Source organism: Schistocerca nitens, chromosome 2 (assembly GCF_023898315.1).
Source record: "Schistocerca nitens isolate TAMUIC-IGC-003100 chromosome 2, iqSchNite1.1, whole genome shotgun sequence".
NCBI lineage: Eukaryota > Metazoa > Arthropoda > Insecta > Orthoptera > Acrididae > Schistocerca > Schistocerca nitens.
In genome coordinates, this window is record NC_064615.1 from 536,980,801 (window position 1) to 537,052,889 (window position 72,089).

General features: G+C 45.0%; 1 protein-coding gene across 1 annotated transcript; it reads right to left on the reverse strand.

Moving 5' to 3' along the window:
- Window positions 1-10,814: 10,814 nt before the first annotated feature.
- Window positions 10,815-49,151, reverse strand: LOC126235139 (PR domain zinc finger protein 13). The gene is made up of 5 exons (XM_049943872.1): window positions 49,148-49,151; window positions 31,812-32,019; window positions 18,096-18,258; window positions 11,477-12,938; window positions 10,815-11,401 (listed from the first exon to the last, which is right to left on the reverse strand). The coding sequence occupies exons 1-5, from the start codon at window positions 49,149-49,151 to the stop codon at window positions 10,815-10,817; spliced, it is 2,424 nt and encodes an 807-aa protein (XP_049799829.1).
- Between the last annotated feature and the right edge of the window lie 22,938 nt (window positions 49,152-72,089).

Below are 72,089 nucleotides of genomic sequence, written 5' to 3' on the forward strand. Positions count from 1 at the left end.
AAGAAGTATGAGTGAGTATTCGCTTTGGAAGAAATATGAGGAGACATTAAGAAATTCTTGATGTACTAGTCTTTCAGAGTGTTACTCGTGTTACAAAGATAAGTGAACGCTACCGAGAGCGGTTGTTTTACAGATGTGGTTTTTCCGATAGAATATTATCTACTTTAGCGAATCTCCACCTATAAGGGACAAAGAGCGTGAACATTTCACGCTCGCTTGCTTATGTAGAAAACTGGAACCTGTTAACGAAGTGAAGGAAAATGTGCGTGCGTCCGAGGTCGAATTGCAGGGATAGAATCAAGGCAGTACTTTCCCTGCCGGAAGAACAGAGAAGAGGTGGTGGTAGACAACTTCCTACTGTCCTGCTACGCGTAACAGGCTTGCATTAATCATGTACGACGCTGTACTCTCTGCTAACACGGAAATTTTCATGTTGCCAGGTACTAATTCCGAAACAAGATGAGATAGGCAAGCGAAAGGGATGGAAGTGAATAAACGTGGTGGCTCGAACACTACAATTTAGTTATCCCGAAGAGCTGAATGGAGGACAATTTACGCGCAACGCAGCAGCTTAGTGACTTGGAGTGCCTTGTGTTGGAGGTTATCTTGTGAAGAAATCCGGAATGAAATAGAAATGACTCAAGTACGTTTCACTAAAGAGGACCTCTATCCTCTCGAATTGACCACTGACATCTATCCGGTTGATATTAGTCTCTGGGCACATCCGAACACAACCCCAACATTTTCGAACCCAGCTAACGTTTTACTTTTACTAGGTAATTAATATATGTTTCATTGTACATTTCTGAACTTTTTTTGACGTAATCAGAGACAACGTTTTATTTCGTTAACTTGTATCAACCAGCACGGGTTGTCATCAGACCGATAGCAATCAACTCCAGATGGACATCAAGTTAACGTTTTCTTTATTTGTATCAAACCAAAATATTAAATATATAATTAAGAATCAGTCATTATCTCCACGATGAAATACCATTTTCGCAGGAGATATACCTGCATTTGTTCACCCAAAAAAAACTGTATGGCAGAGTTATCAACGTAAAGAACGTTGAAAATGTTGTGGGATTTCTGAACTTATGCTCTCTCAAGATGCATGCAGAAAGCAAAGACAGTAGAAAATTATGTTATAGACGGTGGGAAACAGCACTCCGATTACAACGTCCTTGGAGCTAGTGATACTAAGACAACTGCTGATGAACACTACATGTGGAACTCCTATAAAAACTGAAAATATTGTCGGTAACTTTATCTTATTTCAGTAAAAAAGGAGCTATTCGTTTTACAACGAAATTTTAGCCGCTATCACTAGACTGAACGTCAGATCAATGTATGGAAGCAGGAAGCTGTGTTATTACTATCGTAAACCGTCGAACGCGTAATATTTGTGTAAATTTGTACTGGAACAGGCTGAATAATCCGGGGCCATATATCACCTGCTGACGATTCGCCCTCATCTGTTTGCGGGCCACGTGCGGCGCACAGACAGGCTGTCTTGGGGTCTGAACCGCGGAAGGCGACCAGACTACTGCAGAGCAAGGCTAGGAATCAACCTTGTAACTTATGGGATCAGGCAGAGCGCCTCTTTTAAAAGCAACTGGAGTGCCCCTGCCATACTAGGCACCCCGTCTCCTTGTACAGAGCACACCGATGCATCGAGGCATCCAGTTGTTCTCGTTTACGGACTGGAAATATGAGAGTCGTACGGAATGTTAAAGGGACTGCACTAACGCGACTAGTTTCACATACGTCCACATCACTCCAAACGGCAAAAGGAATATTTCCGATCCCATAAGATGCTTTTCTTATGCTCATTCTGTTGGCAAATATAGCAGAGTTTTTTATTTCTTCTTCCGTATTTTTCTCTCCTGTTGCCTCTCGGCTGTTCCCAGTATTAGAAATCAAACTCGGGCAGAAGTTGAGAGTATGTTACTTTATTTTGAACTGTTATATTTTCCAATCAAGGTGCTAGTCCACGCTCTGTAATCAAGCCCTCGGTGAATGCCACACTAATGTAGAAAAATAGCCTCAAACCAAATAGAACGATCAGTTTAACAATCTCGTTGGCCAGTTGATAATTTTACTTGTTTTCTGAGAAATGGGGCAGAATAACGAATTTTCTAAATAGGTCTGGAATTGTTTTTCTCTTTCCCCACTGTACTTTGCGCCATCCGAATTATCTTCAACGAGATTCTACAGAGCTGGGAGTGGAACGAGGGGATTCCCAGAAGTGGAATTTTGGAGGGGGCTTTCAGTAGCGAAAAACTTCCAGAAAAAGTTTTTTTTTCAGAATCTAGAAACCGCACGCATATCTTATTATTCCTAGAACTCTCCGCTCTTAGCCAAAAAATATGAGTCCAGTTAGCCTTTTGTACCTGTGTATGGCTAAAAGAGTGAAGTGGTCGACTCACTTCGAAAAGCAGTCCAGCGTTCGAACTAGTGAGGTTCATTTTTCCGTGCTAATCTTTTTCTTTCACTTGTCTACGTGTCATCTAATGCACTACGTACAGAAAAGTGTATTGCTGGGTACTTCTATTACCTTTGTACACAAACTTCTAAGTAAAAACAGCAGGCCAATAAGAAAATTCAAGATACCGACAGTAAAACAAGGCGGATTGACAATGAAATGAGATCAATTTTTGAAATGCGGGTATGGCAAGTCAGTTACAGCCATTTCTACTGTTAACGTACAGTTCCATCGTTCCCGGTCTCATTAAAAATCCCAACACCCGTGCGAATTCGTCTTCCACAAGTTTCTATGAGTTACACGCTATGCAAGGTCGAAATAGTTTGACTCCATTTTCATTCTGCGTAGAATAAATCGTCACTAGCATGAGCTGAAACGACGACAGCTGCTAGACTTCTCCTTCTTGGAAAGTTGCATTGTAAATGAGCGAGACGTTCCGAAACTGGGCGGACTGAGTTCGAATTTTTAAGGCCTTCCAGCAACAGAACAGACTCCGGTGCTGTAGATTGTATGTTTATGGTACTCAGAAGTGTGTGAGCACGCCAACCCCGGCCGCTACCTGTTGGTCCGGACGCGCCCGCAGGCTGTTGCAGCCGCTAGCAGCACTTAGCTACGACCGGCCTCGTCGGCTTGTCGTTGGCGAGGCAGCCACTTCCCGGCCGTCCATCACGGCGGACGGAGATACGCGGCGGCATTCCGCGCCTCCCCACGCGACACCCGCTAATTGACTCCCGCCGCAGCACCCAACTTGCGTTGCGTCTGCCTTCCTACTGTGCTCAGCGCAGACCGCGTATAAAGCGTCCTCATTTCTACAACCTGCCGGTCTACTTTCAACCCCTGTTACGTCACGAGTAAATCTCCACCGATACTATCATAACCAGTAACTAACATTATGGGTACCTAAGTAGGAAGATTTCAACAGATGCTTGATCCTAACATACAAGAATCCTAACACAATGTTCATGAGAACATACGAGAAACCGCATAGTGTTAATATGAAAGAGACAGCGAGAAAACAAATTGATATAATATTTTTTGAGGACCGCAATTGGAACAAGATTTTCACAATACCACCGTTTGATTGCATGATTTTTATTATTTCCACTACTGCGATCTAGGCTTTTGGGCCATTATGAAGTGCGACAGACAGAGATATCAGTACATGTCAGATGTAACGTGCGTGATAAGTAAACATCATAGCATGTTATGCAGACATAGCTGACATGTACTCATGTCTTTCCCTGATGCACTCAATAATGGCTGAAGAAACGAAATCGTGGCAGTGGAAATACTAAAAAAACGTTTAATCAAATGGTCGTAGTGTGGTAATAAAAGAATCACCTATATTCTTTCGCTGGGCCTTCTTATGTGGTGAATGATCGTAGAATCACAGAAGTCGACCTCGTCACCGTTATTTAAGAATCACGCCACATAAGCAACACGCCGTAGCTCAATGCCTGAGAACTGGATGCGTCTGTTTTCCAAACGAAAGAAATATTCTGGAAATTTGGAAGACTTGAAAGACAAATGGTAAGGATATTTGAACAATATGGCCTATATGACGGGAAGGCGCAAACGAAATATCGAAGTTAACGACAACAATTAATTATGTCGCACGCTCCAGACTGTGGTTGACCAGTGGTTTCTAAAGGGAATACTCTGGATAATGTGAGCAGGAAGAAGTCAACGCTCAGTTGAAAGCAGCAAATAATATGGATAAAATGCGACAAGTGATCAACACTGATAACAATTTATGAGAGTAGTTCTAGGATGTCAGACGGGTAACTGAAAGCTTATCGTTGGTTGCAGCTGTTTTCAAGATTCAGTATGACGGGGCGTGTGGTGGTTTTTTTCTGCGTCTACTGTTGATCTCGTAATATACCATATACTTTACGGTCTTAATCAAAACATGCCTCTAAATACAGCAATGCGCCACTGCTTAAAGTAGAATGCCACTAGAGCTAATCAGGCGGCATATCATAACTCCGCACAGTTAGGGAGGCCCTGAATAGGGTGGGTAGGCAGTATCAACATAAGGAATGAAAAGGTGGGACTGAACTGAATTAAATAGCTGAAGGCAGTCCCCAGCCGGAAAGAATACTTCTGATTGACTACACAGCAGTTAGGAATACATACGTGAGAAACACTGTCATGGCAGCTGCGTGCTACACCTAGTAATTTACTGAGAAGATGACAACAGCCCACTTTCCTTATTACAAAGTGTTTGCATATAGATTCTGTAGTACATCCTTGTCTTCCACAAAACCAAAAGTTCTGTAACATTAGTTTCTAACATAACGACAGCTTTCTTATATGGTTTGTCTTCCGGAGTAGCAACTTGGTTATGTTTACTTGTAAAGACTATCAGGTACTAGTTGTGAGAAACTTTGAAAGTCACATTCTTCTATATCTGAATTTTTCATACCTCTAAAATCATTAATGAATGGGATGAAAAAGTGAACGATGGTGTAAGATAAGTGTTGCAGGAAGCCATTCAGTGAGTCGGGACTTAAATGTAAAGATGGGATGCTGTGCAAGGACCTCTTCTTCGACAGAGCGCAGCTGTTGGCTGGCACGAAGAGTGCACCCCACTGCTCGTGTTCATTGTTTATCGGAGAGAGCAGGCCACGGAGGAGCCCTCTCACCTGTGATTCGCCATTGTCTGGCGGCCGTGGAGAATGGAAAGCTTCTGCCGATTTGCTATATATGCGGCGCTGTTGACCGTCAGGAGGGGGCTTCTATTGGGCAGTGGAAGTGGAAAGCGGGACACGCTAAAAACCGACCGGGCGCGGGCAGCGCTGTTGCGAGAGAGGTGGCCACTATTGCGGTGCCATTGTGTGCCGGTTTTTGCGCGGGCTGCCACGTTCGCGCCCGGCTCACTACTGTGAGCGCGGCGTGGCGCGGCGCGGCGCGGCCCCGAATATCTCGGAGAGCGCTGGAGGCGGCACGTAGTGTCGGCTTGCGCCAGCTGCCGGACCCGCCGGGAGAAACCGTAGCTGCCTGCCTCCCGGCCGCAAGGTCTCCAGCTTTTTGCGGAAAGGAAACGCGCCGCCATGTCGGAACACGAGAACCACAACGAAGCGACTTTCAGTTGTGCGGCTATTCAGACCCCCTGACCGTGACGAAAACCACTAGATGGTCAAGATGCTGAGCTGGATTGCAGAACTGCCTACGAGAGCACCGCACCGGTTTCGTACTGGACGCTGACACAGCGTCCTTGGCGACATCTGACAACTGGGATACACGTAGCAGTCTTACGAAAAAAAAAAAACCAGTTTACCAACAGTCCGTCTCCTGCTATGGAAACATTGTCAGGGGCTGTGAGAGTGAACGAACGGACAGTGTCACGAAAAGAGTTTATAAGATGAGTATTTACAAAAGCAGTCGTGATGCAACAGGAATAGAAGATATTAAGAAGCTGGGAATTGATAGACCTACACTCCCAAGCTGAACGATAATGAAAAGAAGAGTGATGTGGGCTCGACACCTAATTAGAACGGAAGCAGAGACAACCACGAGTAGCATTCTCAAGATCCTAGGAAGGCATAAGCGGCAGGAAGGGTCATAGACAAGATGGAATGATGATACCGCCAGGGACAGCAGGCGATGGGTCAGAGAAATAGAGAATGGACCACGAAAGTTAGGAACTGTGTCATAGGTAGAGGAATGTAGAGAACATGTATGCTGCCCCAGGCCAAACCGACAGTTAGGAAGAAGTGGTGTGATATGCAGACTGGCAATAGCAGGATGAGCATATCTGAAAAAGAGAAACTTCTTCACCTCGAATAATTTCAATGGTAGGAAGTCTTATCTGAAGGCATCTGTCTAGAGTGTAACCTCGTGCGGAGGTGATATGTTGTGTTACAGGTGAATGTTGCAGACTAAATCGATAGATCAGACAAGTGATGACGTACTGAATTGAATTAGGAAGAAAAGCACTTTGTAGCACAACGCAGAAGCGCTCGTGTCACAGGATACACCCTGAAGCGTCGTGTAATCGTCAGTTTGGCAGTAGACGGAAGTAGGACAGGGTTGGGGGTGACAAAGTAGGAGACAAGTGCCTGGCTATAGTAAACAGGTTCAAATAGATGTTACATTCCGACAGAAGGCCACAACAGCTTGACCTTAAGATTTATGTTTCTTCGATGCAGACAACGTTTCTAGAATACTAGTAAACAGTTCATTCTCTGTGGTCTATTTACAGTTAAAGCAAACTTCCTTGGAGAATGTGAACGCCTGTGTGAGTAGCCTCTGATAATGTTTGCGACAGGACAGGAAGTGGTAGGCAAGGAAAAACGTACATAAGCTGCACCCTAAACCTCAGAAGCGAGATACAACCAAGTACGTAAACACTAGTTGCGAAAAGAGCATGGTGGGTGACGCTGGTGCTCCGATTTCCACGGTCAGTTCAGTTACATTCATAGAGTGGTCTGAGCCGTCTGGAATCAGTCATCTCTCAGTAAGCATTGGTACCAGAGCGAAGTATGTGAAATACATTGATTTAGTGATAATTGTGTTACTATAGAAAAGAAAAATGCATAGAAATTATGCAAAACTAGGACATTTTCGAAATCTTGCTACCACTTTTATAAAAGTGGTTCCAGTAGCGTGATTTCTTAAGATAAATACCTTGCTTGGAGAAGTTATTACATCATAATAAGTAACAAAAAGCTTACAAGAAACAGAAAATGTTCTGTACAAACGAACGAATAACAGCCGTTTGTGTATGTTACCTAAGACCTTATCTGGCAACATTGCTAAGAATGGATGATAACGATCAAAACTTAAGTATTCCTCTTTCACTTCAGGCAACACAACGTTCGTAGACAGACTACGCCGTATGTGTAGTAGTACCAAACACGATCTGTTTGTTAGTGCAACATAAACGACGTACCGAGCAAGAGCAGCGATAGGAAGAAAGTGAAATTGTAACACGTAAGAAACGCCTTTACTGAACAGCCCAGTTATACACATGAAATACTTAATACAAAAACATTTGTGTTGGTTTTGCGAGGAGATAGATAAACAGCAAAAAATATTAATGGTTAAGAAACTGATGAAGTTACGAGGTATACGTAAGTTGTCAGCTGATAATTTCACTGGAATTCCCTGTGATGTAAGGATATAGCATGTAAGAGAGGTGAAATGGAACCATGTGAAGCTGCGAAAGGGTAACCACTTAACGATGGTGCAGCAATTTCATTGAAACTTGCTGCATGCTTCCCAACACTGAAGTTAATGGAAGCTTTTTTCCACCTTCAGTATGTCTGACGAACGAAGTTATTAAGAAATTATATGGAAACTGTTGTCGTTATTTCATCAGGTGTACAAAAAAAAGAGTAACTATAGCTTTTCGGAGCGGTTAAAGTCGCTGGATATCGGCTAGAGGATGTGGGTGAGTCGGGTCTTACCGGTAAAGAGGAGAGCGGAGAGTTGCGACATCGGACGTGCACGCTGCTTTGCCGTTGACCCAGCGCCCAGTAGCGACTTAACAAGCGAGAGCTCGACGCCGTGACCATTGTTTAGGCACGCACAGTGGCTGGCTGTGGCTTTGTTCCGCCGCACAAGCTGGTCGCTTCATTAGACAGCCACGACGACAGCGAAACAAAGCTCTGCTAACGCAGCCTAGCGCTCGGTGGGAGTTGCTTCGCGCCCCACTTTCACATTTGCCGAGAACGTCCTGTCGTTTTAGCACCGTGCCGCTTAAAATCTGGAAAGTCTCCTTTGGGCTAACAACATTTTATTTTTTTCTCTGCTTGTGGGATCTAAACAGAAAATTCACAATAATCGCCGCTTTTCCTCCGCTTCTCGCGCTGAAGTTTAATTAAAGAAACAAAATATGTTTGCTCATGTGCAGCTGAAATGAGGATTTTATTTTCTTACCCAGTATGTCCACATGTTCATTCTTGCTACACAACTAACGATTTCGGAAGTGCTAGCTCCCTGAATTGCACCTTCATAGCTCCAAGCACTGACTACGTCGAAAATTAATTGCACCACCTGAAGAAGACGACTATGTCGGAAAAGTGGACAGGAAAATATTTTCACCAATCCGTGTGTAAATAGGTAAGTATATCAGCCACCAGAAATAACGGTATGGATGTTTTTTTTTTAATGACAGACACGATCTGTTTACACACAACGAACTTGAGAAATGTACCAAAGAAACAGATGGTATTTGGCTATCGTGGAAATGATATGCTTTATAAATAACTATAAAGGAGAAAACTAGAACAGTCTAAAATCAAACATGAACATCTGCTTCCAAATGCAGCGTAAAAGCGGAGACAAATATTAGTAGACCACTTGGACAGTTTTATATTATTAAGTATTAGATTCGGAAGTTTTGTTGAAAATAGGATGCTCTGATAGTTCATTTGAGTCACAGGTCTGGCTTTTTTTACATCTTCATAGTAATAACCACGAATGTTGTGCTGGGATTATAAGATAAATAGTGGGAGAAATAAAAGCTAGCAACCGATACGTAGATACAAGTAAATAATATCGCAGAGTATTTACGTGCGTGTACCAGCTCACTTTATGGCTTGAGATTTATTTTCACCGGTAAGTTGGCTAGTGTGGGAAGCAGAGTGCAAAACACAAAGCTCAGTGTAATACAGATGGTGGTTGGCAGTCAGGGGTTGGTGAGCGTGTGGTGGACGAGGCACAAGTATTATTTTGCAGCAGTCCAGATTTGGTACAATGAATCTTCACGTATTTGGAATGTTAATTTACCGCAAGATGCCGTTGATAGGAACCAGTCATAATATCATGAAAGATACATATTTCATGGATGAAATGCCACGCAAGTGGAATGTTTTAAAATTTAGTATCTCGAAACATAATTTTTACCTTATTCCGAATTAATAATAGGTTACTATTCTTCCGTGAATTATAGCTCAGGAAAAGCAGTGGCTGTTGGCGTAATATGTAGTATTCCTTCCTGCCATATAAAACAGAATGCTTCTTGTTTTCAAGAGGTATTTCTTATACACAGTATTCTTGTTCACAGAGATTAGCCTTACATACTCATCCTTCGACAGCTACAACCGCTTTTGTTAGCAGTCACAACACAGTTTCTAAGTTTTATCCAACCTTACACAGAGAACAATTCATCATTCAGGTATATTCGGTTAGCCAATGTTTGTAGATAGTTGTTACCGAACAGTCTTCACAGAGCAGGCAAGAGGACGCGAATCTTGGCCCGTAAGCTGGTCTATACAGTGACTAACATTTGTGGAGACATCTTGGTTTGCTACTTGTCTGCAGGAATGTAACGTGTGTGGAAGCCGTGCGGCGCTGCGTTCGCACATGCGCAGAGCGGCCGGAGGTCTGGCGGGTGTCGGCGCGGCTGCCAAGGTCCGCACGGAGCATGCGCGCCGCGCGGCCACGCCCTGCGCCTCTGGCGACGCCCGCTGCCGCCGCCGCCGCCGCCGCCGCCGCCGCCGCCGCCGCTCTCTTTCCCCATCTTGTTGCCGCACAGGGCCACTCGGCTGGAAAGTGGCTACCGGCTCCTTCCTCCGGAGAAAAGGAAAGTGCCCCGCCGCTAGCACTGCGCACACGACGGCTGCAAAATATCCCCAAGGCCACATCACAACAAATTATTTCTTCTCGGCGAGGCTAAACGGTGCTCATTCTGCGATAATTGCTCTAGCACCTCTGCTTTGGACCAGCAACCGACTGAAGGTGAACTCTTCTCTGCCACTTCTTAGTTAACGTAGGAAGAGTTCTTCTTCCCCTGCAGGTAAAGAGAAAAAGTCTTCTTGTGACATCGGTAGTATGGTGACATAGGCCGGTACTTGCCCATTTGTATAGAATAAACATTATCAATGCTGTGCCTACGCCAAAAGCTAGCTCACTTGACGCGAAACACTTGTAGGAATAAAGGAACGTGAAGCTCTTAAACTTGCAGCAATCTTCTGAAGTCGAAAACTTGTATCATTTCCATGTTCCCTAGCACCTTCCTATTTAGATGAATGCTGTCTGTATCGTTTTCAGTTGATTCTTGGAACTATTGGTCCTTTGCAGCCCGATAAATAGATCAGAAACACGGTCAGTTTTGTGGGTGATACAGTGTACCGCATTACTGATGCCGTGTCCTTGAGTTTTAAGCGGAGTCTGGTACAACCGCTGCCAATTCCCTGTTGTTCTTGTTGGGTCTCTCGTAAGATCTGATGGTTTACATTTTCACATACTGAAAGAGTTCTAGTGTGATAGGCTGCATTAAAGTGCCTGTTCCAACGCCTACAGTAGCCAGGAACCTGACATAGTATACCCTGAAAGATATATAGGATATTCTGTGTTTGGTTATGTGGTGGAGAAGTGTGTATCACGTATTGTTGTTGGGCGAAGCTGGTGGTGGCGACGGTTCTGCGATGTTTTCAGCATGACTGCTGCCATTGTTGGACGGTGGGTTAGAGGACGGACGGTCCTCCTGTGCAGAGGTAGTCGTGTCGTTGGCGGGGGACTTGTGAGGGACATCGTCCTTGGGCGAAGAGACTCGTGGAGGAGACAGTGACGACCCAGCCAGCGAGGACGACGACGATCTGGAAGACATATTGTCCTTGTCACTACTGGAGAAGGAACGGCCCAGCTTGGCCGCGTCGGTGTTGGCGCAGCGCGCAGCAGCCGACGCGTCGAAGGGCGGCGGCGTGATGCAGCGTCGGCCCAGCTGGTCGGCGTGCAGGCGGTGCAGCGGCGCCAGCGGCGAGAAGTGAGCGCCGCCCGACGCCCCCGCAGCTGCAGCTGCGGCGGCAGCTGCGGCGGCGGCGTGTCGCAGCTGCGCGGCGGCCAGCGCGGGCGGTGCCACCAGCCGGCCGTCCGCCGTCACCTTGCCCATGAACGAGCGGATCTCCTCAAAGCAAGCGTCCTCCGCCAGAGGGCCCAACACGCGCGCGTGCTGCTGCTGCTGCTGTTGCTGCTGCTGCTGGAGCTGCAGCTGCTGTCGCTGGTGATGATGCGCCAGCAGTGCCGACGGACTGCGCCGGGGGTCGTCCAAGATCGTGGGTCCGTCCGCCTCGTGCTTCTTCAGATGGCGGTCTAGGTTGGTCTGCTGGCCGAAGCAGCGATCGCAGAGCGGGCACTTGAACGGCTTCTCCTTGTTGTGTATGTTGCGCACGTGCCGCTGCAGGTTGGACGAGATGCTGAAGGAGCGCTCGCAATACTTGCACTTGTACGGCTGCTCCCCCGTATGTGTGCGTAGGTGGCGTGTCAGATTGGCAGATCGAGGGAACACCTTGCCGCAGAACTTGCAAGCGTAGCGGTCCTTAATTTTTCCGCCCGCTGATGCTGCGACGCCACTTCCTCCGTTGGTCTGGACGCCAGTGGCAGCTTCGGCGAAGTTCCCTACTGGCGAAGCGGGCACAGTTACTTGCTTGGTGGATAGGGCTTGTTGTTGTTGTTGGGTTTGCTGCTGTTGTTGTTGTTGCTGTTGCTGCTGCTGAGCCAGTGGGTGGCGCAGCATTTCGAACCCGGCCGCTGGCGTGACACCGGTGGGCGAAGAGTGGCCGTTGAGCAGTGAATTGGGACTCAGGAAAGCGTAGGGAGTTCGTGGGGAGTGATAGCCAGGGGGGCTGACTGGATAGGCGAGAGGTAACCGTGCCCCGGCTCCTTCCTTGTTTGCACGGCACATCGCCTCCAGCATTAGAGGGTGAATGGGCTGGTGCGAGAGGAAGACGGGATAGTGGCCTATGCCGGGAGAGCCCACGGGGGATTTGAGGCTGTTCGCCACGGAGGAAGCAGAAGGACTGGACTGTCTCTGTTCTCTGTTCTCGTCACCGCTGCCTCCGGACGAGGCGGAAGAGGCGCGTCCGGCGGGTGGCGACGGTGACGGGGAGCCCACGATGACGTTGCGGTTCTCGTCCTCGACCTGGTGGCGGCGCCCCGCGGCGATGGCGCCCTTCTTGTGGTCGAGGCGCAGGTCGAGTGGCTGATCGTCGTGCTGCGGCGGCGGGTGGCCCGCGGGCGACATGTGCGGCGCGCCGGCCACCTGCTGCGCGCCCGCGCCCGCCCCCGCAGCGCCGGCGCCCGCGGCCGCCGCCCCCGCGCCCGCGTTGTGGCGCGACAGGTCGAAGGGCAGGTCGTGGTGGTCGGGCGGGCCCGCGGCCGCGGCAGCCTGGCGGCCCTCCTCGGGCACGCGCACCGACAGCGGGTAGACGGCCGCCTGCTTGGGCGAGCTGTGCCCGCCCGACGCGAGCAGCATCTTGCGCGGCGACGAGTCCTTCTCGCGCATGGCATGTGCGGCGGGCCCGTGCTGCAGGAGCCCCACGCCGACGCCGACGCCAAGGAGCGCGCTGCTGCAGCCGCTGGCCCACGTCGCGGCCACCAGGCTCATAGGGCAGGCGGCCGGCCGGCGCGGCTGCCCCTCGCTCTCTGCAACAGCACACCACGCCGCTCCGTTAGGCGCGCTCGCCAGCGGCATCATCCGCAACGCACACCTCTCCGCCACCGGTATCTATCATAGACAGAAACGACAACCCGTCACACATTTTCCTAGTGGCCGTCTACAGCATAAACAAAGGGGAAATACTAAATGATATTTGACTGCCAAATTGGAGCACGCGATCTATTTTACAAATACCATTTTATTCACAAACGTCTAGGTCGCTATTGTTATACATACTCCTCGAACCAGTTTCGTCTCTAACGAGTCATCGTCAAAACTAAAGCTCCAGTATCTAAGTAAGTGACACGTCAGGTCATTATTGTGGCCAGTTAAAAGAAATAACCATAAAGAGTGCTCGATGCTGACCTGACATGTTATTTTCCTAACAATACACGGGAGCTGTACTTCTGATGCTGACTCCTTGGAGTCGAAACTACTACAATTTATCTACCACATGCGACTTGTGAAGAAAAGAGTGGAAATATGAAACTTCGTGGCGATTAAAACTGTGTGCCCGAATGGGACATGTAGCCAGAAAATCTTGCCTGTCACGGGCTGATGCTCCTACCTATCCAGGCACGACTTACGAACTTCGTTACTTCTGCCAGTACCTCTTTCGTACTTTCGAAGCTTAAAGCTGTGAGTGGGGAATGGCCGGCGGTGGGGGCAAGATGGGATACGGTGACGGTCGAGAGTTGCGCGTGGGTAGCTCACCCTAAAGGACGTTTTCACGCGAAGTAGAAGGCCCCCACGACCGAGTTCTGGTGTGCCATACAGTCTCTGTCTGCGAGGAAGTTTAAAATCGACGCGTAGTCCGCTGCAGGGTTAAAATTCATTCTGTAATTTTAAAGAGATTTTAATTCCGCCTTTGTAACTACTAAAAGACTGTTTAAAACATCGTTGCGGTAGCAATTTTGATTGAGTCCCTCTTACAGCTGATAGTGTCACCTGACTGCACGTTTTTCAAGTGTTTCTGATTTTTTGGCTTCCAGTACTTCACATTTCGTTACGTAAAACACACTGAAATATTGCACCACTCCTGGATAAAACGCTGTGCAGTTATGTGTTTACTCAGAAGACTGTGTGCAATATTTTGTCGCTTTTTTAGGTCAAGAATCGTTTGGTATATGTCTATATTGTGTGTTTAGCGAGGAGAGTCTGATTATATAGCAGCAGTCGAATACTTTGTCATTTCGTACGTGTAGTATATGTTCGTATGTTTTGTAGGTTTAACAAGGAGAACGTAAATAAATTATTTCACTGTAAATATGGTAATAGAAAATCTCAATTCACCGAATTGTACTGCAATACAGCATGTTAAATCTCAACCTTATTTGCTGTGGCATGTGAAATGAGTATACTAGAATATACACACGTTGGTCCGTTGCTCGAATGTGGACGTTGAGTTCGGTGGACCTCCTGGTCTCTGTTGAGGTGTCGATTATGTGCGTAGCCAAATAGTAGTGCCCTAGTTCTCTTGAAATGGTCACCGTCAACAAGACGAAAAAGATACTACTGTATACAAACACTCGTTACATTCGTCCACACATTACGTAGACATACTTGACTAAGGAATGAAGAAGGCCCTTTTTCTGTATTGTTTATGTCATATACATACATACGAAACAGTTCTGAATGGTCGGGTTCAACCTAATTACTAGATCTGCTTAGTCTATTGTTTACGTTCTACCCTAACCATTAGAAGACAGACAAAAACATTTTTTACCCTGTATCATGTGTCGCTCTCCTGATTATCTCCTCTCTTACGTGGCGAAAGGAGATCGTGGAGCTATAAGTTAACATTTCAGTTCAAATATATTTCTTTGCTTGTTACGAAATCACTTTATTACTTGATCAACTGCGTTGATGTTACTGTGTCATAAATGCTGTGGAAGACTCTGTATAGCTGTCGCGAGGGAGCAATAAAGTTACTGAGTCAAATTCTACTCCCTGTGATTGTCATATATTTTCTGTAGTTTGGATATGCTTTCAGTTGATAGTTTTGGATGGTATATAAACAGGATGACCCATATGTCAACAGCTTGAGAATGTTGTCAGGGGGAGGGAAGTGGATCTGATGATGGGAACTGTGTCATGCGTGCGGTGGCAATGAACCATACGTAGTAAGATAGGACGCGGGATATTTATGAGTCGTTGTTTGCCACAAGGGTCTAGAGTATCTCTGAACTTGGAGCAGACGTTGCGTGCTTAAAGGCGCCGGCACATCGCGTGTCTCCCCCGTTGAAAGTTCGAACATCGCTTGCGGGGATGCTGTAAAACGATTACTTCACAAGCGGTTCTGTTATGTGGGTCGACTTCTTATAGCGGCATCGTTTCTTTACTAGAATACCGCACTGAAAGTGGAGCACTTGCAACTGGCACGTATCCCGAGTTAGATCAGATCTATAGGAAGTATGCCAACGTTAATTCAGTAGTTAACTTTAAGAGTCATTGTGGAAACTGAGAAACTCAGCGTTAAAAGACAAAGAGAGAGAAAGAGAAGAAACATTATCATTGTTGGGTATTATGGCTGAGTTCAAAGAATTCTTTTCACTTGTTCGTTATTGTCCTGTAGTTCTCTGAAGTTAGAAGCAACGTAGTCTTTAGAATTGAAGGAGTATCGCTCTCTCTCTCTCTCTCTCTCCCTCCCCCTCCCTCCCTCTCTCTCTCTCTCTCTCTCTCTCTCTGTCTCTCTCTTTCTGTTGCCCTCTCTCTCTCTCTCTCTGTCAATAAATCAGGCTCTCTAGAGAAGACGTAATTTAAAATTAGCACATAGTTTTTTATTTAAAAGTTTATTATTGAAGATGGTAGTTAAGGGTGCTCGATATAAAAGTATTCAAAGCCCAAGTTTTGTTTCGAGATAGTATACAAAACGTCATGTTAAGCTGCAGCAAATTACTTCTAAAAACAATTAGAAGCACAGTCGATCTGTTGTACACACTAAATTCTTCTAACTATTTAGTTATGTCGGTGGATATAACAGAGAATTTTAGTTCTTGTGCCATATTCCTGTCGGTATCAATGAAGTGGTTTAAAATTTAGTATACTGCGAATTGCCGAATAGTCTATTTCACCAAGTGTATACTACTAAGCGTCACCACGTCGAGGATTCGGGAGACACCCTCGGCGCTAGGGAAACTTCCAAAAAGGTGGCCACCTGCAGCGAAGCTCGTCAGCAGTGTGTCCTGTGTTATATTTCCGTCTTGTTCACTCCTTTCAGTATACTGTGAATGTCAAATTTGCTTTATATCGTAATCTGTCCTTTGTCAAGCCTATGTAGATTCGTACCAACGTACGACTTAAAATAATGTGTGCTGTGCCTAGTCATCTCGTAATTCCGAAGAAGCGTCTTCAAAGCGGAGACATTTCAACCAAGCATAATTAAACGTCGTAATAATTGAAGAAACTGAATAGGAAATACCTTATAAACGTGATAGTATAACTGACAGAGACTCGAAAGGCGTTGTACACCTCGCGAGCACCTGCTAAGAATAACCGGAGAACCGTCTTTCAGGACAGATGCTGCGAATATCCTTCAGCTCTCTTTGTATCTAAGCTCTCTTTGTATCTGTCACGTAGTGTTGACACAGATACAACTAGGCGAACGACAGCTCTCACAGAGGAGTGCGATTACAAGCTCTCATTCTTCCAACGCTCCAGCCTTAAATGAAAGTATAGACTTTGATGATGATCATGACTATGGGTTTAAAAAGACCAAACACATATGGCCACCAGTCCCTTATTTACCTCCCATGACGGAATCTATGTACCCCGTCTGTCTACGTCTAGAGTAAATCCCATATTCTAGCGTATGGCGGGACGTGGCTACCAGACCAGCAGAAGTGCTACACAATTCGCACCACTTGTCGGAGTGTCGTTGTAGATAATCTTTAAGTAAAATTAAATACTATTTCATGGCTCTTTGCTGCTCTTCAAGTTAAATGTTGGTAAATTATATCTGATTTCTGAGTTTTTCCAGGCGTTATAAGCAATATTTCTTGGGGTGAGCCGCGCGGAGTCGCCGTGCTGTTAGAGGCACCATGTCACTTTTCGTGCGGCCCCTCCCGCCGGAGGTTCGAGTCCCCCCTCGGGCATGGGTGTGAGTGTTGTCCTTAGTGTTAAGTTAGATTAAGTAGTGTGTAAGTCTAGGGACCGATGACCTCAGCCGTGTGATTCCTTAGGAACTCACACACATTTGAACATTTTAACATTTTCTTCGGGTGACCATCAGGTTACCGATTCGAGTATTATGCACGACATTTCGGCGATTGACTTGATACTGCGAACGATGATGTTAAGTCCAATCGCTGCTCAGGCTCGAACTAGTACCTCACAGTCGTATAGAGTTCAGGCAGCGGCAACGAAACGATCATTACGATTCGCAGCACCTATGATGATGGTTAAGGCCTTAGAAACATTGTTCATAAAAATGAGATTGAATTAATGGGTATGTCATAAGATACACTCAGCCGAAAAAATGCATCATTTAATTCTAGAGTTTGAATCGGAAACTTTTTTTCTTAACATGAGTGCATTGATCAGTATATTCAATCATGTGTTCACTCTCTAGTTTTGTTTTTTGAAATACCCCTCGTGTTAATGTACATTGTATTAAACTGTAGATGTCTATGTTTGTTTTTGGAGGGGCTCCAACTTGAGCAAAACAAAATTCAATCTGTTCTTATATTTCCGAGACATATTTCGCTGAAGTTCCAGCATCATCAGTAGGATTTTATTTTCCATCCAGTTACCACATACTTGCGGTTTTTCTCGTTTTTATGCTTTTTTATTGCACTTGGTTTCTTTCACAGTTTGTCATTTTTTTCTGATTTCTTGGAGGACAAAGATGTTTCTGACAGTAGCAGATAAACTGTTCTGTTATCCAAGAACAGGCTAGTCAGAGTAGGCTTTACTTTGCCATAACAAACTACTTAGTACAGCCAGTACTTTCGGAGACTCGAACAAAATGTCTTTATGTTGCACTCCGCGGCCTATCGTCAAGAAGTAATTAAAGGCGCTTTATGAAGACGAAAGCACAATTAAGTCACACTGAACCGGAAAAATAATTTAATTTTAGCGTGGTACTCCACGTCCGTCCGTCAAAAGGTAACGCAGTTTATGAATACAGATGCACAGTTAAATTCAAGTCAGCATAATAACGCTCGCATCTAAGCTCGCCTTAGTGTAAAGTGGCGCAGGTGTAAGATGCTTGGTTAATTCACTTGCCTCGCCCACAAACTTATTCACTTGCTCCAGCATACTGCCCGTAACAAGGTGATGCCTCGCACTCAGCCGCAGGGCAGCGGCTGGAGCAAGTAGTGCTCCGGCACCTGGGCTGACCAGTGCGCGCCGCGCCCACAGCCGACATCTTCGACCACATTCCCCGCGGCTGCCGCAGGGTGATCAGATTTGCATTTACACAGAGGAAAGCTCTTCTCCGAGCCCGCCGGCAGCTTGCGCAAAGTGGCCACCGGGGGCAGTTCAGGAGCTTTCGACCCAAGTATGCGGCATGACCGTCACCTTCGAATGACCTACCGGAGCGCGCAAAGGTCGCCCGGAAAAACCGCAGTTCTGACATCAAGGAAGAGAAATTCGGTGGCAGACCGAATATAATTTCTTAATGTGTGTATGTCGTTTGATCGATAAATAGCTTATTCAGGTAAACAAGAAAAACAATGGCCGGCCCACGGACCACAATAAGTAAGAGCAGATCGAAAAAAGTTCGTTCATAGTGCTCCTATAACAGCATGTCCATACGTAAGGAACATTACGATTTACCAAGAAGAGCTGCTGATAACATTTCTTTATTGAATAACCAGTTTAGGTCCATAGCCTGGAGTGATGTTGTAAATGATTTTATGAACCTGAAGATAGCTGTGCACCGAGACTGATTGTTCGATGGAGAAATTTTATCAGATGCTCTTGCCGGTAAATCACGATGTTTTTCGAATATTTCAGAGCCGTGAGTCACCAGCTTCTTAAAAGATATTCAAAACCCTCCGTATAATGAATCCACAGCTTAAGACATCATCTTTTACATCAAATCAGTTACGGTGTTCTGTACGGACGGACGGAACTGCTGGAAAACGTATTATATACAGATATTCGGTGGAAGATCACGTAAAGTCAGCATTAGGGAAGGCGAATGACAGAGCTTGTTGGCAGGTTTTGGGAAAATACAACCCACCTATGAAGGACATCGCATACAATACGTTAGAGCGACCTATTCTAGATTACTTTTCCAGTGTTCGGGTTTCTTATCAGATGGGCATCACAACAAGAAACGATTCCAGGGACTCGCTACTAGCAAAATAATGGGTCGATAAAGCGTACGCGCAAGTGAAACGGTAATGCTCTGGGAACTTAAAGCGGGAATCACTGGAAGAAGACGTAGTTTTCGAATTTATTGGTTTAATTTAGAGAACCTTTATTCATAGAAGACTGTGAGATCCTTATGCTGTCACCAACACATGTGTTACGTAATTAGCATGGGAAATTAGGAGATTAGATTACGTACAAACGGGCATATATACATAAACTATAGGCGACTGAATACGAAATATGACGGATAATATTAGTACGATATACCCTCCTCCATCCGTTGGACAATGGCTTGCGAGGTACGTACGGTGTATGTGGATGTAAATAACTTTCATTATTTTCATGTACTCTGTTGTTTCATTTTTATAATACATCAGATTTAAGGCATTTCCTGCTATGTATGACATTTTCTACCTTTTACGCTGATATGTATTAAGGATATAAGTGAGATAATTCTGATTATAGACCTTATTTAAGAATAAATGACACACATGACTTGATTTTCAAACCAACGTATGTCACAGCTCACTCACACGTACTGCAGTTATGTTAATGAAGTGACACAGTGAGGTCGTAACAAGAAAAGCTTAATCTGTTTCAGTTGTACTTATACTTGCAGCGCATCCACGAAAGACAAATCAGCAGCAAATAAAAGAACTGCTTTCCGAAGCTAGCGGTTGTAATGGATGCTACATTTCTATTTTGCTACGTCTACGTGGTCATCTTCTTCACCACGTTTTTATCAAGTCGTTTCCTTGTCTGTTTGTCTATTCGGTAAAAATTTTGGATTGAGTTTAAAGTAACATTCCGACGAGGTAGAGACTTGAATTTTAAACATAGCTCCGAGCTGCATGACAATGCAATACTGACTCGCTTTCCAGTCTGGTGTGTGGCGGAGGGTGCTTTGTTTTCTGTCTGTTTGGTACAAATATTGCAGTTAATCTTAAACTAAGTTTCTGATAAGAGAGAGAGACTTGAAACTTTCAACATAGCTCAGAACTGGAGGACAATGCAATATTAATTCGCTTTATTTTTTGGTGTTTGGCGGAGGGTACTCTGTGTACCAATGCCATTTACCCCTTTTCCCGTTACAGTCGTCAATGGTTCATGGGAATAATGATTGTTGGTAAGCCTTCACCGTATTTTCACGAGATAAAAGTAAGAGGAAGGAATATTTTTGTCGACTTAGGTGAAGAGAAACAGAAATATTACTGAAATTTACCATAAGTTTCTGTCATCAGAATGTTTGAAATCGACTGAAAAATTTCACACACATAAGACTAAAAATCAGAAAATAATTATTACAATAAAAATCACATTTTAATACACGAGGTTAGTAAATCGGACAGTTGCCTAACCTCACATAGATAGTCCTGAAAATTTGTGAATGTGAATTTTTAATAGCTGTGAAAATACTTTTAAGATATAAAACGAAAAACATGCAGCAGGCAGTGGATAATAGTAAGGAGGTAAACTATTTATGAACCAATTATGTACTGCATGCGTCCCACGTTTATCGTTGTAAACATTACAAGTATTTTACAGCTATTAAAAATTCACAATGACAAATTTTCGGGACTAGCAAGGAGAATTTATTTATACTTTTATTCCGATTTAAAAATTGGTATGTTAAAAATTGATTTTTGTTCAAATAATTGTTTCCCTTTCAGTACTCTGATCTTACCAAATTTTCTAATACCCTTTCCCAGAAACATGCTGCGAGCTGTAATCGCCATGAGGTGTATCTATGCTGTGCTGTACGAAAACATAGCTTGGACTCAGGGGCTCCGTCAGTGAACGCACAAATCATGTAAACATGTGGGCCGATGAGTCGCGGTACGTGTTGGCGCAGGCTGATGGCAGCAAGTATGAGCACCGAAATCCACATGATGAGATAATCTCGAGTGGGAGGTATTCACATGGGGTAAAACGAAGCACCCCGATGGTCAGGAGTCTGGTCTTACGGCAAACGTAACAAGAAACTGTCGTTCGATTACGTACGTTCGTCTCCTTATCTATAGAAGTTTCAATACGACAGTGCAACGCCCCATGGTTGCACTGTATCACAGTGGTGAAGGAAGCTTGTGTGGCTCTCCCATGTTACCTGGCATCAATGCTGTTGAGCAAATATTGGATATTACCGAACGCGGTTCTACCCGCCTTGGTCCATGTGTATTGTGGGCAACAGTTGAATAATCGTGGACCAGTTTGGTTCTACAGCTCTTTCAGTGTCCAAGTCCACTTTCCGACAAGTCAGCGCCATCATTAGAGTGAATAAAGGCGCTTCATTTTGCTGGGCATCTGACCCTAACGCAGTGGCTCATATCTGTATACCTAGGAAAATGACGCCACTTTTGGTTTCAATTTTGAGTTAGGGCTGCTTAAGTTTCACAGTGTCACGACTTTCTTCCTCTTTGTGGAAACAGATGACGCTGTGGTTAAGATGTATTTGTGAAGACTTCGGTTCAGATTCTCCGTCTGGGCACACTCATGTACTTTTTCCTGGCTTGCTTAAATGACTTCAAGTATATGTATAAGTGGGTGGTACCTTCGATAAAACAAGCAGTGGAAAATTTTCTGCCCCTTCCTCGACCAATCTGCATTCATGACGTCTGGTTTTTAGGGTCCTGTACCACGGTCGGTGAAAACAAAATCCTTACAGGGTCACTTTGTTCTCCGTCCGTTTGACTGTCTGTCTGTCCAACTGTTATGAACCCCTTTTCTCAGGAACAAATAAACATAACAATTTGAAATTTATGTTAAGTACTAACTTCAACGGACCCTTGGCGGTGACAAAATTTTAACTTCTAAGTCAATGTAATGAAGAAATACAGCCATTTATGTCACGTATGTTGCGACTCGCAAACCTACTCATCATAACCCTGATGGGTACTCCCCCTTTGTTTCACAGTGCAAGTAATGGAAAAGGTCCGAAAATTGTTAATTTGTAGCTATTTTTTTGTAATTCATTATCCGACTTTCTATCTGTTAAGACCCCTTTTTTCTCAGGAATTATAATAGCAATCATGAAATCAAACAAAATATTTATACCTAAATCTTAAAATTAAAGCTTTCTTGGGACCGATAACTTGCCAGTATCGATATCGATAACAGGCAGGTATCACAGAGATTCTCTGTTACCGGAATGGATGAACTCTCTGGATACTCGAACATAATCAAGTTTGTACGGAACCCTGATAGTGCGAGTCCTACTCGCATTTGGCCACTTATTTTCCTTGCACGCGATTTCGTGCTAACTCTCCAATACATTACAGTCTATAGCGAACAACGTGTCTGCTTTGCAGTTCTCATACGTAAGTTTTCCGCACATGAAATAATCTGACTGCCAAGATTCGTGGGACGCAGCCTTCCTGTGTGGTGCGTAGAGTCGACTACGCAAGGAGCCTCGTGGAGGGAGGCCGGAGATTAACGGCGGCGACTCTGGTGCAGTTTCCTGCCGCAACAGCCGCCGTAAAGCGGAGCCGACCTCAGCGCCTTCCTGCACACTTCCGTCCTCCTTGCTGCGGTCGACTTTCGTTAATTTCACCACTACTATGTGACCACCTGCTAACGGAACTCCTACCGAGGTACCAGCATTTCGAGTGCCTTTGCTAATGCCACAACACGATACAAAAAATCGCTCTTTGGTAGCAACTCAGGAGAGCAATAGCTCAGCAACAGCTATTGAGTGAACGATCTGATATTTTATACGTACTTCATAGCCTTACCGTTATAACACTAGACGGTGGTGGTGAGTGAACAAATTATCATTTTAGATGAATCTGACAGCCTTATAGGTACCACTCTAGAGGACGATCGGGTACTGTAACAGGACACACTTGCGCTGATATATCACATCGATACCAGTGTAAAAGTAACTGAAGATGACGCTATTCCGAAATCTACTGCAAATATATAAAAACAAGAAATGCTGCCGAGTGGAGAAGTGATAAGAGAATAACCGTTGTTCCCCGTGACAGAAGATTCTTTTGTTGTCTGCTGAGTAGCATCACTTCAGGAGCAGATGTGTGATATTCAGACATGACTCATTTATTTTGTTTATTTATTAACTCATTCATCCAAGGATCATCTCACAATGATATAAGATCGCAAGGATAATACAATATCAATCAATGGGCCAAAATATAACACACAACATGCATAACACGCTTTAAGAGGATAGGACTGGTAGTATACGGGGTAGCACAGGCGATTGATTAAGGAAATAACCAGGCATTTGCCTCAGCGATCCAGGAAAGCCGGCGGCTGTGGCCGAGCGGTTCTAGGCGCTTCAGTCCCGAACCGCGCTGCTGCTACGGTCACAGGTTTGAATCCTGCCTCGGGCATGGATGTGTGTGATGTTCTTAGGTTAGTTAGATTTAAGTAGTTCTAAGTCTAGGGAACTGATGACCTCAGATGCTAAATCCCATAGCCCTTAGAGAAATTTGAATCATTTTTTTTATCCAGGAAAACCACGTAAAACTCAAATCAGGATTGCCGGACAGAGCAGCTCCATCCTCCCGAATACGAGGTCGGTATCCTAACAACTGCACAGCCTCATTCGTTAATTCTCACTGAATAATGTTTCTTCAATTACACACAAGTTGTTTCGTGTAATTTGCAGCATAAAACATAGCTTTTTTCTTCACTGCTCACTGCCCACTGCCCACTGCCCAATGATGCAGATGCAACGAAATCTTCTAGAAGCTGAATGGCCGGATGATAGCGAGTATCAGTTAGATACTGAAAAATATCGTAGGACTCTGTAACCAAATAAGATAATACCGTAGATAACAAAGCAAACAATAGCAGCGGCAGTATCGTTTTCTATAATGCAGGCCTACGCCATTTTGTATTCAAAATTAATTTGTGTCACAAAGTAAGCATGGTAAGGAGTTTCTCGATAATAACTCGTTACAAGCAAGTTCAAATGATTTACATGTTATTGTTATGGCAAATAACATCTGCCTGATTCTTAGGATATCATTTCACAAGGATTGACTGATTCAAAACAACGATGAACGAGTGAAAAATTGGCATATGACAGATTAATATTCGAGATAAGTAGCTGATGAATGTAGTTCCTAAATGACAATGCTAAACCATGTCACAAATATTCCGAAGTAATTACATTGATGAATCCCCCATTACGGACTTCAAAGCTATTACTGGTGTCAGGAATGACCCTTCATTACAACTTTCACGTTTTACAACGACAATTTTCTGAAATGTAAAAAAAAGCTTTTTTGCTGCTATAAAGCGAATATGAGCCCCCATTCTAACGTATGAACTCCCATTCAATGTGTGAGTATCCATTCTAATGCGTTGGCTTGAAAAATTCGCTTTGTTATTGTTTTCTCAATTTGCTCATTTCGTAGATAAGAAGCATGTAAATTAGTACCTAAAGCCACTAGCACACCCAAATCCGCGCAAAGTGATCAGTTGCGCATCATCACAACATAACACCGATTTGTTAACGCTCATTCAGCACCAGCAGAGACGAAATGAAGAACGTTGCGTGTTACATGCACTGCAGTTCGTACAGCTGCTTTCGAGTATCTTGATTTCACAGAGGAGAGTCGATGATAGCCATAGATTTAGCTCTGTGCCGCTTATTGGAATGCCAACGTCTTATAAAGGTGAATACATTATCCTTTACGCGGCAATTGCGGGTGTAGGTATATGCTGATTAACAATCAAACAGCAGTAGAATTTTAGCCATGAGCAGTTATTATGTCTGACAAGAAAAGTGAATTACTTGATGAAGTGCGCATTCTCTAGCTTTTCTGGAATTCACTACTGCGCATTTAAACGTCCGATGGAAGTAATTCCGTATTACTGTTGACGTCAAACCACTGCGCAATAAAAGAACCACCAGAGCATTTAACAAGCGAAGTAATAAAAGATAGCAGACGAACAAGCAATTCGCATTTAGCACCTTAAAGATACAGCACTTAGAGCTATTTGACCGTTCTTTTGCAATACCCTCATACCACGTGGTACGATAACAGCAGAAATACATTCTGTGTGACACTCGTTGGTGGCAATATGGTGATGTTAAAACATTTAACATTAGTAATTGGCAGGCGTCACTAAATATTACATGTAGCTATCACAGAAAAGAGCTACCTGAATTTTTACGGAGACTTGTCGGATAACATTAGAAGACCAGAAGATAAAAACGGAAAATTAACTCGTTTGCAATTCAACTCATATTTTGCGAGTTAGATCAACGTATTAGATACCGAAACTACTATTTCGAGACAGTTGGAAAAAAAGAATTCGGAGTAAATATGTTGGAGTGCAAAGTAATGTAATAATATAACCAGATCCAGGGGACTATACAATGCTGGTCATCGACCTCTGCTTACGTTTCTGCTCTATATGTCATCGGACAGCAGTAAAGGAGATATTCTTGGGTAGCACATCGCTGTTCCGCCCGTTGACGTTGTCGTCATTGTCGTCGGCTGTTGGGTCTACACAAAGTAAGACGGTTCACGAAGCGACAAGCACGCTGTTCCATTCAAACTAAAAAAAAAACTGACGGTGGCAGTATCTTTACTGACACTGAAGAAAGAAGAAGGAGAACTAACAGGAATATCACATCTGTGTCGATATAAATACAGACGGATTAGTCATATGAAAGTGGACTGAGGAGATAAATGGTGGTGGTTTTATTACAGGAAGCATTCTTGCATTTGCCTGAAGTGGTTTAAGGAAATTACGAACCTATGCGCAAAGGCTTTGGAACATGTCGAACGAAATAGACAGTACCTCAAGGTTACAAATTTCACACAAACAACAGTAGAACAGTGATTATGGAATGTAGCTGATTCAAGTCAGGAGACTGACGCTGAAAGTAGTTGACTAAATTTGCTATTTAAGAAGCAAAGTAACTGACTACCAGAGAATATAAAACGTAGACTGACATTAGTGATACAAACTTTCCTGAAAACAAATATGCCAGAACATCGAATAATAAGTTAAGTGACAGAAAGGCTTTACTAAAACTATTTGTATGGTGAGTACACTATCACGAAAATGTAACATAGATGATAAACAGTACAGTCGAGAAGAGAATAGAAGCTACTGAAAGGTAGTGTTACAGAAGGAAACAGAAGATACGGTGGGTAGATCCACTTACTAATGAAGAGGTACTAAGTCGAACTGGGGATGGAAGAGTATTGTGATACTTGACAAAAGGAAATAATAGAATGACATGACACACCCTGAGGCTTCAATAAATTACTGATTTAGTAAAACAGAGAGGCGTATGTCTGGGACACGGGATAGAGCGGGGCGACGTTAGTGTTTGGAATAAAAATTTGTAGACCAACACCAAAATGCGGTAATCAGGTTCAGTTGGATTTAAGATACAGTACTTATGCAGGTATGAAAGGTATCTCATAAGACAGACTAGCGTGAAGAGCTCCATTAAATCAATTATCTGAAGAAATGCAGCAAACACTTGTTGTATAGCTTTATTAATACCAGGTTTTATTAATGCCATTTTCATCTAGCAAATTTTAAGGCGAGAATTATTAGGTCTCTAAACACGACTGACTTCAGAATGAATTTCGGAATGAGTAAGAAAATTAGAACATAACCTTGCGTGTAATTTTGCAACACAAGCAAAACCATGAATCCACCATTTGCCGAATGCTTGGCTGTATCAGTGCGTTACTGAATTTAAAACTGTGTGTGCTATGAATATACATTAAAAAAAGAACTACAGGTTAGAAAATTAAAAAAGTGCGAATATCTGTCACTTAAACGCAAATACACTACTAGGAAAACGTGATAACTATTGGCACATTACTGCTCCAGCGTTAAAAATGTTGGAGGAAGAACTGTGTATTGACAAAGATATAAATAAATTACGTCACTTGAAGACGGGTGAAAAGCTGAAAGAAGTCATGGCACATACAGAGTGTTTAAAAATGTTTGCATCAAACGTCCAGGGGTGATGGACTACGTCATGAGAAACAACTTTTCTTAGAGAGGGAATGTTCGCTGACGCTTCCCGGTGACGTTAGGTGTCCTTTACTATTCGCCGACCGTCGGACGACGGTATTTCACCATACTAATAGGATCTATTAGTCAGATGTGCTGCGTAACTACTATTACAGTAAAGTGATTGCTTGATTTGTATTAAAAAAAACCCTAAGAGCGGGTGAAGGAAGCTGTAAGGGTCAGTCAAGTGAAAACGAGACAGATGGAAAAAAAGTGAGTGTATTGTTTATATTTCGCAACTAATCGTCATTGCTGGTAATACATTTACCTCAGTGTGAGACAATATGGACAGTGCCTTTAGGAAAAAAATATTTGCGCTTGCCATGAATGTACCTAGGCTTGACAACTCCGTCTGAAGGAAATCGTCAATGTCTTTCTTCAGGATTCCAAAAATATGGAAATGTCATAGGGAAATGTCGGAACTGTATAAAAGATGTTTAAGGACTTCCCAGCGAAACAACCTTGGCAACATGAGGGCGGGCGCAACCGCAAACATTCTTCCATGGAGGCATTGACCGTCTTGTCTGACGGATAAATGTATTAACAGTTATGCGGATTGATTTTTAATTGAGAAACAATTTGCTTAATTTTTTTCCATCTGTCTGGTTTTCATTACACTGGCACTTATATTTTAGAAGCGAATTAGGTATTTTAATTCTGCTAGGCCTCTCCCGCCGCCCATCTCCTTCTCCCGTTCTTTCATACGTTGTAGATTCCTGGACTGCAGGTAACATGCAAGTCATACACAAGCTGCAGAGTACCTATGCCCTGCCGCCTCTCAGGCCATTACAAATACAAAAGGACGCCTAGAGTCGCCGGGAAGTGTCACCGAACATATTATCTCCATCAAAAGTTGTTTCCCATTACGTTATCTTTCAGCGCTAGATGTCTGTTGCAAAGACTTTGAAACACCGTGTATAAATCTACATTAAATGTGTCTGGTAAGTGTGTCTCTCCAAACATGATAATTAATTTAGAGAGATCCGCTTCAGTTGTACTAATATTTATTTAAACCATGACCGGTTCCGAGATTTTAAAATCCCATCTTCAGATGTATGAGATTATAGTATCTGGTAATACATAACATGCGCTCGGGCCAGTCACTGCACATTGGAGGAGACCGTCCCCCGCTGGGCAGCTGTACGGTAGGAACGCCAAACCATACACAGTCTCGGTCATCATGCAGTGATTGGAACTCCTGCACTGACTGGCCGGACCGCATGATATGTATTACCAAATACTATAAATTCATACACCTAAAGATGGGATCTTAAAATCTCGAAACCGGTCACGGTTTAAAATTTTAGTACAACTGAAACGGATCTCTCTAAATCATCATGCCTCTCAGTCGCGATTGTTCTACGACCTAATCTCATCAAACAGCTTTACCACACTCACGGTGCTCAACCTCCACTACAGTACGCGAAATCATATTCAGACTGGAGGCTGCAATCAGAAACAGCAACGAAATATAAATCAGTGTGGCCAGAAGACGACCTCAGCCCATCTTCTATTGTAGCGAATGGAGTGATGGAATTATTAGATGACGAGTATCGGCGTCCACAAAGACGAACTACACTGAAGATGGTTCATATGGCTCTAGGCACTATGGGACTTAACATCTGAGGTCATTACTACCCTAGACTTAAAACTACACACATCCATGCCCGAGGCAGGATTCGAACCTGCGACCGTAGCAGCAACGCGGTTCCGGACTGAAGTACCTAGAACCGCTCGGTCACAACGTCCGGCAACTACACTGAAGAGTCAAAGAAACTGGTACACGTGCCTAATATCGTGTAGGGCCCCAGCGAGCACGCATATGTGCCGCAACACCATGTGAGATGAACTCGACCATTGTCTGAAGTAGTGCTGGAGGGAGCTGACACCATGAATCCTGAAGGGCTGGCCATTAATCTATAAGAGTACCTGGGGGTAGAGATCTCATCTGGACAGCAGGTTGCAAGACATCCCAGATAAGTTCAATAATGTCCATGTCCCGTTTGGTGGCCAGTGGAAGTGTTTCTGGAACCACACTGTAGCAATTCTGGACGTGTTGGGTGTCGCATTGTCCTGTTGGAATTGCTCAAGTCCGTCTGAATGCACAACTGACATGAATGGATTAAGGTGACCAGAGAGGATGCTTACGTACCTGCCACCGGTCAGAGTCGTATCTAGACATATCAGGAGTCCCATATCACTGCAACTGCACGCGCCCCACACCATAACAGAGCGTTCACGAGTTGGAACAGTTCCCTGCTGACATGCAGGGTCCATGGATTCATGAGGTTGTCTCCATACCCGTACACGTCCATCCGCTCGATGTAATTTGAAATGAAACTCGTCCGACAGGTAACATGTTTACAGTCATCAACATTCCAATGTCGGTTTGAGAGGCTAAGGCGAGGCGTAATGCATTGTGCCGTGCAGTCATAAAGGGTACACGACTGGACCTGCGGATCCGAAAGCCCATATCGATGATGTTCCGTTGAATGGTTCGCACGCTGAAACTTGTTGATGGCCCAGCAATGAAATCTGCAGCCATTTGCGGAAATGTTGCACTGCTGTCAAGTTGAACTTCTCTTCAGTCGTCATCGGCCCCGTTCTTGCAGGATCTTTTTCCGGTCGCAGCGATGTTGGACATTTTAGTGTGTTACCGGATTCCTGATACTAGGTACACTCGTGAAATAGCCGTACAGAAAAATCCCCACTTCATTGCTACCTGGGAGATGATGTATCCCATCGCTCGTGCGCCGACTATAACACCACGTTCAAACGCACTTAAATCGTGATAAGCTGTCATTTAGCAGCAGTAATCGATCTACACTACACGTTATTAAAATTGCTATACCACGAAGATGACGTGCTACAGACGCGAAATTTAACCGACAGGAAGAAGACGCTGTGATATGCAAATGATAAGCTTTTCACAGCATTCACACAGGGTTGGCGCCGGTGGCGACACCTACTACGTGCTGACATGAGGAAAGTTTCCAACCGATTTCTTATAAACAGCAGTTGACCGGCGTTGCCTGGAGAAAAACGTTACTGTGCTGCCGCGTGTAAGGAGGAACAATGCGTACCATCACGTTTGCGACTTTGATAAAAGTCGAATTGTAACCTATCGCGAATGCGGTTTATCGTATCGCGACATTGCTGCTAACGTTGGTCGAGATCCAATGACTGTTAGCAGAATATGGAATCGGTGGGTTCAGGAGGGCAATACGGAACGCCGTGCTGGATCCCAACGGTGTCGTATCACTAGCAGTCGAGATGACAGGCATCTTACCCGCATGGCTGTAACGGATCGTACAGCCACGTCTCGATCCTGAGTCAACAGGTAGGGACGTTTGCGAGACAACAACCATTTGTACGAACAGTTCGACGACGTATAGAGCAGCATGGACTATCAGTTCGGAGACCATGGCTGCAGTTATCCTTGACGCTGCATCACAGACAGGAGCACCTGCGATGGTGTACCCGACGACGAACCTGGGAGCACGAATGGCAAAACTTCATTTTTTCGGATGAATCCAGGTTCTGTTTAAAACATCATGATGGTCGCATCCGTGTTTGGAGACATCGCGGTGAACGCACATTGGAAGCGTGTATTTGTCATCGCCATACTGGCGTATCACCCGGCGTGATGGTATGTGGTGCCATTGGTTACACGTCTAGGCCACGTCTTGTTCAAATTGACGGCAGTTTGAACAGTGGACGTTACATATTAGCTGTGTTATGACCGTTGGCTCTACCCTTCATTCGATCCCTGCGAAACCCTACATTTCAGCAGGATAATGCACGACTGCATGTTGCAGGTCCTGTACGGACCTTTCTGAATACAGAAAATGTTCAACTGCTACCCTGGCCAGCACATTCTCCAGATCTCTCACCAATTGAAAACGTCTGGTCAATGGTGGCCGAGCAACTGGATCGTCACAATACGCCAGTCACTACTCTTGATGAACTGTGGTATCGTTTTGAAGCTGCATGGGCAGCTGTACCTGTACACGCCATCCAAGCTCTGTTTGACTCAATGCCCAGGCGTATCAAGATCGTTATTACGGTCAGAGGTGGTTGTTCTGGGTACTGATTTCTCAGGATCTATGCACCGAAATTGCGTGAAAATGTTATCCGATGTCAGTTCTAGTATATTTGTCCAATGATTGCACGTTTATCATCTGCATTTCTTCTTGGTGTAGCAATTTTAATGGACAGTGGTGTAACAACTATGCCACACACTTGTTCCCTTATAATGATGTTGCCGACCGGAGCGCCGTATTCCGCCTGTTTACATATCTCTATTTGAATACGCATGCCTATACCGATGTCTTTGGCACTTCAGTGTATAACAAAAGAAGCGGCGAAGAAATCGCGCAAGGCAGACTTTTCCTTCCGAGAGCCACGGCACGGCGCGGACGAAAGGCGTAGCAAGCTTTATTGTGCACAGCGGGAACCGGCGGCTGGGAGCGCTGCGGTAGTGACGGGGAGGGTCCGGGCGGCGCGCGCTGACCCGCCCTGCGCATCCCGCGCCGCCGCCTTTCACCGGCCGGCGGCCCGCGGCCCGCGGCGCGGCACGGCGTGGCCGCGGCCTGGGCGGGGTCGCACCTGCCACCGCGCGGCTCCGCCCGCCGGCTTCCTGGTTCGCGGGTCACGAGCGGAGCGGCCAGCTGCGTCTGCGTGCCTCCGCCGCTGCCCGCGCGGCCGGCCGCCCAGCGCAAACCACACCGCCGGCTCACGCTCTGCCCCCGGGCGACAGGGACGCGCTCCACCGCGTTCTCTTGCCCAGCCTCCACCAAAGTTGCTTGCCTTAGCGCTTATAACCCCAAGTGAAAAGTGTGAATTGTCGTCGATTAATTCAGTGTTGTAGGCCTGACAAATTTAACTCTGCAGTAGTCCCTGTGTGCTTTAAGATGGACTGTTGTCGGACCTTCTCACTTCAGTGCGGGCACCTGTGATCTGCGATGACCTACGATTCTAATCGGCACGACTAGTTAGAAACACAGTATTTTTTCTTTGTGTTTGTTTCCGTTTTGATTGTTAAATTACTTTTATTACACCAGTTATGTGACTGGATTTGCGATTTCCTATCAGAGAGGTCACAGTTCGTAGTAATTGACGAAAAGTCATCGAGTAAAACAGAAGTGATTTCAGGCGTTCCCCTAGGTAGTCTTATAGGCCCTTTTCTGTCCCTTATCTATATAAACGATTTGGGAGACAATCTGAGCAGCCGCCTTCGGTTGTTTGCAGTTGACGCTGTCGTTTATCGACTAATAAAGTCATCAGAAGATCAAAACAAACTGCGAAACGATTTAGAAAAAGTATCTGAATGGTGCGAAAAGTGGCAGTTGATCCTAAATAACGAAAAGTGTGAGGTCATCCACATGAGTGCTAAAAGGAACTCGTTAAACTTCGGTTACACGATAAATCACTCTAATCTAAAAGCCGTAAATTCAACTAAATACCTAGGTATTATAATTACGAATACTTAAATTGAAAGGAGCACATAGAAAATGTTGTGGGGAAGGCTAACCAATGGCTACTTTTAATTGGCAGGGCTCTTAGAAAATGTAACAGACCTACTAAGGAGACTGCCTATACTACGCTTGTCCGTCCTCTTTTAGAATACTGCTCGCGGTGTGGGGTCCTTACCAGGTAGGACTGACGGAGTACAACGGAAAAGTTCAAAGAAAGGCGCCAAATTTTGTATTATCGCGAAATGTGGGAGAGAGTGCACAGAAATGATACAGGATTTGGGCTGAAAATCATTAAAAGAAAGGCGTTTTTCTATGCGACGGAATCTTCTCACGAAATTCCAATCAGCAACTTTATCCTCCGAATGCGAAAATATTTTGTTGACACCGATCTACATAGGGCGGATTGATCACCACGATAAAATAAGGGAAATCAGAGCTCGTACGGAAAGATGTAGGTGTTCATTCTTTCCACGCGCTATACGAGATTGCAATAATAGAGAATTGTGAAGGTGGTTCGATGAACCGTCTGCCAGGCACTTAAATGTGATTTGCACAGTATCCATGTAGATGTGATGTAGAGGAGATCTGTGTGAAACTTTCGAACTTTTGTAGTTTTAAACAACGACAGTATTTGGAATAGGTGTATTCCTTTGGATACGGGGAGTTGTGGGAATGAAGAGAAAACATCTTTAAAAATGAGCCAAAGATGTGAAATAATAACCAAGAAATGAAACGGTCGTGTGGCATTGTGCTTAAACTGGTTCAGATGAATGTAGGTTGTAGTAGCTATTTTGAAAGGCTTGCACAGAATACCCTAACGCTAACAGCTGGTCAAACCAGACCAACAGTGTCTTTTTGCAGATTAGCTCTTTCGTAAAATTCATTCTCTGCGCAGCACATTAATTATGCTATAATATGAGAAGAACACGCTTTCTCTGTATCGCTCGGGAAACACAAATTTCATTACCTCATTCCAATGTCACTGACAGCGACTGAAAAGTCCCACATTTGATTAATCAGCCCAATTCAGTGATGACTATTACTACGATTAATTGCTTCATGTGTGGGTTCGCAGCTTCGACGAAATTTCTCAATGATAAAACCATTTTAAGTATCCACCACAGGCTGTCAAATTCTTTACGCAAGATGAACTTTAGTGCATTACTGGCCGGTTTCGGACTTAAGCATTTTCAAATGCAGTTGCGTTGGTAATTAGTATGTCCTATTTAAAACCAGTGTCTGTTCCCACGTAGTACTAAATAGTAAAGACTATAGAGTGTATTTTCCCACATAGCACTAAATAGCTTTTAAATATGACACACACGTCCCCGATGCATTGCATTTGAAAATGGTCACAGGCCGAAGCTGACGGTAATGCACTGTAAAACATAATGCACTAAAGCTCACCTTATATAAAAAATTTGGCAACCTACGGTGGATATTTACAATGGTTTTATCATTGAGAAATTACTGCTATTCTGAAACAGTGAACGAAGTTTTAAGCACGGTCAGTTACCTCCCGTGGCTACAACTCTTCCTGTTCTCGAATCACTCCATGCCTCACAGATATTAATCCTTATTTTCAGCCCGTTTCAGTCCTTCCAGATGGCTGTCCACTTTAGCCAAATGCGTACTTTAGTTTCAGTGTTTGTAATTTAAAATATTCACTGAAGTCCAGCATATCTAATACCAAAGTGAGGAGACACAGGTTTCAGTTCAAGATCAGTAGTTCGACCAGCAACACCCATACAAATCAGTTTTCTCGTCCTTAGAATGTCCGAAACATTTTTCGAGAGACTGTACGAAAGTTTCCGTATGTGTGAGAAAAATCTCGTTCGCTGCTGTGAGCGAGGAGGATAGCCTTACAAAAGAAGCGCTAGTCTCTGTTCGACGTAAGAGCGAGGAGATACTCGGTACAGAGATTGCAGTAATAGGCACGCAGGTCGATTACAAAGGTTGGTCTACGCTTTTCGCTCTCAAGGCCCCTCGCCGTACACCCATCACCTTGTCAATTAGGCTCACACACGTGTGCTACCCACCTACAAAACTGGCTACATAACTTTGCCAGGCTATTGTACAAATCACAATCATTCGGTGAAGGCAGCCGAGAAACTTATCAGCAGATCAGCACGACTGCCTTTAACTACCTATCCCGATTGTGATAGTGTCGCAAGCGGCGAGAGTCGTATTTTAGATATCGTATAGAAGCGTTCTGTCCAGGTTAATATTTCGTTTAATCTTGTAGAAACAGCCTTAAAAAATTAGCCGTCATTGTGTATCTCAGATCTTGACATTGTATGGAGATACAGTCTATAGAGACACTTCCAGAGAACAGAGGATAGCACCAGCAGAGTAAACAGAAATAAACCAAAAGAGATGTACTACACAAGGAGAGAAACTGACGATAGGATAACAATACCAGTTCAGTCTTAGTAGGATGTTCACAAGACATTTTCCTCAATATCTCATTTGCGTTGGAGGCTTACTAGTGTTACTATTACGAGTAATATTTTCAAAGAATTTAAACTGAACCTCAGACCTTTCAGATCGTCTCGATATGGCGCGTTTTACAAATCAGTGATCTGTAATATCGACAAGAATTTGAAAAATGAAGACAGGATGTGACCACATATTTACGTTAGGAGGATCGGCAAACAGTAAATAAGTAGAAACCAACAAAGTAAAATTCATAAAGATTAATAGAGATACCGAGATATTTCTAATTTGCACTTTGATAGTCAATGTCATCTTAATGGCAAAAATGTTCGGATTTCCTTCCTAGTAAGTACGTGCCGTGGAAGAAAGACCGTTTATGATCGGTTATGAATTTTAACACGCAATCTCTCTCCCATCTTTACCTGTCCACTGTACTGAATATTATTATGAAATCACGAAGATCTGCACATCCCAGACGAAGCTCACGATTCTTTTACAGAAACTCAGCATACTCAGGTCTGGCTGCATTTAGATTCCGACAGTTTCGTTGGTAACAGTGATTAGTAGCGCAGATGGTAAGGGCTTTATCGGTGTAAGACGATTGTGAGAGATAAAGATGCATACCGGAAACGGATTCAGAATGCAAAGAATAAAGTTTATCATGAAAATCGGTTAACACGAAACAGTACTGCAGTCCCAATCAAATACTCCGTAATTTCATTAATTTCATTTGATTTCTTTTGACACGGAACATTTGCTTTCTGCACTTGCAGCGTTTCCTAGGTTTATTAGTTGATACTTTTGTTTCATCAATAACAGCAGACAACTGTTCCTACTGCTATAGTTTAAATCTTCAATCAGTACACAAGTTCGGTCCTAGGTGTGTCGGAATCGGTAAACTGTGTGTCGATATCAATAAACTTGTGCCAGAATCTTCTCGTGCCTTTTGCTTTTTTAATTCAAGTACTGTTTATTTTTTATGCGCTATATCAAAGAAATCAGACCCTGAAAACAAAGCGGTATTTCGCTTTAAATGATGATGCAACAAAGGCAGCTAATGAAAAACCGAGGTCGAACATGTAAATACGAGTAGTTCGGCATTGCTAATTCCACACTATTAACGATAATTGAAAGGAAACATAAAATTACGGTACTGTTTCAATCAAGCACGTTCGACTCATCGAGAAAGCCTATGAGAACTATTTAAGATGAACATAGGTTGAAACAAGCTATGTCTTGCTGTGTACCCATATTAGAACTTTAACTGATGGAAAGAAGCGTTGACCATTCCAGGAAAATGGGTGTGGATATTTTGCAAATCTAGATTGGCTGAAGCGTTTGAAGAAAAGGAAAGGTATGATGTTAAGAAATGTTTGCCACAAAGCTGACCACATTTTACCAACTTTGTCTGTTGATTATTTGCAGGCTTGGACTTCGATCTTGAGATATATGACGCGAAAGAAGTCTCCAGAGCTGATGAGACTGTCTTATTTTACCACTAGCTATTTAGTAAGACTTTTCCGTTGTAGGAACGATCGTCTTCAGAGGAGAAAATCTCTGATCGCAGAATTATGTAATGAGAGGATGGTATTTGTATGTATCCGAAAAATTATCTCTATTTGACAGCGGGAAATTTTTTTTTCGAAAAAAGTCATAATATGCTTTATAAAGACCCTCAATGTTGACATCTTGAGGTGTAGGGTATTCTGCCTGATATCAGCGTCGTTCATGCACAATAATGATGAGCGGCACTGATAGCCGGCAGAATACAAGACACCTCAAAATGTGAGAGAGATCGTCTGCGAGACCTGAAGAAATACTCTCAGCGTTCATTGTGTAACAAAAAGTGCAGCTTTTAGTTGCAAATCTAGTTACTCCACTGTAATGAAATTTAAAGAGGTTGGTAATACAGTAATTTTTGTTTTCCACATTCATAGTTTTACTCGAAATATTTTAACATGAATTTCTGTAACAAAAAAAAATTGAAAGTTATGGATTACTATCACGAGACCGATAGCGGATTAGATACAGCAATGTTTGCCATATTTTATCTGAAGATGGGTAGCTGTCTTCGCCGAAACTAAGTACCTTGATTATGAAATCTTTTTGCGATCTTCGCTATTAAAGGACTATAATAATCCAAAACTTTTAATATTTATGGACTTCCAGTCTGACTACGTCGGGAAACAATATGAAACAATAATTCGGGCCTCCCGGTTTCGTGTTGAGCATTTTTCACTCCTTCTTCTTCCTGAAACGTTTCTGCTGGTGCAAGTCGTTCACATAGCCTCTTCCAAGCTTCTTTTTCTCCCACCGTGTATCATTAAGAATTTCGTTAGGTCTTGTTCGGTTCAGATGTTCCTCACCTGGTCTCTCCATCTTTTTCGTGGTCCTACAATTGGTCTTCGCCCAGATTCTGTCCATTCTAGGGCTCTTCTCGTAAGTTTTTCTGGTCCAATTTTTTTAACGGGAGACGGGCAGTGGCATGAAGTAGGAGACTGCCTGTACTGGCGAAGTGCAGTGAAGACTGTGCGAGTGTACCGGGATCGCTACGACAGCTGTACAGACGCTGCAAGAACCCCGAAAAGTGACGGCCACCGGGGTTCTGGTGAAGCTACGATAGGCCCAACAAGCCAGCACTCGAAAACCCGTTTGTTTACAGCAATCAGACGAGTCACGGATCATTTTTCACTGCATTACGATATTCATTGCCTGCACATAAGTCTCATAATTTTTGACATCATTGTGGAGGCACAGCGACTGCACTTAGTATTTCAACAAACAGCGCACCAAATCGCAACAAATAATTTATTTTTAATCCTACTAACCAGTTTCGCTTTATACGAGCATCTTTAGACCAAAGGCTGAAAAAAAAAATCAAATGTGTGTGAAATCTTATGGGACTTAACTGCTAAGGTCATCAGTCCCTAAGCTTATACACTACTTAACCTAAATTATCGGCAGCCGAGCGGTTCTAGGCGCTACAGTCTGGAGCCGCGCGACCGCTACGGTCGCAGGTTCGAATCCTGCCTCGGGCATGGATGTGTGTGATGTCCTTAGGTTAGTTAGGTTTAAGTAGTTCTAAGTTCTAGGGGACTGATGACCTTAGAAGTGAAGTCCCATAGAGCTCAGAGCCATTTGAACCAACCGAAATTATCTTAAGGACAAACACATACACCCATGCCCGAAGGAGGACTCGAACCTCCGCCAAAGGCTGAAGATGACGAGAGAACCCGGTCCACGTAACCGTTGTGTAGTATCGAGTGGTACCTGCCACGGCCACTGCCAGAATGAAAAATAAGTTATTTATTGTGATTAGCACTGCTTTCTATTAATTCGCAACCTGCCAGAATGGCTGGCACGGTTTGGTGTCTTTAAGAAATTTTAACCTCACAAACTAATAATAGGAAGCTGGCTAGGCTAGTGATCCGAGCAGTAGGGGCAAGGTGTAGATGCGGAGGGCGCATCTCCGACTGCCACCCACACGCAGCGCTGCGCAGCTCAGGGCTCCCGAGGCTGCTATACGAGCCGACGACCGGCGAACCAATAACGGCGACCGATTCACGAGCGCGGCAGTTTGTAAATCCGTGAGGCGACAGGGGCGCAGCCGGCTAGCTAACGAGGCCCGGCCCAGCCCGGCCGGCATAACTCGGGAGGCGGCCAGGCGCAGCGCAAGGTGATCCTGTGACCTATCGCGAGCTGCCGCCGCGGTGGCCCAAAGGAGGGTCGTCAGGGAATGTGGTCGGCATTCCTCAGCCAGGCCGCGGCGGTGAGCTCTGCCTGTCAGCGCGCGAAGCAGTTCTTCACGAGAAGGATGCGGCACGTTGTCCTGGGCGATAATTCAGCGGTACCCTACGCAGCTACCGAGGGTGCACAGTAGCCAGGAATGAGCGGAGCGACATCACTCATACTCTTTACGGAACTGCGTCAGAATCGTAGTAGCTGATTCTGTTTAGTTAATGTTTACATGTCCTCAGAATCCATCTACGGAGTGGAAAACATTCAATATCGCATGGCATTTAATTCACATGAGAGGTGGGCAGAGTAGAAGGCATGCAACACAATGTACTCCGTAATATGTTCCCAAACGACGTGGAAAAAAAAAATGGGTATCATGCCTCTACTGGCGATAGCAGCAAATGGCTGTAGTTTTTGCAATGTATTCGTAAGACCCTGATTTCGAACAACTTTGAAATTTTTCTTGATGTCTTCGTCTGTCTCCGACATAAAGAAGTTCAAAGTTACCCCACTTGTATAGCTAAAATACACACCTAAAATCCGATGTGAGTCAAAATGTAGTTTATAAAGTGCACGAATATGCTGTAAAGCATCTCCATTGTCGTGATGATGTGATGATGATATTTGGTTTGTGGAGGCGCTCAACTGCACGGTTATCAGTGCCCGTACAAATTCCCAACCTTTATACAGTCAAATCTCGCCACTTTCACGAATGATAATGAAATTATAAGGACAACAGAAACACCCAGCCCTCGGGAGGAGAAAATCTCCAACCCGGTCGGAAATCGAGCCCGGGACCCGGTGATCTCCATTTTCATCAGAACGGTTCTGGGAGCCCCATGTTGCTGCAGTACGGAAGCACATGCAAAAGTTATGTGAGCTTTAAGTTGGGTCTGAGGTGTAAAATTATATAGTTTGCGTTATTTCAATGTTACTGACCCATACAGTTCTTTTTATATAAGTGGCATGCCCTGCTGTAACACGGAAAAGAAGGGAACAAGCAGAGAAAAGTTCCTAGCGGAGCACCTAAAAGGCGAATACGCGCCTGTTTATTCAAAGAATCTGACTGAAAAGTGGGTTGCCAACTGCCTCATTTTACATTCGTTAGCCCTTTTAAAAACTTCACCAAAAATTTTTACTTGCGAACATGCACGCCCTTTTTCATGCTGATAGATAAGGCTGACATTGGCAATGGGAAAGAGAAGGAGAAGTAATTAACAGTGGAAGATAGCAGACTGTCGTATAAAATCGGAGTATGAAAGAAAAAGAAAGACATAGTGACATAAGAACATAGTTGAAAGTGACAGACAGAACGGTGCGTTGTAGACAGTGAAGGAGACAGCGCCAATGGGAAAGGAATAAAGAGAAGGAGGAGGTGGAAGTGGGTGAGAGCCAGTGATAATTAGAGAATATCGATGAAAATGACGACGAAGAAGAGGTAGGTAGTGAAAATGAGAAGAGAAAACAGCGATGGGAAGTGGTGAATGAAGTAGTAGCAGTAAGAAAGATCGAGACAGAGACAGTGACAGTGAGATGAGACTGTAGTAGCTGGACAGAACGAAGGAAACTGTGGCTGTGAGACGGAAAGTGACAGAAAGAGAGTGAAAGAGAGAGAAAGAGAGAGAGAGATAATGAAAATTAGTGGGCTGATTGAGTGGGTGAGAGAATGAGCAAATGGGAGTGGGTGGGTGTGAACGACTTAGAGCGATGGACTAGTGGGTATGAGTGAGTTATTGTTAGGAGTGCTTCTGGGGGTGAGACGTGAGTAGCGTGTTTAAAAGAGCGCGAATATATCGCTTGCCAACATTTTTTGGGAATTTTTTTAAAGGTATCGAGGAGGGTAGAATGAGGCAGCCGGTACCCTACTTTTCAGTCATGTCTTTTAATGAACAGGAGCATATTCTCCTTTTTGTGCTCCCACAGGAGAATTTTTCCGCTGGTGTTTTTACGTCAGCATACTTCGCTCCTTTATGTGCAAGAGAGGATAAGGATCAGAAACGTGATGTGCACACTTGGCAGGAAATGCGTTCCAATAGAGGTACAGCCATTCAAACTTGAAAATAAAATGGCCGTGCGGTGCTAGGCGCTTCAGTCGGGAACCGCGTGACCGCTACGTTCGCAGGTTCGATTCCTGCCTCGGGCATGGATGTGTGCGATGTCCTTAGGTTAGTTAGGTTTAAGTAGTTCTAAGTTCTAGGGGACTGATGACCTCAGATGTAAAGTCCCATAGTGCTCAGAGACTTTTTTTTTTTTTTAATGAAGGGTGGCGAACACTAGATAACGAACCCAGACTCAGCATGAATTACATGTGCTGACAGCGTGGAGTACACTAGATGACCGAGGACAAATTCTTCACATCTGCCACTGTCCGTATCATAATGCGTGCAAGTTGTATTAGCTACAGGCTTGCCTCTGCAGCGATGGTTTCGAGAGTGGTTTGTCGCACACACCAACTCAGTGCTAGGATTTCTGTCATCCATCCTACTCGCAGGTGAGGCTATCTCTACGATAGGTGCTATCGCTAACATTCACTAACACTCATTTGTGGGACATGCAGATTCCCCACGGTATGGTGGCAGAGAACCATGAGCACTGGTTTAGTCTCAGCGAGTGAGCAGGCGTTACTGGCGATTGCCTCCCGAGAGTTAAGCTGAAACACTAGTACAGACAGAGCATTCCCAATTGTCTGGTGTGTTCTCGTGTGTGCTGTCAGTCACTGTGAAAGATCTGTTTTGTTCACCTTCAAGTAGCTGTTGCTCCCTTAAAACGCATTTCCGGCCATACGTTAGTGTGACCTCCTTGCTGCCTCATGGATCGTTTGCTGCACATACTAAAGCAACGATAATCATCAAATCGTGCATGATTCCTCACTACAAACTCCACAAGAGAGTAGATGTATGGGAAGTCTGTGATTAGCAGTCCTACTTTTTAAACAATTCTTGCATTCAATTAGAGGGCGGACATCAGATATTATATTTACAGCAAGTTTCTGTGCAATGATTGCTTTGCGTCTTTGTGTAGAATTGCTCTAGAAAACTGTTACATATGACTTCAACGAATGGAAAAATACTAAATAAGCTAAATTTCTAATGCTTTTATTTCCAAAAGTAACGTTTACCCGTACAGAAAATGTTGGTGAGCTCAAGCATTTCGCAGGATCTACACCACGTAATTTCGAATTCACGTTTTGAACAATACGCACTCCCACGAAATTTGAACATATTTCTTCCCCCAGAGCTGTATTGTTATTGAATTTTGATGATACATCTTGCCGTCTGCAGAATTTAATGAACGGCGTTCTCTCTCTCTTTTTTTTTTTTTTTTTAAACTTACCGATATCCTTACCGAATCCACGCTTGTCCTCCGTCTATTATAACGTCAAGTCACGAAATGACGAACGCTACTCGTGTGTGAAACATAGATCAGCTGTAGCTATGAGATTCGCAATTCTCAGTTTGTACATAATCACTTACGGAAGATAGTAGGTAATAATTAATGGAACCTTGATATGCGTGTAATTTAGTTGTACATAACTAAGGGGTTTCAACACTGGCAAGACACCGGGAAACAGAAATTCGCTAACGAATGACACTGCTCCGATCAAAACAACTTATTTTGTAAACTGTACGAGACTTGATAGTTCGTAACGCTGTTAAAATTCAGTCAGTGGATAATACAAACTAGGGAGAAGCCTTAAAATGAGTAAGTCGCAAAGAAGTCTGGGAGCATCTCTCAGAATTACGCAGTCTAGAAAACAGCTTCCTTACTTTCGATGAATGGGAACATTTAAGAGGAGAGAATTGGTACAACTTCTACTAAAATATCCAGTAAGAGTTTGCTAACAACGTGAGCGACTAGTAGGGGAAACAATTACAAACTAAGAAAACGAGCCGGCTGGAGTGGCCGAGCGGTTCTAGGCGCTACAGTCTGGAACCGCGCGACCGCTACTGTCGCAGGTTCGAATCCTGCCTCGGGCATGGATGTGTGTGATGTTCTTAGGTTAGTTAGGTTTAAGAAGTTCTAAGTTCTAGGGGACTGATGACCTCAGAATTAAGTCCCATAGTGCTCAGAGCCATTTGTACCATTTAAGACAACGAAAACATTTTGTAGTAAGTGTTACTAACGACTTCTTTTGCAGCAATAAAATATTGTAACACTGTTGTACGAATTGGAGGATTTCATCACGGTAGTCAAAGGCTGAATTTATATAAGTATATATCACAAAAATTATTCGTCCAATTTAAAGTTGTAGCATCGTTTTAAAGCTACTCTGTCATTAATTACCCTAGTACTTATCAGGAGACAGATTGTATACGTAGCTCACTAACAGAACACGGGTTGGTGTAATTACAAAAGACTCCAGCAGGAAGGCACTAAAATTTAAAGTACTTTAGTGGGGAACTTCAGTGGGCAACTTAGAGACGCACAGAAACAGAGACGATCCGCTGGAGGCCCCTCGGACGTCTTAATGCTCAGCTTCTGGTTCGTCGTTTCATTTCAGAATGAATAAATGCATCCTTGCTTCTTATCGAAATTGCCTCGCTCGCTACAGATTGCCTGGCAGCCGTTTCCTTCGATTGCTTCCTATCGTGTGTTGCAACTTCGCCCTTAAAACTAGTAGCCGCGTGTGCTTTGTAACTTTCATTATCCGGCCATCAGAGAAATCAAACCATTTTGATGAAGCGGTCGCAGTGGAAGCCATTCATCTGCGAGGCCGATTGGAGCGCTTATGTGCACAAGGCAACAGTCGTCGTAGGGGACAGTCGCGTCCTCTTTTCCCCGTCTCCTAAAGAGATGAACCGATGGAGCGCCTTCCAGCAATCAGACGGGGCTGGCGCACCTGGTAATTTGTCTTGATGGAGCGAGGCTTTGGCCGGAGGAGAGGTCAAACAGCCTCGTCCTCCGTCGCTTTCGGCAGCTGGTAATTGCATTTTGCGATTTGATCCGGCATAACATATGAAGTAGGTTTTAAAGCTGGCCGCTCCGCTCCCGCTATTACGGGGAGGAGGTCATATTGGCGGATCCCAACTGAAAAATAGCGTTACGTATTACCGGGCTTACTAATCTGTCTGCGTGTTTAGGACGTTATTTAGGCGTAATGACGTCTGGAGTCTCATACGACAGGCTATTTCTCGAGATTGAGCAGGCGACAGTGCTCATTACACGCGTAATCACGTTGGAGTCCCAACCCAAAGCACTAAGCCGCAGGCGCTGCGGACTTTGGACTCATTAACATCACAGAGGCTCACAACAGAGTAGCTTCCACCTGCTGATGCTCTGAAGATACAATTCAGTTTTCCTGTAGTTGAACGTTTCTAGCCAATAGTGGCAAATTTTATAGAATAAGGGCGGTGTTCCATAGTCGACGTCATTGCTGAAGGGCACCTGACCCACGTAGCCAAAAGAGAAATCTAACTACGCTGAGTGATTCTAAACTGATTTGATTCTGTGAAATTATATATCAAGACTTCCAGCTGACGATCGGACGGCAAGAGTTGTCATATACAAGTCTATTGAGCTACAATAGAAAACACATTAATTCGCAGTCTCGTGACGTGGTTTCACATCATAGTTCAGCTATCATTATTCGGGGTTTTCATAGTTATTTTATTCCACGTCACAGTAACTAAACCATATATAATGACCCTCATATTGACGGGACGCTAAATTCTTCTCTTCTTTCATGCGAGTTTCATAATTCACAAATATGCTAAAACAACCTGGGAATATTGAATTTAGTTAGCACTTTCCATACTTCCTTTGCAGTGGGATTTCCCATAAAAAGGCAGCCACTCACTGAGTTACCGGCAGTCATAGGGATTTGAAATCCTAGAAGCAGTATTTGTACCTGTTTAAGCTGTAATTTTTGTGTTCATAAGACGATATATTTAGTCTTACTGTCACCGTTTTGTGGACTGCCTATCGTCAATAGCAGTGTAAGACGTCTCATCAGGGGTGCAGCCGATAACAATTATAGTGGTTTTCGTGTATAGTCGCGAACACATCTTACAGCCTGACGAATTCATTAATTAGCATTGTACTTATTTCGGACAATGTGTCATTTTGTCATTTGATGGCACGAAGCAACAGCGAGTGGTCAGAGTACGAGTATTACATGCAGTGCATAATTTGTGTGGCCCACTGTATACAGAATAATGAAGCAACATGCTGCAGGAGTGAACAGGAGGTTTGCAGTGTTTCAGACAAGATTTGTCGCCTGTTTTAAAAGACACTTTAGGTTACTTTACCTGCATGCCACACACTGTCGCCTCTCGTGTCTTAAGTGTTACTTGAATACGTAGTGACGATGCAACCCAGTTTGCCGAAGTATTTTGATCGTTCCGTTATAAGTGATAGGATAGGGTTCTAATGCCGACCTATGATGGATCCAAACGTTTCTCGCGGATATTCCAGTTTGTACAATCTTAAGCCAGCAGAGTGCTGCAACGTAAGCAAACAAAAGTGATATTTCCGTAGGCGCCTATGAAGATTTCCGAACAAAAATGTTCAAATGTTTGTGAGTTCCTAACGGTCTTATTCTAGAAACAGCACACACACACACACACACACACACACACACACACACACACACATATGCCCGATGGAGGACTCGAACCTCCGGCGGGAGAGGCCGCGCAATCCGTGACATGGCGCATCAAACCGCACGGCCACTCCGCGCGGCATTTCCGAACAATGGCCATGTAGGTAATCAGGATAACAGCCCGAGATAAATATTACCTGATGTTTGACATGGTACCAGCTTCTAAAATATCTTCGAAGTTTAGTTTGTGTTTCTGTTCGATAGCGACTAGTTATTTGACGTGTCTATCATGAATCTCAGGGTAATCGGTGGAAAGGCAGCAGTCCTTGACATGGGTCCACCCGCCCACCAACAGATGGGAAAATGTTGTGTTCAGAAACCGTTTCTCTCGTCCTCTGCGACCTCATGTAACGTTCCAACGTTAGAAAGTACGACAAGGCCGCGTATCTTCAGCACACTTAATGAACCCTCGCGGTCTGCGCTCACTCGGGTCCGAAAAGAACCTTAGAGTAGCGGCTGCGCGCGTACCCAATTCCCTTTCCCAGATAGATCAGCCAGGATTAGCTGCTGTCTCCCACTATGTGTAGCCTAATGAAACGGCTTCTTAGTGCCCCTATAACCGCGGCGCAAAGGAAAATATTTCTCGGCTCCCAGTGAGGCATTACTGGAAACGGTAAGTATCAAATTGCGATATCTTATCTTGAGAAACTCATTTAATTTTTGTCCCTGGTTGAATTAGAAAGTCCTTAACATCAGATCCAGAACAGTAGAAATATTTTGGGTGGTTGGTTGGTTGATTTGTGGGAGAGGGCCAATTAGCCAGGTCATCGGTCCCATCGGATTATGGAAGGATGGAGAAGGAAGTCGACCTTGCCCTTTGAAAGGAACCATCCCGCCATTTGCCTGAAGCGATTTAGAGAAATCACGGAAAACCTAATTCAGGATGGCTGGACGCGGATTTTAACCTTCGTCTTCGCGAATGCGAGTCCAGTGTGCTAACCAGCGCACCACCTCGCTCGATAGAAATACTTTCTTTTATTCTACGTCTCACAACATCTCTCTAAAGTACTGCTTCTCCGCGTGCTGCAATAGGATGTGAGTAGATGGGTGTATCCGCTGTGGTTTTGATTTGATGGGATTACACATTTAACTGGTAATGTGCTTCGTTGTCGAAGTGTATTTCAGATTGTATGTTCACAAATTCGCTTTGCGGTGAGCAATCCATCCGGCAACATATATTTTTTCTTTTATCGGTGATACATGCAAAATACTAAAGGTTCCCAGTCGCGATATAGAGATTATGTGGAAAATCCGTTATTTTAAGAGTATTCTCTCTTGTTTTATGTTTGTATCACAATATATATAATTTTAATTACATGATAGAACAGTATTTGTATCTAAGACCGTATCAAACACGGCACCAGAGGTACGCCACAGAAGCTTCAGGCTATTGGTGCCATATATTTATACATGAATGGACACTTTAGTCAAAGACGCTATAAATGTAAAGAAATAAAATAAGAAACATTAAGTAGCCAACTATATTGAGGAAAAATCACACGTTTCTTTCTGCGCTCTCGGGACTTATTGCCGCATTTCAAGTGTCACGCGGCGTCGGATTGTCCGAAGCTGGATCTACGACAGGTGACGCAAGACAAAACGATAGATTTTCTACAGTAACGTGGATAGTGAATACTAGACACGCGATGAAACCTGGAAAGCACTCTAGTGGTAGGGTTTTCTATGATCGTAGCTACAGTGAAATTGGATTGGTCAAAATATCCCGGACTTTTCAGGTAGGTTTAGCGAAACTTTTGCAGACTCACAGAGGTACAAAATAACAAAATAACAGAATGAGATTCTCTGATCACGCTCCCATATTCTAAAATGATTTTGTGTTTTTTCCTGTAAACAAAATTCAGATAAGAGCTAAAAATCATATTCACTAACTCAGATACCAGTTGAATGTGGTATGTCATCATATTTTCCAGCATTGCCCGATATATTGAGACGAATTCATCCCAACCATTACTAAAATTAACATAAAACATTGTGAGCTATGCCAGTCGCAGATTTCGAGTTAAAGAAGACACCGACGTTCATGTTCCCGTCACTCCTCGTGCTCTTTCCATAGGAATCAGCCACTAAACGACGATAGACTGTGAGACGTTCAGCGGAGATGGACTGTGCTACTTGTCTGACAACTTCAAAACACTAAAGATAGAGTAAAGTCCTCCACACCGTCATAGCTTTAGCTCTTTTATTCATTTGTGGAGTAAAGACTTCATCTAGGATTGTCACGTATGTCTGGATACAATCTGGTAGTGTACTACACACGAATGGCAGAGGGTCCCCTTAAAGACCCAGCTGATCACATTAAGTACACCGCACAAAATACCAATCACCCCGACGAACAAAACTGCATAACAACACCGCTAGCCATGAAAGGTCCTCATTTCGTCGAGAGAGAGGGCTCCCAGGTTTCTTTCGGTACGTCACAGTTGGGTAAAGGCTCTCATTGTTTATTACATGACAAAAGAGCTACCACATTGCGACGATGTTGATTACAATGTTTCAACGCCGTTCGAAACAGTCCCCAGACGTTTTCTCTGGTACTGAGACAGGGGTATTTACCGGGGGACCAGTCGAGGAGCTTTGGGGGCCTGGCTGCGGTCACATCAGGAATGAATTGGTGCAGCACTGTGTCTTCTAGGTTGGTTGAAATGGCTTTGATCACTATGGGACTTAACTTATGACGTCATCCGTCCCCTAGAACTTAGAACTACTTAAATCTAACTAACCTAAGGACATCACACACATCCATGCCCGAGGCAGGATTCGAACCTGCGAACGTAGCGGTCGCGCGGTTCCAGACTGTAGCACCTAGAACCGATCGGCCACACCGGCCGACCGTCTTCTAGGAAGACGGGAGTGTCCACAGTATTCTCATCGCGAAGACGTAGAAGAAAACAACACATGGTTACCGAAAATGTTGAAATAAACATTATGGTTTATGTTGACGGTAACCTGAATGAGGGAGGAGGGGTCATCTTACGGCACGCAAACCATCCAGGAAACATCACAGAACCATCTCCGGCCTGTCAAGACTCTCCACACATCACTGTTGGTGCAGTGGACAGTACCATTTGCCGGCCGCTGTGGCCGAGCGATTCTAGGCGCTTCAGTCCGGAATCGCTCTGCTGCGGTCGCAGGTTCGAATGCTGCCTCGGGCATGGATGTGTGTGATGTCCTTAGGTTAATTAGCTTTAAGTAGTTCTAAGTTCTAGGGGACTGATGACCTCAGAAGTTTAGTCTCGTAGTGCTCTGACCATTTGAACCATTTGAAAAGTACCATTTGAAAATAAGCAGTAATACAACTCTTTGGTCCACACTGCACACCTCTGGGCAGCTACTGTCCATTTTATGTGGAGTTTGGCCCATTGACGATTTTCAGTATCGTGGGATCTTTGCGAGGTGTTCACTCGGAAACTGGTTGAGATGAATATATATTCACAATCAAGAGCAGTTACTGTCGGATTGCAAATCGATTACTTTTGACAAGGTGTGACACTCGTCTCCTCACTTGTTGTTTAGGACTTTTTAGGACCATTGTTCTCACATCGAGTGGTGCAGTATTTGTTGCGAACAGTTGCGCGTCGATATATCAACATATCGAGCAACTTCATTCACGTTGTGATTGGGTCATGTCGAAACACACAACAGCTCCTTCCTGCCATCCTCTCGCGGCGTACCCATGTTATCGCCCAGATTCCGTACAGTCGACTGACAGGTACACACCACTTCACTGCTGTCATCTACTAGCGGTGGAGGGTTACAAGAACATCGGATCCATACTATTTACAGTGTTCCAAGGCAACCGGGGTGAGGTAAACTTGTATATGGGGAGAATCACAGTCGTATGGGTTTCGCGTATGAACAGTACTACAGTCGCCATGCTGAGCAGAGCACACGGTGTGAGGGGAAGAGTGGCAGGGGGTGTGGCGCCGCCGCCGGCTGGCAGCCGCCTCGTAAATCAGCGGCCGGACGGTGGACAGCGAGCGCCACGCTAATTAGATCGCCTGCGGCAGGCCGAACGCAACGCGCCGCGCGCCTTCCGGGTGTGCGGCGACACCCGAGCGGCCGCACTCCCCTGCGCGCCGTGGCTCCCCTTTCCTGAATCGCGACGCGGAAGAGAGCAGGGCGCGACGCGCCGACAGTCGCACGGGACGTGGACGCCCATCTACCGGCTGCGCTCGCTTTCTCCGTAAACAGCACGGCCGGAGCGTCAGAAGCGAGAACGAGATCTGCGAGCACAGTGGAAGTTTCAGCAGACATCCTCAAATGGTTCAAATGGCTCTGAGCATTATGGGACGTAACTTCTGAGGTCATCAGTCCCCTAGAACTTAGAACTACTTAAACCTAAGTAACCTAAGGACATCACACACATCAATGCCATAGGCAGGATTCGAACTTGCGACCGTAGCGGTCGCGCGGTTTCAGACTGTAGCCCCTAGAACTGCTCAGCCACTCCGGCCGGCGGAGACGTCCTCCCGAGACATACAGCGTACTTGCAAGATCTGGAGGTAGAGCACTATCTACATCCAAAAGCGAGGCAATCATTGTCAGTCGCCATAAAGATGAAATGTTTTTCTTAACTCAGTTCGATAGTGACTGAGCTGTGCTACTAGCACTTACCTTTATATCAGTTCGTCATCAAACTGAAAGTGGTCCAAACTCATCAATGAGTTGTCACATACGCTTCAAAAGAATCTTGTATGCTTGCTTCCCTAAACCCCGACGTCACTTTGGCCGCAGTTGTATGGGGTCCTAACGTTTATCATGTAACCCGCTGCTGCAGCGCATATCCAAGGCAGCGCGACTCCGATGGGGGTATATAAACACCGCCATGTGTGTAAGGGACAAGGGTGGTATTCGTATCATTCCGACGTGCGCACGGTAAATGCGGAATCATGAATTTTGGCAACGTTATCACCGAATACACGCCGGCACGGTAGCTCAGCGTGTTCGGTCAGATGGTTACCTACCCTCTGTGACAAAAAAACTGAGTGAATTGATCAACGAAGCACCTAAATGGGTGTCATCGGACGTCCGCCTCGAACAGATTCAACGAACTATACAGAAGAAAATGAGATTTAAAAAAAATACACCGAAACAGGATCATCGTGTTGTTTCTGGCAGCCGAAGGGCAAAGACCGATGTACGTGTGTTGGAGAATAATGATAAAGCGTGTGACATGGCTGGGAGCTCCACCTGTGGAAAGACCGTCCGCCTGATGCAAGTCCTTTTGTTGAAGCCATTTCGGCGCTTGCGTGTCGACCAGGTTGAATTGACGGTGTAGATGACACCTTGACCCCGAGCGCGGAAAAACTCCGACGCTGCCGGGATCGAACACTGGTCTCTGATATGGCATTCCACCGAGCCAACCACTCAGTTTGGAGGCGGATCATGAGAGAGTGAAAACTGTGTATGGGGGCGGCATGTTTGTCGAAAACCACATTGTGGAATGGTGCTGCTGCTTCATGATAGCGCACGTCCCATTTCGCAAATGTCGTAACGCAGAAATTACGCCAACCCAAGTGAGGTCGCTCAATGACTCTACCTGTAGTACTGATCCCTCGCCATGCGACTAGCTCTGCTTCGGTCTCTTAAGAATGCCTTGATAAGTCGACCATTCCTGTCGGATGAGGATCTGGAGCAGGCAGTTACAGACTTCTTGACGCATCAGGGCACGGCGTTCAACCAAATGATTGCCTCCGAGCTCACGTCGATTTTGCCGGGTTGGCATACCGATTGTAGACTGTACGACCTTCAAACGGAAACTTTTCGATCGCCCCTTGTACATGGTATCATTTGAGTTTAGACACACAGCAATGTCAAAGCTGAAACTTTGGAATTAACAATCATCCACTTTATCTACCAGACGCTGTCGCAAAGTTTTAAGTATCATTTCGGAAAGCCGGCCGCGGTGGTCTAGCGGTTCTGGCGCTGCAGTCCGGAACCGCGGGACTGCTACGGTCGCAGGTTCGAATCCTGCCTCGGGCATGGGTGTGTGTGATGTCCTTAGGTTAGTTAGGTTTAAGTAGTTCTAAGTTCTAGGGGACTTATGACCTAAGATGTTGAGTCCCATAGTGCTCAGAGCCATTTGCACCATTTTTTTCATTTCGGAAAAACACAGTTACGCAGTTATTTTTTTATTTTATTTTTTGCTTGTTTGCAGGTGGTCGTCTGCAGTCGTGGTACATGTTGAAACCCCCCCTCCACAGTGCCTAGCACGTCGCCAGAGGAGCAAAATTCCGTGTTTCTGTCTGTGGCAAGTCGCGAGAAAGAAAATGGAAAAAATAAAAACTTGAACACATCTCGCAAAAGTATTAAATTATAATAGAAATAAAAGAAAACTATCCTGACAACACCCGTGTTGCTGCTCTGAAGACTGTTTCCAGCCTCCCAGAACTTCCTCTCGCGAAAACAAGATCCAAATTCCCGTACTTGACAACGCTGTTCGGGAGCATGTGCGGCACGATTTGAAATTAATTAAGCTCGCCGATTTCACTAAGGCGTGGTCGCTGCGGCTACTTTCCCCCTGCGCAAGACATGTCTCATTTTTATTGGGCCAATTTGTCTCTAATAATCTCGGCCAGTGCGGCATGTGCAGTTTGACGATGGGCAGTGTTTATAAGAGCTCGCGCGGCGATAGCATCTCGCCAGGTCGGCGGATCAGCTCATTAATGGCGGCGGCGGCGGTGCGTCCCCCGGCTCGCTTTCCAGAGGCCGCGCGGCGTAGCTGGCCGCGGGACACGCGCGGCTCCGCTCCACATGAATGAGGGCCTCGCCCGCCGCCGCCGCCGCCGCCGCAGCCGCCGCTTGGCGCCCAGCTCGACGCGCGCCGGCGCTGCGCTGCTGCGCGCTTTCTCCGGCGCGGCGCGCGCGTCGCCGCACGCGTAGCCGTGCCTGTACCTGCCGTACCACGTCCGCTCCCCCCTCCCCCCACTACCACCCTCGCAATCTGGAGCGGGGCGATGCCTCTTCGATTTCGCGCCTTTCTCGTGCCTTAATGCGTAGCGCGGGGAGCGAGGTGCGCGTCGCCTCCGCGTCGCTTTTCCTTTTGTCCGTTCCCGGGAGATTGGCCTGTCCGCTCTCGCGCGTTGCCCATTTAGGGCTCGCGTAAACGGCTCTCTTCCGCTACCACAACACTCCACCCACCCAAGACCCGATGCCGCCCACTGCGCTACGAGTCTTGATGGTGCTGTTACGGCTCTGTCGGGCCGCTAAGCATCTTTAGAGGCTTCCTTTCCATATACGACAGAATTAGTCCTGTAACCATAAAAATACGATATTCTAACACCTCACGGGAATGCAGTCACGTAGCGTCTCCGACGTGTCATCAACCCATCATTTTCAAGATTGAGAAATATCGCCGTACAAGGAAATTTAAGCTCTCGGTAGTACGAGCTACTTGAATGAAAAATACGTCTTATGCGAAAAGACAAAGACACACCGTAAACAACTAGCTCTGTCACACAACCATGGATGGACAACATCAGAAGTTATCGATAGTGAATTGACTCTCTCCCTTAGTTGTTTGTGTGAGAACCATAGTACGACATACGCAGAAACACAAAACACACACCCACACACACACACATATACACTCACAAACATGCATTCACCGTAAACAAGTACCCACACGATATAACTAAAGAAATTATCGTTAGTGAATATTACAAGGTGCGATCAAAGAGTTCCCGTACAAGGGCTTTGCTGCAGTGTATACAGAACATAGAGCAGTTTCGATGCGGATATATAAGCGCAGACATATCGGCAAGTGGTGTGTGGCCTTCGAATGGAAAATTTCTGATCTACCCTTATAATTACCACCAGGTAAGCAAGTAGCAAGTCTGTTGTTTGACCAGTTTCACAAAAACATATATTGCATCGCAGTTAGATGTAAATACGTCCTTCCTTGATTCTTTGAGGCGTAATGTTTCGTCCTTATTGACCAAAATAATTAATGCGCACAATTAGCAATAATGCCGATGACAGTGACGTACCTAGGGTAACTTAAGTCCATGACCAAGTTCAATTTTACACTGACCCCATGTTTTGAATTTGTATCGTATAAAAAAATCATTAAATGTGTACTTTTTACTTCATCGTAAAGTTGCGTTGATCTCCATAAGCGATTAAAAAGTCAAGTAGCCGTTTACGCGAGCCCTAAATGGGCAACGCGCGAGAGCTTGAAGTTTCTTCAGTATCCTCACATATGTTCTTCAGTGTCTTCAAATGGCTCTGAGCATTATGGGACTTAACTTCTAAGGTCATCAGTCCCCTAGAACTTAGAACTACTTAAACCTAACTAACCTAAGGATATCACACACATCCATGCCCGTGGCAGGATTCGAACCTGCGACCGTAGCGGCCGCGCGGTTCTAGACTGTAGCGGCTAGAGCCACTCGGCCACCCCGGCCGGCTCAGTGTCGTCACCTATGCATCAGAATTTATGGTGGTTCCACTTGGCATGATGTCCACAAGCAAGAGTCCTTCGGAAACGAAAAACACCGTAGTCATAACTTTTCCAGCAGAACGTATTGTTTTGAATTTTTTTTCTTGGGTGAATTTTCATGATGCCACTCCATTGACTGCCTCTTCGTCTCTGGTGAAAAATGATGGAGCCACGTTTCATCACCTGTCACAATTATTCCAAGAAATTCATCTCCACCATTCTCGTACTCTTCCAAAAGTTCGCTACATGCCGCTTTTCTTGTTTCTTTGTGAGCCACTGTCAACATCCTGGGAAACCAACTGGCACAAACCTTTTTTAACGCCAACACTTTCAGTATTCTGCAAACAATTCCTTCGAATATCCCAACGTAGCATAACAATTCGTTCACTGTGATGCGTCTGTCAGCAGTCACCGATTCGTTAACTCTCTGCACATTGTCTGGAGTGTGTGCAGTACGAGGCCTGCCGCTGCGAGGACAATCTTCAATATTTCCGTGCCCGCTTTCATCACGTAACCTGCTTGCCCACCGACTAACTGTACTGCGATCGACAGCAGCATCTCCATACACCTTTTTCAACCTCTTGTGGATGTTTCCCACTGTCTCGTTTTCACAGCACAGGTATTCTATGACAGCACGTTGCTTCTGACGAACGTCAAGTGTAGCAGCCACCTTGAAGGCATGCTGTGACGGCGCCACTCACGGGAACGGGTCGAACTAAGTTTGAAAACAAGCGGGAAGGATGTATCTACACGCTGTAAAACTTTCACACATGCAGAATGAAAACTGTATTTTTACAAAAATAGTGTGCATTTCTTTTGGAATGACCCTCGTAAGATTCATGCACCTGCTGCGGGGATCACACGCAGCAATATTCGCTGAACGGTCGCTGCGGAGACATCGTTAGTAGCCCCTTGGTTCATCTGGTCGGTCAGTTGCTCAACAGTTGCACGTCTGTTCGCCCGTACACATCTCCGCAGACGTCGTTCATCCCTGTTGATCACAGCTGCCTACGGGCAGGTTTTGGACAGCGCCACTTTGGCATACACGGTATATTTTAACCATGCCGTCGAGCGAAAAGCATACAAACTTAGCCACCCTTGGCCCAAAAGCGAACGATCGTGCCCTTTTGGACGTCAGATAAACCGCTAAACTTCCATATTACGAAAACTACTGTATTGTTTCCGTGTTCCCGCCGAAACGCGTTATATACCCTCCGATGCTAGAGTTGCCGCCTGCCGTCTGTGAGTGGTTATTGGTGACGCCGAACATAGGCGGTGGTCACATTGGTTCAAATGGCTCTGAGCACTATGGGACTTAACATCTGTGGTCATCAGAACCCTAGAACTTAGAACTACTTAAACCTAACTAACCTAAGGACATCACACACATCCATGCCCGAGGCAGGATTCGAACCTGCGACCGTAGCAGTCGTGCGGTGGTCACATTAATGTGACTGGACTGTGAATGTAAACGACACAAGAAAAAGAAACAGAAGAAGATGAGGGTCTCGTAACACATGAACCACCGAAGACGGCTAGCTCTCGCGAGTGTCTTTGTTTTGTTTCTGCTGGTAGATGGCCGCCGTTGCCCCTTCAGACAGTGGAGCGCGCCGGCCCGTGAACCGGCTGCTCGCTACTCGCCGCCGCCGCCGCCGCCGCCGCCGCTGATTTTTATGGGCGGCAGCCCGGGGCTCTCAGAGAGCATCGGAAGTAATTAGGTGCCGCCCATGCTGCTTGGCGAAAGCCCACTTACCGGGGAAGAGCAATTTAACGCCGTCCATTACGGAGACGAGCCTCAGATAAGCCGCCGGTCTTTCCGAAAGTGACACACTGGTGAAATCTCACAGCAGCTGTCGCTATGCGCGCTAGTTTATGGACACGTCAGCTTTTTTAACATCGCAATTTGTAAAGTTATGCACCAGCTCAATTTCCTTCTCCCATACACCATTCAGTAGGTTCCAGTAGCTAGCTGGATCAAATGGTTCAAATGGCTCTGAGCACTATGGGACTTAACTGCTGAGGTCATCAGCCTCCTAGAACTTGGAACTACTTAAACCTAACTAACCTAAGGACATCACTCGCATGCATGCCCGAGGCAGGATTGGAACCTATGAGCATAGCGGTTGCGCGGTTCCAGACTGTGGCGCCTAGAACCGCTCAGCCACACCGGCCGGCGCTAGCTGGATCAACGTCTATTGTTACGCGTAACAGCATTTCTTACTTCACGCTGTACACCAAAGATGTACTGTTCGTTCAGAACATAATTACCACTGGCCTCGATGATAATCAGATGGATTTGGTTTTCAGTAGAGATAGGAAAAATTGTTATTTTATAACAAATTTCGGTGTTATTTTGTGCCAAATTCGGTGTTTCGTTTTCGCAGAATTCAATGTTTTTTATCCATATTCCTTCTGCCAAATTTAGTGTCAAATTCTGTGTTGTTTATTTTCTCAAATTCGGTGTTGCCTTGGCAAAATTAGTATTGTTTTTTTTTACGAATTCTGTGTTGTTTTTGGCCAATTCGGTGTTGCTTTTTGACAAATTTGGTATCTTTCCCAAATTCAGAGTATTTCTTTAACAAATATGGTTTTGTTTGCCGAATTTTCTACTGTTTTTACTGTCACATGAAAGTCCGTTAGGTGGGAACTCAACTACTATTTTAAGATCATACACGAACCTCAACCATTTATAATTCAGAATTACAGATTTCGGGATATCTCGTAAAAAAGGTCGATTTCTCGTTAATTCACTAAAAGCCGCTAATTTCATGCAATTTTCCGCATTAACGTTTCCTCCGAAATTTGCCTGTCCCTACTTATCAACAGTCTACTGGTCCCTATGTGATGGATTCCAAGACTACAGATATATAAACTATGTGATCAAAAGTATCCGGACACGCACAAAAACATACGTTTTTCATTTCAGGTGCTTTGTGCTGCCACCTACTGCCAGGTACTCCATACCACCGACCTCAGTTCATTAGACATCGTGAGAGAAAAGAAAGTGGCGCTCCGCGGAACTCACGGACTTCGAACGTGGCCATGTGACTGGATATCACTCGTGTCATACATCTTGTACACGAGATTTCCACACTCCTAAGCATCCCTAGGGCCAATGTTTCCAATGTGATAGCGAAGTGGAAACGTGAAGTGACACGTACAGCACAAAAGCGTACAGGCCGACCTCGTCTGTTGACTGACAGAGACCGCCGACAGCGGAAGAGGGTCGTAAATTGTAATAGGCAGACATCTATCCAGACAATCACACGGGAATTCCAAACTGCATCACCATCCACTGCAAGTGCTATGACAGTTAGACGAGGGATGAGAAAACTTGGATTTCATTGTCGAGCGGCTGCTCATAAGACACACATCATGCAGGTAAATGCCTAACGACGCCTCGCTTGGTATAAGGAGCGTTAACATTGAACGATTGAACATTGGAAAAACGTTGTATGGAGTGACGAATCACGGTACACAATGTGGCGATCCGATGGCAGGGTGAGGGTATGGCGAATGCCCGGTGAACGTCGTCTGCCAGAGTGTGTACTGCCAACAGTATAATCCGGAGGCGGTGGTGTTACGGTGTAGTCGTGTTTTTCACCCCTTGTTGTTTCGCGTGACACTATCACAGCACATGCCTATATTGATGTTTTAAACGCCTTCTTGCTTCCCACTGTTGAAGAACAATTCGGGGATGGCGATTGCATCTCTCAACACGATCGAGCATCTGTTCATAATGCACGACCTATGGCGGAATGGTTACACGATAATAACATCCCTGTAATGGACTGGCTTGTACCGAGTCCTGAACTGAATCCTATAGAACACCTTTGGGCTGTTTTGGATCGCTGACGTCGTGCCAGGCCTCACCGACCGATATCGATGTCTCTCCTTAGTGAAACACTCCGTGTAGAATGGGCTGCCATTCTCCAAGAAAGCTTCCAGCACCTGATTGAAAGTATGCCTGCGAGAGTGGAAGCTGTCATCAAAGATAAGGGTGGGTCAACCTCATATTGAATTGCAGCATTATCGATGGAGGGCGCCACGAACTTGCAAGTAATTTTCAGCCAGGTGTCCGGATACTTTTGATCACGTAGTGTAGTTCAGCTGACTCTCAATACACAGATTGCAGAATTCACTGATACGTTACGTAATGGTGGAGCTGCACAAGAAATGTTATGAGGACGTTGAGCCCATCACATAATATTTTCGTTCGACTACACCAGAGGCTGCGAGAAACAGGTAGGTTCGCAAGTAGGAGGGTGATTGTGGTGCTCCATGGAAGTGCACCTGAGTTTGAGGACAATATCTATGAAACCAAGGGTCGCAGGTACAGCTTTTGCAACAAATAGTAGGTTCGCCACTTTTGCGCAGCTCCTGCGGACCACAGAGGACAGAACTCGGGTGAAGCGAGAATATAGAAAGTGATCAGATCTTCAAACTGATTTTACAACGACGCACGTTACATTTACGAACTTAGCTACCTTATCAAATCTTTATCTACTGAGTCGCCTCTACAACCTATATATGTCAGTAAATGTTCGTAGTTCAGTAGGTATATTGTAAACAGAAGGAAGGATTCGATATCATTTGACTACGCGATTGCTAACACAGTCTAGTTGTACCTAGCAATTCCTGTCAAGAGCGATTTAGTTACCACATGAATGCAGCAACGGGAAGGGCGGATCCAAAACTGTATGGGATGAGGCCTGTGGAAGTATAATTAGCGAACGAAAACGGCCGTTTACATCACTGTCGTTCGACCGATACGTGACAACTACGATCTCCTAGGTTTCCCCAACGTGGTTGATTAATGGTGTGCTTTCGAGCGTACAACTGTGTTGTTGATAAATTTTTTTCTGTCGGAAAATGGAATCGACAGCTGTGCTGAAGACACGAAAAGACCACGGTAATACCTGTGTATTGTTTAAAAGTTCGCAGTCCTGACACAAGAAACAGGAAATATTCAAAGAAGAGAGCAATTGAGAGTGTAGCGCATATGGTCAACAAATTGGATTCGGAGACGTCAAAAGAATGTTGAAATGCATCACATAGAGCATAGCTCACAAAATTAAGAAAGCGTCCCTTCCAAAATGAGCAAAGAAACTTATTTATTTCTACAATATATAATATCGGACGAGGATCACGACGTTAAATTTTGAGAAATTTGGGCCCTTACGGGGGAGTACCGACAAATTTTGCTTCGCGTACCTTGTGGGATTTAAGTGGTAAGTGGGGACTGTAGAGAGGGGGATGAAATTGAGAGCTATATACCGCCCGCCTCTCTCCCACACACACGCACACCGCCCGGTAGCTTGCGAAGTAAACGCGGGCAAAACAAAACAGTAATGAAAAAAAAAGAAAATCTTACACCTTAATATAGGCAACCCAACTAACTTCATCTGCTGCGGGGTAAGGATGACGTAAGTTGGGGTGCTTATCTTAAGAAGGAAGACATTTTTTTCCAGGCCAGTCTTATTTTGCCCGTCTTGTGAACGAGTGTTTCCACCTACTTCCATGCAGTACGTTATATTTCTTTCGATTAAGGGCGAGCTGCCGAGCTGTACAACAAGCTATTACATTTCGCAACAACCTGTATTCTCATCGAGGCTTCGTTATAAACAACAGCAGACCCGCTAGGAAAAGTTCGTACTTTAGGAGGCGGACTATTGCTTGATTTTCGGTGTATCGAGAGTGGGACCAGTTGTTACGCCCCACCCCCGCACCGGGCGGCCTCCGGGAGAAAGCAGGGTGCGCCATCCGCCAGCCGCCTGCCGCCGGCCGTCGCCCGCGGGGTTGGCCGGGACTCGGGAGCGCGGGCCGCGGTCGCGCAGTGACGGCTGGTTTCACTCTTAATCAGCGCGCGTTCATCACGGCGGCCGTTTCTCTTCCGCCGCCCGCGGCCCATCCCGGCGCGAACCCACCACGTCCGCGATCTGCCGCTCTCGGCCTTGACCGCGCCCAGGCCGAGCCGACGACGACCTGCAATTGCTCGTACTGAACGTCTGGCTAACACTTCGCCGACCTCTGGTTCTTGCTTCTTACGTTGTCCACAACTCGATCAACTTGTTCTTCTTCCTGTCGTTCAATGCAAACATATAAAGTAAGGATGGGCTAAACTGCTATTAGGAATAGTAAACCATCCACTTCCAGTACTCCCTGTGGCAACGTCAAGACTGAAATTAACTCGACATCCACGGAAAAAAAATCGGTCCATTCAAAATGACACTTTGTGCAGTTCCATTTGTGCCAAGTTCATTCTCCAGGCTTATTATGTGTCTGTAGACTGGCATGAGATGGTGCCGTTGACGATAAACACGACGACGAGGCATAGTGCTTCAATGCTGTTGCAGATATAGCTCACAGCGGAATGATTCCGCTGGTCAGAGTTGGCCGCTTTTATACTGATCGCATGACCTTGTTTACATAAGACCGCTGATAACGGACTTAGCCGCTGCGAGGGCCGGCTACATAATAGGTCCTGGAAACTCTTGGTTTTTTATTACTTTCTTCAGATCATCGATCTTATGACTAATTTTATGCTTCCCGCCACGATTTCCTCTCCTACGCCAAGATTTTCAGAGTAGCAATGACACCTGACGTTCTCTAAATTTGCTGTATATCTTCCAATATCTGTCATTTCCTACAGTTTTTACCTAGTCACTGATGTCTCAACACATCCTGTTAGTCTGTCTCTTCGTCTCATGAGTGTTTCTTTCCTCGGCTACTTCCTAAGAACCTCCTGAATCTACCTAATCTTCTACGGCATCTCGTATCAAACTATTCGCTTCGTTCGTTTCAAGTTTTTCAATAGTGCTTTGTTTTCAGAAACCCATTAATTATCTAACGTGTACCACGTACGCTGTGAAGTACATTGAAACCAACAAAATAGTTCTTCTTATTTCACCAATGCATTTTATGTGGTTGAGGAAATCATTCCATGAATTTAAGATCTACCGGAAATTCGAATAAGTATATTCATGCATTCTTCGAAAGATAAGAACACGCAACACACTTGTAACTATAAACAAGTCAAGCGTAGAGCTATGGGATGGTGGTACTGCCTGTCCAATTGAACCATTCTGCTCAAAAAATGGTTCACATGGGTCTGAGCACTGTGAGACTTAACATTTGTGGTCATCAGTCCTCTTGACTTACACACTACAAAAACTAACCTATGCTAAGAACAACACACACACCCATGCTCGAAGGTTGACTCGAACCTCCGGCGGGAGGGGCCGCGCAGTCAGTGATAACTGTTATCAAATCGCGAATTGCGCCCTGCCCGGGCAGACATGTTAACGAGACCAGGCTGCAGAGCTGAAGAGGTGCGACAGGCCGTTCTGAAGTAACAAAGACGTCGTAAGCCCTCGAGTCACAAAACGGCGATGTAAACTCTCGGGTTACGCCTTGACCGCAAGTAACTATCTGCGGGAAGGATGTCTGCGACTGCCTGTTACACTGACGAGGCGCTCATATTATGGATTTTTTTAAAATTACTTAACAGTCAACAGTAAGGCAAAAATACGAGTAATTGTAGTAAGGACCCGAACAGTCGTTTCATTGCAGTCCCAACACGTAGTGAACAGTGAAAATCACTTCTCTGTTAGCGAAAGTCGTTGGATGGCATCCATAGTTCCTCCTTCGTGTCATCGTATCCACACGTCACCGCTGAAGCATGGTTCGAATATTATCCACATTGGGTCGACACCGGTCACCACTTATAAACGAGATAAAGACTCTTCCAAATAATATTCTATAAAAATAACGGTCTCCCAAATCGTAATTCTCATTTGGAATTTGTGTCTGAGGTGAACATCGACAGCGAAGTTGTTGCAGTTTAACAGGTCACGATGTAAAATAATCAAGGGTCAACCAGACTCGTGTTTATCATACCACCGCGGCGAATGTTGTTACATATTGATTTCGAAAAAAGAAGATGGATGTCTACATCCATGATAACGACGAAGCATAGACAGAATAGATGAATTTGCTTGCCCACATCGAAACTGGGCCTATGCAGATTAGTTTCGACTTCGTTAGAAATATGGAAGTCAGTTCATCCGACGAGATACGTCGCACAACAAAGGCTATAGCTTCTAGAAGAAACCTAAGCGTTGAGGACTCTCTGAGGATTCGGTGAATGACTTCTTCGCATTTTCGAGGATCATTCATGGAAAGCAATTATAACAGAAATAATGGTTATCTACATAAAATGAACGCCTTCCCAGCGGAGAGTGGCATCTTTTATCAAGATAATGTCCATGCGAGGTAATTAGTAGCGTCTGGGAATGTTTAAAATACATTATGTGATCAAAAGTATCTGGACACCTGGCTGAAAATGACTTACACGTTCGGGGTGCCCTCCATCGGTAATGCCGGATTTCAGTATGGTGTTGGCCCACACTTAGCCTTGATGACAGCTTCCGCTCTCGTAGGCATACGTTCAATCAGGTGCTGGAAGGTTCCTTGGGGAATGGCAGCCTATTCTTCACGAAGTGCTGCACTAAGGAGAGATATCGATATCGGTCGCTGAGGCCTGGCACGAAGTCGGCGTTCCAAAACATCCCAAAGGTGTTCTGTAGCATTCAGGTCAGGACTCTGTGCAGGCCAGTCCATTACAGGGATGTTATTGTCGTGTAACCACTCCGCCACAGGCCTTGCGTTATGAACAGGTGCTCGATCGCGTTGAAAGATGTAACCGCCATCTCCGAATAGCTCTTAACAGTGGGAAGCAAGAATATGCTTAAAACATCAATATTGGCCTGTGATGTGATACTGTCACGCAAAACAACAAGGGGTGCAAGCCCCCTCCATGAAAAATACGACCGCACCATAACACCACCGCCACCGAATACGATTGCTGGCATTACACACGCTGACAAATGACGTTCTCCGGGCGTTCACCATACCCACACCCTGACATCGGATCGCCACATTGTGTATCGTGAATCGTCACTGCACACAACGTTTTTATACTGTTCAATCATCCAATGTTTACGCTCCTTACAGCAAGCGAGGCGTCGTTTGGCATTTATCGGTGTGATGTGTGGCAGCCGCTCGACCATGAAATCCAAGTTTTCTCATCTCCCACCTGTCATAGTACTTGCAGTGGATGCTGATGCAGTTTGGAATTCGTGTGTGATGGTGTGGATGGATGTCTGCCTATTACACATTACGACCCTCTTCAACTGTCGGCGGTCTCTTTCAGTCAACAGACGAGGTCGATCTGTACGTTTTTGTGCTGTACGTGTCCCTTCACGTTTACACTTCACTATCACATCAGAAATATTAGACCTATGGATGCTTAGGAGTGTGGAAATCTCGCGGACAGACGTATGACTCAATGACACCCAGTCATCTGACCACTTTCGAAGTCCGTGAGTTCCGCTGAGCGCCCCATTCTGCCATCTCACGATGTTTAATGACTGCTGAGGTCGCTGATATGCAGTATCTGGCAGTATGTGACAGCACATTGCACCTAATATGAAAAAAGTGTGTTTATGGGGTGTCCGGATACTTTTGATCACATGGTATACGACGAGGGATTTATCGGAGCCCCCTGAGACCCATGACTCTCCGTCATGTGAATTGTTCGCCAAGCACCCTTCAACAACAGAGGGAAATATTGTAGACAATATAACTTCAGATACTTGTGGGGATCTGGCAATACTTCGCTGAGTTCGACTTGCTGTGTACGTACTGCGTGCAGTGGTTACTCAAGACGCTAGCAAGTAGCCTTTACCATTAGGACGTCGTCTGGCACTCTTCTCTCCTGGAAGGGAGGCAAGGGTACAGCAAGTGTCAGACAGCAAAAATTGGCGAACGCAACTGTTTTTACTTGTTCCGCGTCGATATAGCTAGCGGCGTAACTGTCCGCCAGGAACCATTCAGGAAACCTGTCAAGTCACCTCCTTTCAAGAGTGTCGGCACGTCTTTTGTGGAGCTCCGCGGCAAAAAGAGCCGAGATCCATTCACACACCTCTTTCCGCGCCGGATCGCTTTCCTAAGTCAGTGTGTTGCACTGTCGTCAATAGCTTTTATTTTCCGTGATCGGGGCCACTTTCCCCGCGCGAAGAAGCAGGAGCTGGCCAGCACCGGTGGAGCCGGCAGGGCTCTGCTTTGTGCCAGGCGGTTCCACATGGAAATGGCTTTCACCTCGGAGTCACCGAGTTCGATCCTCGTTACTTTCCTGCATGATTGCAGCGGGAACGACTGCCCTTGTTCATTGCCTGCTGTTCCTTTTGTATGTACACCATCCTGACTCTGTCGGTGTGTGACCGTTTATTGTGCTGCAGTGTCGCATAACCACAGTACGCACCGAAGTACGAAATGGCTAAAACGCAGGGACTGCTCTGCGGGCGCCCTTTCGCGGAGAAACTAATCGTGTGAAGTCTGGCCACCGGAAGTCCGTCGATCAAGATGCAGGAAGGAAAGCGTCGATGTCGAAGTAGATATTCTAGAAACCTTTTATCGTTCTTCTTTAATAACTACAACATAGCCTTCCTTGACTATCACGAAAGAAAATGTAAAAATGACTAGTTTAACACCTACAAAAAATTTTAACTTAATTCTCCTAGCTTGGACAGCTTCCAGTACTATAGCCGCACATTGTGAGCTTGCGAAATACACAGTAGCATTTATTGGCTGTTTTTTTGTTTTTTTTTTTTGTTTTCTTTACTACTGTAGGCCTCGTAAGTGGTGAAGGCGAAGTGTTCCAGAACAGTATCGCTTAAACGAAATAAGTCACTGCTGATGACCTTAGTTCCCGTTTTTAGAGTATAACAATGCGCACGCTGCACGCTGGAGCAAATTGGTGGCAGACAATTAGGATCGTCCTCGCGTTTGTGAAAGCAATACTGATGTTAAAGTAAATAAAGGCCATATAATGGAATTACTCCTAGAATGGTGCTCAGTATTCTCTGCTATGATGTTTCGTTAAAAGACGATTTTAATTTAATCTTTTTTTTTCTTTTGTCCGACAGTGAGGGAGGGAAGGTATGGTTGTTAACGGAGCTGACATGGCTGGATGCCTTTCCTGTAGCCACCCCCCCCCCCCCCCCCCTGCAAGATGGATTATGCGTATCCCATCTGCATGTAGTGTTATTAATGTGGGAGTGAGGGACGTTTTCCAAATATCTGCAAAGCTCGTACGCGAGGCGGGGCTTGGGTAACAGCCCGGCATTCACCAAGTGGGATGTGGGAAACATCTTAAAAACCACATCGGCCCTATTCGATAAGGCGCCGGGCTGATTCGATCCGGTGGCACTCCACTTTCCAGTTCCGGAAGCGGGGTTTTAATGTGCACGGCTATCCATTCGGATATGGTTTTCCTTCAAGTTATTCATCTATCAAATCGACATGTCCAAGCTACAACTTTTTCGTCATTCAAATAACAGTGTTAAATACTCTTCATCCAGATCCTTATGTTAGAATTAACACTATTATCGGTACAACATTTAGTAATACTAGTGCCACTAGCCGCCGTTTTGGCTTACATACGGACAAGCAACAGTGTATTCATCACGGGCGTCCTTAAAATTTTACGTCTATAGTAGCAGGGTCTGTGTCATGTACTATTACACACTGACAGAAATGAAAGAAGTTAAAGTTTAATTTTACAACCTATTGATAAATTCTCTGGAGGCAGACAGGTTTTAGAGTCTACTAAGTAACATTTGTCATCAGGAAAAGAAAGTAATTTTATGGTTCAAATGGCTCTGAGCACTATGGGCCTTAACTTCTGAGGTCATCAGTCCCCTAGAACTGAGAACTACTTAAACCTAACTAACCTAAGGACATCACACACATCCATGCCCGAGGCAGGATTCGAACCTACGACCGTAGCGGTCGCGCGGTTCCAGAGCGTAGCGCCTAGAACCGCTCGGCCACTCCGGCCGGCGTCAGTTTATGCCTTTACTGTTTAGTGAAGTGTATGTTGTTAGGGGACATTTAGGCAGAGTAAAATTCTGTACTTTTCAGAGTTACAGAATCACTGTACGGAATAAAGATCAATATTCACGTTAAAGAAAGAGTGATAATTGGTACATTATAATCGTACAAAGAACATACATTAATAAAATTTTCAGATCGGCAGTCTCCTACTGCTGTAAGGGGAGGATAAAATCAATACGTTTGGAGAATGAAGAGGCAGGAAGATGTCCTTCGACACCTATCTGTCGATGGAGGTTGGTCCCAGGCGAAGGCTGACTCATGTCTGAGCTGACTAATTTTTTCCGTTCATTGTAAAGGAAGTCGCGTTCTCCGAATATGTGTTTTCCTGTCTTCCCTGCAGTCTAATGGCGTCTCAGTGTTGGTCCTGGTACTGCTCATGACACACCGAGTATTAGTAATAGAATTTCGTCGTAATTGGCAAAATACCGTGAGTACAAATCCAGATTCGGAAACAACTCTCGGTGTGTGGCTCACTATTTCATCAGAACACTGCAGAAGCTTTCTCTTAAAAGAGCATGTGTACGGTGACAGTCCGATGAGCGAGATTTTGCTCTGATGTCTACCTGACAAAGCGATAGCGCACCTTGACGTGCACCCAGTCTGGATATTACATGTATTCTGTTGCCTTCACTTGTCCAGTGGCAAGGTTCTTTTTCATGGATACCCTATAAGCGCCGACAGTAGGAACTGAATTATCAGTTCGTTGTCAGCACTAGCACGATACACCTGTAAGTCCGACAGAAATGCCTTCTTAAAAAGGATGCCATGATTATAGTACATGTCCACTGACAGTACGTTTCCATATTATTAATATTTGACTGAAAGTTTGTAAAAATACGGCAGAACTGTAGAATGAATGTGGAAAGGAACACACTGGAGGTCGTTGTAGACCCCAAAGGAAGAACGCAGTTTGCTTCAGTGTACACTTCTCTGCTTTTTGCCTACTAAATGAATGAAATGAAATGATCGTATGACATTATTGGCTGGGAGATCCCGTCAGCCCCGACTGGAAAGACGCCAGGTAACAGTCCCGTAGAGTGTCTACAATTGGATTTCTAGAAAATAATGACATTCAAGCTACGCAATGTTTATTTCTCAACGGTACGAAGAACACATTTTGAAGAATTTAATTCGCTGTGCTGAAGTATTTCATTACACGTCGTTTTACCGAGCGAGGTGGCACAGTGATTAGCACACTGGACTCGCATTCGGGAGGACGACGGTTCAATCCCGTCTCCGGCCATCCTGATTTAGGTTTTCCGTGATTTCCCTAAATCGCTTCAGGCAAATGCCGGGATGGTTCCTTTGAAAGGGCACGGCCGATTTCCTTCCCCATCCTTCCCTCACCCGAGCTTGCGCTCCGTCTCTAATGACCTCGTTGTCGACGGGACGTTAAACACTAACCACCACCACCACACGTCGTGTCCTGTAAAGTAGGTCCGATTTTAGAGATTGCTTTTGCTCGTGCTTTGCATATTTATGTATGAAGGTTAACAGTATGCTCTTAACTAACGAATTTGTACTTGTTTCATAACCACTATTATTTCGAGTATTCGGCAATATCTCTATCCACATTATACATCAACACTTCTGCTGTGCTTTACGGTTTTATCGCAGTCTCTGTCTCTGTCTATCTGTCTCTCCCCCCCCCCTCTCTCTCTCCCTCTCTCTCTCTCTCTCTCTCTCTCTCTCTCTCTCTCTCTCTCTTCCCCCCATCCCCACGCGATCTTCTCTCTCTCCTTCTCTCTCTGTTTTGTTCTGTAATTTACTAACTACTCTAAAGAGATATAACACAATGTATAATTATGAATCTTTTTTCTATCCAGCTCTTTCTTCTCACATAGCTAAACGAAGAATGGTGTATCCGGTCCACTTAAAAGAGCTAAAAATAAATACGAAGAAATTTTACGAATTTAGAAATAAAGATTATAAACTGTACGTAGATAAATGTAAGGATGGAGATCTAAAGGCCGACAAAGGTATAAAATAATACGTCTACTGCTTGTACCTAGCTCCCTTCAACGCAAAAAACAAAAAAAAAAATCTTCAAGTCAATCCAACGCTGCCAAAAATCTGTGACACATTAACTGTGGAGAGGTAAAATAAAATGTAACTGATCCACAACATGAATTTTCCAAAATAAATGATTACCCACGTTCATAGAAAGCGATGAGAAATTTTCCAAAAGCCGCCAGAATCGCTCGAGGGCGGGCGATTCAGCGTGACAATTACCGGTCGGAATTGGGCTGTTTCGGCGCTTCCGGAGGAGTATTGGAAAGCCACGCAGGAAGGAGCGCCCGCGTTGCGCAACCTGCCGCAGCTTTCTTTCGACTCTCGCGAACCGGTCCCCAGGACGTGGGTGAGACCGCAGGATGCTACAGTTTCCAATGAAAGTGCTCGCACTTCCAGGATCGGTCCCCGGTACAAGATGTACTGTCGTCTGTTGACCGTCTTCCTCACTAGTCTTTTCTGAGCGCCACTGCTTGAGGCAAAACAGGAGCAGGCTTAGATACAATCCGCTACGTTCCTTCGTTCGTCTTCGGAGCCTCTGTGGCATTGAGTGGAATCCGCGATAAGCATCGCCCGCGACGGATACCACGACGTGTTGGCGCGCAAATGTACTCTGCAACATTTATTGTTGAACCTGGATTAACACTATGCATTAGTACACTATTAAGCCAGTCTGTTACAAGCCTCTTTTTGATCCGCGAGATAGGGTCAAAATTGTCACTAATCCTATATCGTCAGTGAATTCCCTGCTGTAATCTGACTGCTTTCATAAAGATTCGGAGATGTTAGCAATGGACTGGAAAGTGGAAACCGCTGACGCCTCCAAGTGGCTTGAAGCAACTTCCGCCAATGATTTCTCCAGCAACAAAATAGAAATGCAGCTCAAAGTCAGTTGTTCAGAAGATATGCGTACGTCAAGTGTACTGTATTCGCTCAAACCCTAGCAAGACCATTTCTTTTAACCAGTAACACCTCTAGATAGCCACTGACTCTGCACTGACTCCGCGATCTGATTTGAGGACTCTAGCTACCAAGCTTCTGTTCGCCTGATGGGGTTAAGTGAACCACCTAAGTCAAAATGTACGAATGACTGAATTCCGAATCAACTGTTTCCATAGTTTGTACGCCTGAGAGGCTCGAGATTCGATCATCGTCTGATTTTCTGTATCTTTTTGAACTTCTGGCAGTGTTTTGTATGGCAGGGTTTACAGTTCACGTAAAACTGTAATGTTCTTACACAGCTAACAAGGTGGACCAGTTCACCGGTGTCAACGAAGCAAGGATATATCATTCACACTAGTAATACGCCTGGTAAAGCACAGAAATGCTCGAACAAATCTTCGTGTTGGGACAGCATTATTACAGTCGTCACTCACTCAGTATGTTGATATCACTGTCGAAGGCATCACGGTTACATTGGGTACTCGTACCAGGTGCTACAGAGCCTGTAGAATACTTTACCCATTGTAGCCTTGGGAGAATCCTACAAAGTTGCAACTAGTTTGCTGAAGTTGTCTCTGCAGCCTATGAAAAACAAAAAGCGCCTTTAACGTGACAGGGAGATTACTGCAACAATGTATGCTTTCACGGCCGGTTTTGTCGTCACTTAAAATTACCGTGCTGATAGGTCGTGGTCGATGTATAAAACTCTCCCCTGAAGATTCGTCTCCGACTGCGGGAGACACCCTCCGAAGTAAAGCGGACGATGTCGCCCACAGTCGGAGACGAAACGTCAGGGAGAGTTTTATACATCGACCACGGACTATCAGCCCGGAAGTTTTAAATGACGATAATTGCATCTAGTTTGCATTACGGATCGTCTGGGCATAATATTCAACAGAATATACAATGACGAGCATCACAGCAGAGCGAGGTGCACAAACATTTATATTGAAAGTAAGTGCCTATAACGAGGAGCGGTAAAAGTCTGTAGAGTAATCCAGCTCTACACACTGTAGAACCGAGGAGAAGAGCGTGAAGAAGGTTCCTTGTTCTGGCTGGCTGTACAAGGTTCCACCGGACGAGAAAATTCGTGCTTAAGCGACTCCCGTGTAGTGTGTTGGTCAGAGCTCTACAACCCCATTCGCTCCGCGCTCTCGTAGATGGTAATCTGGCGTTTTCGCCAGCCCCCCTGGAGGGCAGTAGGCTCGGATAAAAATTAAGCAGGACGGCGGGAGGCAGATAAATCACCGACCTCCTGGCTGGCGGCGATGGTATCGCGGGCGGAGAGGAGAGGTTGGCAGCATCCGCGGGTCAGAGGTGCTGCTCCGGTGCTAGTTCCAGCGGCAGGTGTGGCAGCCCTGAAGCAGCCACTGCCGCCACCACACCTGCGCAGCGGGCTGGGGAATCCCTCGCCAGCGGCACTTGTAGAGCGTTCCACCGATGAAGCGAGTTCCGTATTAGATTACAGGCTCAGGCGGAAAATTTTCTTATCCTCGTTTCCCTTTAAGCGGTCCTGAAGATTCTACTCGGTTGCACTAGAGAAACAGGAGATTACTGACTGTAGGAGAGATTGCAGGCCGTCGGAGTCTTACATCTGTCCAACAGCCGCCGGCGTCGAAGAAGGAGCCTCAGGTTCATCTATGGTAATTGCTGTGCGTACCGTAATACATGGCATCTGCAGCTATGCATCGTGCCTCATGTTTTTCTGCTCCCGTCTGTTTTCGATTTCGTGTTACGTACATTCCGCACAGTGGCCTAACAGTAACCGAGCAGCTTTTTCTACGGATGCGGGGCCATCAGTCATAACTTTTAAATCGTGCAACGCTTGACGTTCCAGAAATGTTCTAAGGAAAGGAATAGATCGTTAATGCCAATACATAGTTATAACGATATTATTCCATTTCAGAGAGATGAGGTTTACGTTAATCTAACACCTAACGTCCATGTGTTGCAGATCCGATAGCGTATTCTCGTATCGAACTTTCACATTAATAGGAGAGAAGTCTCTCTCAGTGTATCATCAGTGGAGGATAAAAACCACTCTTGTGGAATCTATCTTATTTGTTCATACACGAAGTAGATTTTGTCTCCTTAGATTTCTTTGCGGCTGTCAGTACGGTACTATGATGAGTGACGAAAAATATAAGAGCTTATTGAGGAACTGGTAAAAGCTGGATGTTATAGACGATGGTGACTGATCGACAGAAACGAAAGTAGCGTAATAGAATGGCTGACATTCTTAACATACGAGATGGATTTATCAAAGAGCGTCGGCAACACCATCAGATTACGGAGGATGCTATTGTAAACAGTAAATCATCGTCTGTGATGAGCGTGAGGAAATGTAAAACGAATTCCTCTTTCTATAATGAATATCAGCTGTCTTTAAACGTGAATAAGCGTAAGATAAAGTCATTTAGAAGAGAAATGTAGACTTTTTTCCTCAGTTCGTAGGCAAATGGAACAGCACAGAAAATCACTAATACTGTATTCTAGCTACCTATGAAGTGTATAGTGACTTACATAATGCAGTCTGGACCAAAAGTAAAGAAGGGCTATAACTGTGAATAAATTTTCTATTTATCATTAATTTCCATCGATATTTCAAAGACTTAAAACAAAGAATGGTCAATCTCCTGTCCTTCCTCTGTCAGAATCTGAAACAAAAGAAAGAAGAAAGTACTAATAAAAAAAGTTATTCACAGTTATAACTCTGTGACCTTTGGTCCACTCTGTATGTAGCCGATATAGATTATGGGCAAAATAGGATTGGCCTGGAAAATACAGGGTTATTCCATGTTGATGTTACAAACTTTCAGGGATGATGGTGAAACCTATCATTTGAGATAAGGGACAATGATTTGAAAAGGACGGAGTCGAAAGTTATAAGCGAAAATCGTTTTGATACCTCTGGCAGTTGACCTCTGCAGGCTGTTTGCTTTCGATATCGCAGGAGGAGATAGTATGGACCAAGACAATAAATAATTGCCTGGCAAACGCGGGCTCTAAAATGCATATCTGAAGAGCTATGAATGCTTGTTCAGTACAACAGATGTTTATCACAGTAGCAAAGATGAACAAGTGCTCATAGTTCTTCAGGTATGTATTTTAGAACCAATTATTTCCTTGTTTTGGTCCATACAACCACATCTCAAAATACGGAAATCAAAGAGCTTGCGGTAGAAGAGGTCCTCTATCAGAGGTCCCAGAACATATCAGAAACTCAAATTGATACTTTCACCCTTGTCCATCGTTCCGAAAGC

Coding starts and splice junctions, on each gene's coding strand:
- LOC126235139 (XM_049943872.1), bottom strand. Junction 18,259..31,811: donor GCGGAGCCGCGCGGTGGCAG/GTGCGACCCCGC, acceptor ACCCTGCGGCAG/CCGCGGGGAATGTGGTCGAA. Junction 12,939..18,095: donor TGAATAAGTTTGTGGGCGAG/GCAAGTGAATTA, acceptor TGTCTATGATAG/ATACCGGTGGCGGAGAGGTG.